At 38.6% G+C, this 72,089-nt stretch overlaps 1 protein-coding gene across 2 annotated transcripts; it reads left to right on the top strand.

Moving 5' to 3' along the window:
- Positions 1–20,758: 20,758 nt before the first annotated feature.
- On the top strand, positions 20,759–65,762 carry ERCC6 (ERCC excision repair 6, chromatin remodeling factor). Of its 2 annotated transcripts, XM_031053387.2 has the most exons (21): positions 20,759–20,808; positions 22,046–22,479; positions 24,922–25,042; positions 27,350–27,458; positions 29,491–30,217; positions 37,712–37,837; positions 41,573–41,731; positions 45,543–45,678; positions 51,947–52,117; positions 52,582–52,758; positions 54,095–54,211; positions 54,305–54,400; positions 56,011–56,229; positions 56,427–56,537; positions 56,956–57,075; positions 58,148–58,242; positions 60,121–60,266; positions 60,348–61,079; positions 61,693–61,894; positions 62,231–62,309; positions 63,314–65,762. In XM_031053387.2, exons 2-21 carry the CDS (start codon positions 22,049–22,051, stop codon positions 63,740–63,742), a joined length of 4,503 nt encoding a protein of 1,500 aa, XP_030909247.2. In that variant the 5' UTR covers positions 20,759–20,808; positions 22,046–22,048; the 3' UTR covers positions 63,743–65,762. The 2 variants fall into 2 exon arrangements, with proteins under 2 accessions (XP_030909247.2, XP_005153972.3); XM_005153915.4 differs by lacking the exon at positions 20,759–20,808 and having other exon boundaries at positions 21,980–22,479.
- The last annotated feature ends 6,327 nt before the right edge of the window (positions 65,763–72,089 follow it).

Genomic DNA, 72,089 nt, shown 5'->3' with positions numbered 1-72,089 from the left:
AGCGCAATCCAACCATCATCATTTGCTCCCACACATGCTGTTCAAAGCAAAGCTTTTCCCTGTCCTCAGCAGCACACAGCTATGCTTTCCCAGTGGAAGGACAAAGCAGCATGGATTTGACATGAACTCTCAATCTGTTATTATTTGTTTTGAAGAAAATGTGCACAAGAAAACTCAAGCACTTCTTCAATAGACTGCAACTCTGTTCTCTCTGCATCTGGTTTACACCTGCTTTCATTCCAACTTATTTCAAGTTAAGCCTCCTGGTTATTAGCCAGAACAAATTGCTCTCATGTTCCCTTCAGCTCAGTAATCAGGGGAAGATTTCATACCCATAAAAACACATTAGATCGCTGTGATAACACTTTTGGGGGAAGGGAGTTAATAAGAAACTCCTGCCAGCTTGGACACATTAGATATTTTCTCTTGAGCTAATGCAGGAGGATGGGCTCCACACCTTCAATACATTGACTCAAGCTAATGCTGTCCACATAAACTACCACTAAAGCATGAAGAAATGTCCTGTCATACTTCCTAACTTTGCATTAAACAGGTCCTTTTGCCAAGGAAGAGTAAAGGAAGGAAGTTACAGCTCACATGCCCTTGATTATAAGTAAATCAAGAGACATCTGGGAAGTTAATCTCAGATGTAACATTTGCAGAACATTGTCTTTGATGCAACACATCTCTCCCTTGTGATATACTGCCTTCCTGGAAGCAGCTGTGAGTCCTTTAAAATATTGCTTTCCTGAGAGTGACGTACACAGACAACAGGTAGCTATCTGAAGCACATATTGGTATGCTTGACTTCAGGGAGGCACAAAACCTATGCCTTGGCTGTTCTATATTACAACATGCAAGACTGGAGCTCAGAGACTGCTCTTGCAGCATCCATGTCAGGCAGAATTTTGCTGTCAACCTCACTGTGAGCAAGAGTAAGTTCCTGAAGGCTCCAGCTGCAGTTCCCCCAGCAAACTAAACTGATCCCTGGGCTCACTGTTGCTGAAAAAGTGAAAGGGTCTTGCTGACCCTCTCCACCAATAATTTTCAACTATATTAGTGAACCAAATCTGGTCACAGATGGGCCCAATACACAGCATTGCTGGAAGAAGAAAGAGGATGGGGTGACACAGCCAGGGACAAGAGCAGGAGACACACACCCTGCCTCTCAACAGAAGTGTGTTAACCAAAATACTGCCAGAGAAGACTTCAAAATATGAGGAAAAACTGAGGAGTAGTTGCATAACAGTGGTGGAAGTCCAGGCTGCTGATGGAAAACAGGAAATTACAATAGCAAAATACTCCCATATTCCTTAGGCCATACAGCTGAGTGGCAGTGGGACAGATGGATCAGCTAACTGATCTACCAAATATACCAATCTGGTGATGACCCACTTCAACCACTGACCACAGCACCAGCACTGCTCACATGGAGCGTGCAAATGCCCATTCAGGAGAAGAGGGGTGCATGACAGCACCCTGTTCACCCACAGCACAGCTGTCAATTAGTTGTGAACCCCTATCTCCAATACAAGGGTCCCAAATGCCAGGAAGATACTGCTCTGCTCTGATTTACCTGCCACCTGGTTGTATTAGTTTGTCGCAATTTGATTATTCAAGGCTTCAGGGAGTTTAAGAGCATGCTGTGCTCCTAGTTCGTAGTATGTTTGAGTACATGGTCTGTTTTCATTTGGTACCAGGTCATCATTGTGTGATTTAAGAGTCATAAGTTGTCAAGTTGCCAGCAGCACACTGTTTATGGGGGACAATGTTTTTTGTTGTTTATTGTTTAAATAAAATCTTAATTGCAAGTGGAAAACCAAAATCACCTGGTCATTCAGGTCGGGTCTGCTCTAAAGAGAGTTTCCAAAGCCTGTTCTTAGTTTGATAATTGGGTAGTTCAACCCAGTCCAGAAAAAAATTACTGCAGTTCACAATGTGAAAAGGCTTGCTTCAAAACCTTACCGAGCTCCTACTAGAGAATGAAAATCAGCTGGAGAGCACCATCTACTGGCCAGAAAAAACTGCTGTATTGCTAGTTTTTTGCTTTCTGTAACTCAGAGCAAGCACATCTCCATCACGGCTGAAGGCCAGATCTCCCACCAGCACATCCCTCACTATGCACAGTAGGGTATGCCCAGCTGCAGTGCAGCCCTGCAGGGAGCGGGAAGGCACTCCAACACGCTGCACACCTACAGATCCTGAGCAGGCGCAGATCTTTGACACTGAGGGCAGAAATTTTGCCTTGAACGTATGTGACCCAAGGGCCAGCTGCTGAGAGGAGGAAAGTCCAGGCAGTCCCAATGCTTTATTTCATTGAATCATAGAATCATGGAATGGTTTGGGTTTTAAGGAACCTTAAAGCTCTCCAGTTCCACCCCCTTTGCCATGGGCAGAAACTCCTGCCACTAGATCAGGTTGCTCAAAGCCCCATCCAGTCTGGCCTTAAACATCCCCAGATATGGGGCAGCCACAGTTTCTCTGGGCAACCTGTTCCAGTGCCTCACCACTCTCCCTGTGAAGAATTTCTTCCTAATATCTAACCTAAATCTACCCTTTCAGTTTTAAGCCATGTCCCCTTGTCCTGTCACTACACTGTAAAAAGTTCCTCTCCAGATTTCTTTTAGGTCCCCTTTAGGTATGGGGAAGCTGTTATAAGGTCTGCCCAAAGCCTTCTCTTCTCCAGAACAAGTCCAACTCTCTCAGCCTATCCTCACAAGAGGTGTTCCAGCCCTCTGATCATCCTCATGGCCTCCTCTGGACTCTCTCAAGCAGGTTCAATGTCATTTTCCTCCCTGACAATAACCTCTGGTAATGGTGACTTTATGGCATAACCAAGGTACTGGTGTTTTCTTATTCTGGCTTTGGACAACCACTGACCCCTCACCTGAAAGTCCATTCCACAGAACAGCAGAATCCCACGCCCATGAAGCCAATTTCAAGCTGGCACCTGACCACCGTCTCCACATGGTGCTGAGCAAATTCATCAGCCCCTTGGCCTCTTTCTCTCCATGCACACAACAGCATTTTCTGTGTCTCCATCCAGAAAGGGCAGGAGAGGGACAGCCTACATCAGTGCCTGTATTTTTGTGACACCCCTTCAACAGCCCCATTAAATGCTGGGTTGTCCAGAAAGTATATTTTTGACTGCAGAATTCTGTTTCCAAGGATTCGAATTCCAAGCTGGTCTTATCTTTAGAGTATCTCTATTTAGATGCCTAAGTTTAGATTTCAAGGGCTGGCCTATGAATCCTACTTTTAACTGTGAAACACAGCTCCTTAGGGAACACTTTTATTAGAGCTGGCTAACACTTTTGGCCAGCAAAGCAGGAAAGAAATCTTAAGTAGCTTTTCACTACTTTCTGCCTAATTGCTATTTGTGTTTATTAGAAACACCATGAAGGCATAAAAATGAAGTTTATGCTATCCTTGCACCCAGGGGGGCTGGCCCAGGCCAGGTCCAACAAAGCAAGTCATTACCATACTCCATGGCACTGGTGCTCTCCTGGAAAAGGTTCCTTAGAAGTCAAATAGATCGAAAGGTCTCACTCAGTGTCCACCTCCAGCAAGGTCAGAGGGACCTGGCTGTGATACAGGCTTACGGAGGAGCAGAGCAAGCCATTGCTGCAGGGAAGCCGTGTGGAACAGATCCTGCCTGGCTGTGAGGGAGGCTCTGACCAAGCAGTAAGTCACAGAGGGACTGTCCTCATCACATGCAGGTCTCTGGAGCATTTCCAGCTCCAATATTTTTCCAGAGACTTTTTGCAGAAGCTGTACAGAGTAAAGCTGGATAAATAAAAGCTATCAGTGATAGTCATGAATGAAACTATTGGTGATATCAGTGAATTAAACAGTACAGGCTGTGTTTTGGTTTGAACTAAAATGGAAGTTTCCTCAGAAACAGAGAAGCTGTTCTGGTCAAACCTGTGTGCTTAATATATATTTTTTTTCTGGAAATAAATTTGTTAGTGGGTTGTTGGGGCTTTTTTTTGAGGGGTGAGGCAGTTCACAGCTAAGTTCTGAGTGGACACAAACATCAAACCTCAGACAACCAAAATCTGGATCCCAATCAGAACATCTCAGCTCAAATCAAACACTCTCTGAGAAAGTAAACTCAACAGTGGCAACAACTGCAGCCCCAACATCCCTGGAAAGGTCTGCCCACGATGGCAAATTTCCTGATCTAAAAATGCAGGATGAAACAATACAAAACTAACTGTACATCATGGGAGGGAGAGGGTCCTCTTCTGTCAGACCTCTTCCCCATGATCTGTACTCAAAGTGGCCCAGGATACAGCAAGGTATGCGGCAGTGCAGAAATAGACAGGTGGGCCATGATAAACTGCAACAAGTGCTAAAATAAACCAGCACCAATAAGCTAATCTCTACGGAAAATTTCTGCTGCTGAGCAGAGAGGAGACAGTTAAATCAGAATAAAAAATTACGGCTGACAAATAGCTTGATACAATTAGGAGAAAGATAAATCAGCCTGTTAGTTACTCCAAAAGAGGTAGGCGAGGGAATGTCCAGCAGACAGCGCCCTGTCTGAGCTGCTTAAGTGGAATTCCCCTGGTAGAAGGCCAGCGGGTCCGAGGTCTCAGGGCCCAGAGCACAAATTGGAAAATAATGAAGCTGGTCTGCTGCGATTGCTATAGAGGTGACAGCGCTGCAAAACAAAGGGATTCTGGAGCCCGAATTAGGGCAGTGGGAGAGATCAGCTTGCACATACGGCAAGGGGTTGGGTTACATGTAATTGCTCCTGTAAAGAGTGGGTGGTTTGCAAGTGTTATGACAGCTGCAGAGCAGGGGATGTCTCTGCTATGAGACAATACAAAGCTAGACCAGAAAACAGGGAGGCACAAGTCACTGAACTCTGTCACACGGCAAGTACTTTGTCCCAGGGTATTTGTGCTACATGGGGACTCCAGAAGCAGATAAGTTTATCTGTGCTTACAGTCATCCATTCATTCCCTCCCAGCATCCAAGGAGCACAGAGTGTCTCTTCACAGACAAAGAAATAAACTGTAGGGCAGCTAACAGTTCCATTCACTGCACAAATCCATGCATTAACCATATGTGTGGGACTTTCTTCTCACAACTTGCAGGTCAGGGCTGGGGGACAGTGATTTTTCAATCTGGGTCTACCATCTTTGACAGGTTTTCATCCTCAATGCTTGAAGGCAAAAAAACTTTAATTGCATGCTCTTAACATGACAGGTTGTCTTGCCAATCTGTATTCAGAAGTTCCTGGAAATGCACAGCTAATTACAACACGATTTTAACCTTTAAATGACTGATATACAATCTCACCTTTAACTCCATCTTTAGATATTTTATCTTGCAATGCATTTGGCAACTAGCCCCTCTGTCTGCACTTTCTATTTAAGACACTTAAGACGAACAAGCCAGCAGCAGAACCGCTAGCACATTCCTACACTAACAGCTCCCCCACACACAAAAGCTAGCCATAAGTCTTCCTGCTGCTTTTAAAAAGCTGATCTGCATGTGCCCGCCAGTATGGGTGCAGTGCTCACAAAGCATCCCCAATAAACTGGGCACTGGTGCCTCGTAAATGCACACTCGGAGAGCCCAGCACTCTGCCTGCAGCAAGCACTTGCCACTACCACTGGCTCACCAGCCAGCCCTGCTGACCCTTCCCTCTGTTCCCCCACCAGCAGGACCCCAGGGGGGCTGTTTTTTTCTCTACTGGCATGGCATCCAAAACCCTTTGGAAATGGTCCACAATGGATGAGTTTGTGATGCAAGCAAGGCGCATTCTCCCTGTCTGATCTTATTCCACTCAGTGCTATTTTGCCTTTGCAGTGCTTGATCTCCTAAACTATATTAGGTAAGACTTGGTTTTTCTGTTCTGGGGAAACTGGCAAGTGAAAATGGACTTGAACAAAAAGAGAAAAAGTTGTCCTGAAAAGCAGAAGAGATGTTAGCCTTCCTTCTACCAGAGAGGAGCAGAACAGCATTGCTAACACAGAGAGAAAGACAGAATTCCAGCTTAGCAGCTTGGGTTTGACACCGCAGCAACAAATACTCTTTCACAGTGCTTTCCATATGAAGTCCTGCCATGGAAACAAAATGGGGACCCCTATCCAGCTACTTTCCTGCCCTGGTGCCCAGGATTCTCAACACCCAACACCTCTGAGGCCACTTCCTACAGGCCACTGTTTACCCAGTCTTTGTTCTCACCCCGTACTGAGCCCTGTGGTCATTTCCCTGAGGATATAAGCCCATTACAAACGTTAATTACAGAGCCCACTTTAGCTCAGTCTGGAGAGACCCAAGTGTTTTCAGCACAGGAGGTGTCTTATTTCAGTCCTAGGGGAACTGGACTAGACAATCATGGCCACAAAACTAGCAGAGACATACTGTGCCTTGAAGGCTTGGGCCCTTGGGGGACCATTAACTGAGCTGCATAACATGGATAGAAGCAAGAGGTGCAATCCTTCCATTGACTTCCAGTCATCCTGGCTATACTGAAAACGCTGCTCTCTTCCCTTGCTAACAGTGAGGGTGACTTGTATCTGAAAGGTCAACTGAGCTCTTCGAGTAAGACCCAGAAAACTGCTGGGGACAGGACCAGCAGGAAAAGAACAGTAAAGGGATTTGTTTGCTTGCTACAACACACTTGTCTTTAAAAAAGCAAGACCAGGTATCTGTGCCCTATGTCCTGAAAAAAACGCCTTTTAGTTCTGTTGATGTGCTTTCCCCCAGACCCTGCCAAGAGCTACTTTTCACGCAGAGCAAAAACATGCCCAGTGCATCACAAGGTTCAACTGTGCCAGGAAATCTAGGAGTAAAACAGAGAACAATGCTGCAGAAACCCAGTACCTCTGCTTCCAGACCTCTCTGTCCTTGCAGAAGGGGCAGACAGCTAGCCCAGTGGTTTGCTGCAAGAGGAGACAAAGCAGCACACATCAGACCATCACTGGTGAGCACACAGAGAAGAGGCACTGCTGCATCAGGTCCCTCCTATGCATACTGCATGGAAGGGGAGGTGAGCAGGGGACCTACAGTCTGGGACCACAGCTCTACGCTCTGGCGGCCACTTCTTGCCCTGGTCCCCTCATTATCCAACTGCCCTATGGTGGATCACAGAAGTATAGGAGAAGCCTATCTGACCCTCACTGAGGAAAACATTCCCTTGCCTCTGATTTAACATATCTACCACTTTAGCAGAGAGAATCAGGCTCTTTGGCCAGCTGTCACTCCCACTTAGTTCTCTGAGAGTTTACCTAAGTAAAGCCTGAGAAATTCAGCTCTTCCACTGTAACCCAGTATGCACAACTCATGGGCAGGACCTGGCCCCACTAAGAACCACAGGAGCATTGTCACTAATTTTGCTTGGGTCATGATTTCATACTTTATTTTCTATTGAGAGAGAAAAAAGGAGGTCCCCCTCCTTCTTCCCCGCCCCCATTCTCACTAATGCTTGCACGTTCTCCAAATCTCCAGCACAATTTGCACAGGAGGTTATTTGTTATTTTTCCTTTCCTGTAGTAGCACAAACTTAACATACAACAACCTTGGCCTTTTTGATGTCAGATATAACTCATGAGATAGACACTGGCTTTACTGATTAATCTTACTTATGTACGTCTTATTTCTCCCCTATGACTTGACAAGAGCATTTATTTCTGCTACACTAGGAACAAAATCTCAGCTACGTCTCCGGAGCATTACATATTGCAGACTCTGTCTCTTTGGCCCTCTGCATTAATTTTCTTCAAATGACACCAAGGGGCCAATATGTTAAGTTTGCACTATTGGTCTGACAAAATTTTGGCTTCTATTTATAATCATTTGTGTAAAAAGCATCAGTTTGGGTAAGCTTAGACCTATTGTGGAGGGAATTGCTCTAGCACAGATTATTTCAAAACTGCTTTCACTTTCTGTACTTGCTGAGGTTTGTGTTTTTGATGCAGTGTAAATTGTATCAGGGAAACTGACAACAATCTGACGTGCAATTGGAGGTGTTCACTGCAAGGCTCTATTAATCCTAGTTTTGGTCTTCTGTCCTTTTCAAGAGGATTCCTTTATAGAATTAGGTATTGATCCTACCCTAGATATTTGAGATGACTTAAAGCTGCATGACTCCATGGCCTGCTGGCATAAACAGTCTAAAATCAGATGAATACTGTGAGCAGCAATACCCAAGATGCAACAAAGGCAATTCCAATTACATACTAGGGATAGAGACTTTTGAGACCCTTTGGACTCCTGCCCCTGTGTTTTACTCTCCTTACTGCTCTTTTTATCCAGATACATCAATCTAAAATCTAAGATACATCATCTAATTTAGATGTATCTGGATGATGAATAAATACACGATACTGTCCCAGGTTTGGGTGTATCACAGTTGTATATGACCCACAATACAGGGTTTGTGACGTTACTTTAGGCTGACCTAACTGTAGTAAATTTAGCTGTCAGAAAGTTCTTTGATATTTTAATCTTTTTTTTTTGTCACAATATTTCTGGCTATACATGAATGCTGTCCCAGATACTATACAGGGAGAAGGGCTGCAAGACATGTATCTTCACCCAAAATACTCTTGAGAACACAAAGGTTTCCCAAACAGTGAGTGGTCTAGGGTGGATTCCATTCAATCAAAGGATAAATCCCCTCTTCCTGACATGGTTGTTCATGGATATGTTGAAAAACTTCTTCCAAGCTTCCTTTTGATGCAGGAGCTATAAGCTCCTAGAACTGCTAGATCAGCTTGTCAACTCTTCCAGGACAGTTTGCTAGGACCACTCCTGGGAACAACATGAAAGCATACTGAATGCTGGCAAATTCATATTGGTGTCAGCAGCATACCCCCAGATGGCTTTTCTCCAGCCTTTCCTTTGCATCATGCTGCCATTTACTCTCATCCAGCAGTTCTGGGAGTATTGTTCTCCCTACACATGCCAACAACAGTGGTACCAGTACAATAAGGCAAATGCTTCCAGGAGTATCAACCAGCCTACCTGAAGGCAAGAGAAAAGCTGCACCATGCCACAATTCCTTTACACAGAAAGGATGTGAATAATGCATAAGATAAAAATCTTGGGTTCTGTAAACCAGTCCTAGATCTGCTTTACATTATTCTTGCAGCAATATGCAGGAATGGGAAAAAGCTGTGCCAACATCCTGAATGGACTGAGCAAAGATATTTTAATGCACAGTTTACTGGCTTATGGTTCCTTGTATGTGCCCTGAAGGAAAGCAGAGCAATACCTTTGTTTAGGTATATACAAAAGGTATTGATTTTGTAGCATACACCGTATGCCCTACCATGTACCAAGCATTAAACTCAATAAGCCTCAGTGAAAAACATGGGACTGTTCACAGAGGAATCTTGATCTGAAGTTTTGGCTTTTGATAACTTCACAAGTAACTAAGAATTTAACTAATGAGGTAACTGACTGATCCACATTCAGAAAAAAAAATATTGTGCTGATGTTTACAACAGAATGCATCTAAGTGGAACTATCCCTTGCAAAAACAGATCAACACAGGCAGAGTCTCAAACACCTCCTCACTTTCTCTTTCTAGCTGCATTATAATCATATTTGCAGCTTCTGGAATTTAGCAAATACAAGGTTTTATATGCTAGAAAAGCCCAACAAATTTTTGCAAACTTAACTGTATCTTGCTGTAATGAAAACCCTCTTAGCAGGGTCTCTAAAGAGCCTGGATCTGCTCCAGTGAAGTCTATGGAAGGTTGCTTACGGATTTCAACCTTTGAGGTTCAAATCTGAAAAGATTCAACAAAGAGCCTCAGTGAAGCCAAATAACTAGGCTTAGCCTAGGCTGCCCTGAGATATTTTATTACAGATGAAACCAATTCCCTTTGAAGATAAGGGAATGCTTTAGTTGATGGACTCTATTTTACTTTTGGCAAAGTCTACGTAAATCTGGAGTAATGCCACTGATTTCATAAGAACCTCACCCCAGATTTACAGTGATGTCACAAAGAGCATCTTACAAGCCCCAGTTGATTGAAAATGAGCACCAAACCCTTTAATTGAAACTGAATCATAACGTAACCAGTGGGAAGACATTTTCTCGGTTATACTCATGATTATTTTTAATTTGTAGTTAATTATTAATGTAACCATGGAAGTCTAAGAATTCACATAAATCAGCATAATTTATCTGAGGAATTGACCATACCTAATTAATTCCAATTGTTGGTTAATAATTATTATTTTTTCTGGGTAACCAAGGCCCCTAATGCTGTAGGGTGACCCAGAAAGCCTAGTCTAGTTTGATAACATATAGATATTTGGGATTTGTAGCATATTGAAAGGTCCACATGTTCTTCAGTACAACTTCCCCCAATTCAAACACATCCAAAGTGAGGTATAGGGAGAACTAGTAGACTCTCAACGTTCTGCTTCCAAAATATTTGAAATTTAACCAAAATAAGCCAAAAACATATATGGAAAGTGAAAATTTTCAGCATAAAACTCCATAATCTTCAAAAGCTTTCTCCTGAGAGATATGCATTTTTGAGATACCTTTTTTCCACACTATTCATAATGCCAAAGCATTAAGCCAACGGCAAACACATTAGGGTTATGCCATACTTTTAAACAGTATTTAATGCAACATTCAGAAATCATTTGAGTTCCTGGCAAAGTCTACTCATTCCTTTATAAATGTTTAAGGCTCAAAGGGACCATTATCATAATCTAATCTGATCTTCCACTAAACAGACAGCCAAGCTTTGAGGGGCAATATATTGTGTATATCTGTAGTAGTGAGGCTTTGTATACCCAGTTTGGACATGGAAGATTCCATGGTGCTACTTGGAAGCTCTACTGTTCTTCTAGTCTTCACCTACCAGGCTAAACTAGTGGAAATTCTCAAGGTAAATTTATTTATTCAGCCACCTAAAGACATTACATGATATGGAGCTAGGATTATACAACAGCATAGTTACTTACCTCATAGCTGATCTTCACCTTTTCACCCCACTCCAACTTGCCTACCATTAGATCATGGCCTCTAGAGGCACTTGATGGAGGTAGGCTACCTTTTAAACCTCCCAACACATGCATGTAGTCAAACCCCTCTACTGAGTAAGGTCCCTCACTGATGCTCACCTTGGGTCATTACAATACAGAAAGCAGGCTGCAGGGGCCTTACTATTTCATGAGTAATGTCAGTAGCCAGGACATTTATCCAGATCCTATTTCATCCTCCAACAGGCTCTTTTCCTCAGAAGATGTCATAGGGTCAGGAGATCTGGGGGAAAGTCCAGAGCTGATGAGAAGGGGAACACTAAACTCGGAATAGGTCAGAAAGGGGTAGTATCAAACACATAGTACCACAGAAAATAGCAATAAGCCACTGTAAAGGAGAAACATGGAAGATGTCTCTCTGTTAGTCCTAAAAGCGATATTTTGGATCTAACCTGTAATCCCAAGATTTACAGCAGTCTGATCAGCCTCTTGTTCTCATTTTTCTAACTCCCACCCCATGCCCCCTGGATCTATTTAAAACAATCCAGATAAATTATTTTCTTGGCCTGGTATTTGACCATGTCACATCACCAAACCCAAGCCAAAGGCAGATCCAGTTCAAGCTGTAGTTCAGGTTTGGGTTTAAATCAAATGAATGCTTGTACTTTGAGTAAACAGAGCATTAACAAGTAACAACATAATAGCCTGTAATAGGTTTACTTTGCAAGAATACAGCCACATGATTCAAAAGAAGAAACTAATCTGGGTGATACTGATAGGATAATACAGTATGAAAACAGATCTTCAGATGTGCAAACTGATCCAAAATGCAGTGGAGTTTGCTTAGCACCAAGCTTCCACTTTTAGTCCATCACAAAAAAAATCAGAGTTGTATATATTTTTGTATCTTTCCCCTAGCTTATATAAACTGATTTTCACCAATTTAAAGAGCAAAACCTTCCCAAACTACCAAAGTTCAGGGGCCTCTATTTTTGCAGCTCCAACATTTTTACTAAGACATCTCCTGCTTTGTGACATTTTAATTATTCACAGCACCAGCGCTCTGCAAGTGGAACATGCTGTGTATTCTCCATTCACTCATTCATTAGTTTTAATTAAACCCTTTAATTTTATTTATGCTGTCATGGACTGATTAACAATTTGCAGCACAAACCAGGAAGTCTTAAACAGCACCTTGAGAAATCTTCCTCGCTCTAAACAGAGATCTGCTATAATAACTACAGGTCTGCAGTCTTATGTTCTGAAAGGCAAAAGGAACCACATCAGCAGCTTTCCCACCACAATTTTCTTTTAGCTCTTTAACAAAACGTATCTCAAGGCCTTTGGTGAGAATCACAGATGATGAGGTGTCCAAGGGATTCAATGAAATCTGCAGACAGACACTGCAAAAGTTCCTTTATTGGAAGCAGTAAATGGCTTAGCTGGAGCAGTATGATGCAATAAGAGCAGCGGACCAAGTCCCACTTCAGCAGAGACGCAGGACATTTTAAATGTTGCCAAAAGGAGAAAAGGCACTATCTGAAACTTGTTGAAGGATAAATCCATGGAACAGTTTAAGTGACTTTAACAGGGTCTTGATAGCTGCAGCTTACACATTTTATTATTCTAAATTCCTGCCATTCATTTGAAGTGTCTGTGAGTTCCACCTGCTGACAACAGACCTTCTATCTCTCAAGAGCTTCATCACAGTGATCTTAGAGCACCTGGGCCCATCAGCATATGTGCTATAACTCAAGTTCAAAGATTTATGTCCACTCAAAGCAGCCACTCAAAACAGCCGCACGTATACCTCTGCACCATCCTGTTCAGCAATTAAATCTTGTCCCTAGATTTCATAACAGGGAGACCTACCCTCACTCTTCACATCTGTTCTTTCCTCTCCAGTCTCCCTCTACACATTTCTTTCTCACATCTGTTTCTATCTCCATCTGCACATCCCAGATCTGCCCATCTTGCTCCTTCAGCAGTGTTTCATCCCTCCTACCTTACTGGAAATGAGTGCCTCAAAGCACATTCTTCACCCCTTTCTCTGCTAGGTGTAGCTAAGGCAGGGCAAATACAAGTCTAGGAGAAGAAGAAATAAGCATTTCCATTGAACAAAGCTCATTGAAAGATTTAGGCAGGATACCCAGAGCTCCTGAGCTGTTTCTCCCACACCACTTCCTTTCTCCATGAACCACCTCTACTCCTGACAATGAGTGGAGGAAATAATAGGTAAACACAGGTAATCATATCCCCTCTCCTCCTCCACTGGAAGTAATTTGCAGAATTTTCCACTACCAGGTCCTTACTTTAGAAATGTAACTTCCAATTCTCTGTTCAGTACAATAAATGCTTTATACAACTATAAGTTATTGTCAGCTGCTGTGAGGCTCTTAAATAACTATTCGCATTGTTGTATGGTCTTTTTGTGCAACCTAGCAAAATACAGTTTACAGGCCTGGAAGCATTCTTACCATGAATGATGGAGCTATGCATTATCTACCCCTTATAGGGTACAGGATCCATGCTGCAAGAGGAGAAGATAATGGGGTAATGAGGGAGAGAGAAAGCCTCCTCAGGGACCACAACCATCCCTATATAGCCACCATCATTTAGTCAATCACTATTATTTTGCTTATAGGCTCGCAATTACGGAGAAATAAATACAGAGTGAGGCACTGACATTTCATCTTCCTGGCCTCTGCTTTGAGTACAAACTGAGGCCAGATAGGGAAATCTTTGAGTCTGTCAGTCTAAAGTGAACTAAAACAACACAACTCTTCATCCTTTGGCACAGCCTTCCAAATCTGCTCACACAAGCATTCAGCAATAAGCTATTTATAGAGCCTGAACTACCTCCAGGCCCTGTGCATAAGGCTGTCCCAGGAGAACAGAGCTAAGACAAAGCAGAGCAGCACAAGCTGAATCTGCCCGCCTCATCAGGAAGGTTGAATTTCACTCTGGCCGAAAGCATTCTGGGCAACAAATGAGGCCTCCCATAATGTATTCCAATAAAAACAGAGGCTTTAAAAAGAAATCAGTGTTTTGTTCCCTTCCAAGACACATAAATCGTTCTAAATTGTGCTATTTTAGAAACCTTTTCAATTTCTTTTAGGCGATGCCTCCCTCTAGTGTTAAAGCAGGCAGGTGGCTGTTTGTCAGCCCAGTTTTTGAAGAGGTGAAAGATTATCAAGTACTGGAATAAATATATAGTTCTCTACCTGGCTCCATCTGACAGTTCAAAAACAATCATAGCATGATTCTGTCAGCGAATTTTTGGAATCATTATACGTGCTAGTGCTAGTTACGGCAAGGAGACCAGGTTGTCAGCAGGTGAGAAAGTGGCAGCCTATGGCTGCCTGGGTAAGATGGAAGCAGAAAATCCTGGTTCTGGGAAACAAAGGCCAGAGCCTTGTCATAAGCTTCCCGCTGAACAGTTATGAAATACACAAAATGGGAATGGCTGATTTGCAAAGACTCAATAAACTTCCAGATTCAGCTTCCCTATTTGCCTGCAGGAGACTGATGCAATTGCTCTGGCAGCATGCTATTACAGGCTTACTCAGTACTTAAAAGTAATATATATTTGTTTGCTTTTTTATAGGGCTTTAAAAAGTGCTGTGTACACAGCTATAAAAGATTGATAGCAAAGACACATGTGAAACAATGATCTGGCTCCAAGCTCTGAAACAGCCCTCTACAAGCAGCAGCAGATCCAACTAGAGAGTAACTTTCATCTTCCTCTGGAGAAATATGCAGTCCAAATAAGCACAAACACAGAGCTTTCCTAAAAAAAAAAAAAGATATTGTCAAGAAATTCCTTACATGTGAGCCTTTGTCCAGCAATATTTGTTGGAAATATAATAGGTGAGCAATCTAACCACAGTAAAGCAGTGGGAGAAACCTTCACTTCTGAAATGTGTTCCTATTTGCAGTCATGATTTTTCCAACCTCATAGTGCAACAGGAGAAGATTTCTGCATTTAATTTCTTAAATGCACCACAGCAGGGATAAAAAATAAAAATAAATAAATAACCCCCCCCAAAACAAAAGCAAAAACACACCCAGTTTTATTTCTCTGTAACATAATGAGTAAAAGCTATTGCTTGCCAACTACACAGTTATTTTCAAAGAGCTTAGCATCTCTCTTAGGCTGATATATTAGCTTTATTACAGTGGCATGGCTCTGAGAGATACTTGCCACTCAACTCACTGGTACATAAAGATACAGATGTTTTATTACTGTGGATGAAATCTTCTTTTCTGCCAATGCTGTCTGCAATTCTGTGCCTTCCTGAGAAGTAACATAGGCCCTAAATCATTTATCATCTGTTTTCATCACAATTTCACAGTTTTAGCATTTTGTTTTAAGAGTGTCTGTGTGCCTGAGTTTATAGCATTCTCACCATTCACATAGAAACCTCCTAGGGCATTGCCTCAGTCCCATAGCTGATACTTCACCAGGAAAGGCTTGAAAACTAGAGAAGCTAAATTGATATGCACTAAAAGCTGCCACTGCCATCTGTTTTATAACAGGAAAGAGCTGCCTATGGGCATGAGGACACTCCATACCTGACTGTTGGGATTTTCAGCTTCTAAGCTGGCCTCAGGTGGGACAAGTGTGTCCAGCTGATTAGCTCAGCCACAAAAGCACCATTTCTAGGAACAGCCATAGCACATAACTGCTTAGGGGAGTTTTAGGTGGAACTCAAGGTGTCCAGCCCATTACAGACCTCTAAGAAAGTAAGGGAAAGTTTGTTCTCCTGAAATTCAGCCCCAAGATTTTACAAAGCTGTGTTTGAGGCTGCCTCCAAAACTCCTCTGGAGTCTTTCCCTCCACCATGTTTAACAGGTCAGACTATTATTATTTAGAGACCCGACTTTTTGTAAAGCTAGTCTGTTTCAGGCTACTTGAAATGTGTTTTCACAGCAAGGGTAATGAGCTCCTTGGATGATCTACCACATTATGTAGTACATTTTCTACTGTTCAATGTATTTAAATAAAAGTGTGATGTCTTGCTAAGACATCTGTGCTACTTCAGCACCATGACAAATAGGAGTTACTGAGTGAGAATTTTTGCTGTGTGTCACACAGATCAGAAAAAAATGATCTAATGGTCCTGTTTGGCCTTAAGCTCTACGAATCTATGAAAATCTCAGACTTAAGCACTTTGGGACAAGGAGCATCTTTAAATATTTAACAAAGGACTGTGTCCACTGGGACTGCTCCATAAATAAGAGTAGCAGTCATGTGCCTGAGGATCAGCCATCTCAGGTCACCTTAATGCATGTAAACACTTGTGTGATGAGAGCTTGAAGATGTTCAAATTCTAGGGTCACTTAGCTCTGAAAATGTAGTGGTTCAGATTAGTTTTTTCTTAGCCAGTCAGTCCAAGCCTCTCTGTGCAGTTCCTCTGTTGCAATCAGTCATAGCTCTTGTGCAGGATTTCCTCAGAACAAAATCCATAAATATTATCTGTTGTAAAGCCCTTCTTTTGCCTTCAGTTTGGCAAAATACAGTCTGTGAAGGAAAAGCCTTTAGAAGGCTTGGCCAACTGTCAGCAGGGCACACCCTTAATAGCACAACCAGGCCACTACAGGGCTTTAGAGGAACATTTCCTGCTATGAACCAGGGACATGGCAGGTTATTACCAAATACACTGGCTGTACCACTGGGATGTGTTTCTCATAGTTTTGAGGCTGTGACTCTCAGGATAACTTTTTAGAGTAGGAAAATGAATAAAAATGATGGACTACAAATTAAACCACTGCCCTCTTCCCCTTCATCTCTGACAATAATTTACAGAACTTGATTTTTCATTGCCCAATTCAGAGTCACATTAACAAACTGCTTTCTTTCCAAGTTGTTGTTCTATTTGAGCTTCTTTGATAGCCTATTTGAATTTCCTCACAGCACTCCAGAACTAACATCTGAGCTCTGAGCTGCTGCTTTGTATGTTCTGCCAGGATCCTTTCCAGTAATACTGATAGAAATGGCAGTTTAATTTCCCAGTCTTGCTAGTTCAAGTAAAAGAGCATAATTACTGCATGTCAAAAGTTGCCAGGGCCAGCTCCAGCAAGAATTAAGTGTCACCACTGATGCTTGCATAGAAAGGGGGTGAAGATTGTGGCTACATTAACAACATTTAAAAAGCTAACCAAATGAGCAGATCTTGTTCAGGAAACCACACTGCCAGCGGTTTAGCAGAGTGGCTGCAGCAACTAACAGTCATCTACATGTAGAAAATAAATAAATAAATAAGATAAATACATATTTCTGTAAAATATAGCGAAACATGCATGCATACTGTATGGAAAGCAGACATGTATGTATGTAGCCAAGTGCATAACTGAAATTTTACTTCATCAGGGGTTATTTTGTGTGAAAATGGCTGTACTGAAAATATTATTTCATTCTATTTCATAACACGGATTTTGTATTTTTACAGCCTTTGCAATGGACTGTTCCAGGCAAGAGCTGAAGCTGAGAACAGATCGAAAACACAGATCTAACCTGCTTAGGCAAAACTATGTGTTGAAGAGATAATAGAAAAGATAATAGAAGGGCACAGGGTTGCAAATGCATCAAGGATGGACCATCATGGAATGAGCTTTAAAGGCCTATTGAATCTATGTCTTCTATGACTTTAATGGATCCATATTGATTTTCAACTGCTGGAAGACCTGGCTTCAGCAGACTTCAGTCAAACAGCCTTCATTCACACCACCTGGGAGCCTGACCCAGTTTGCAGACTAGTTGTACAATATGCTTACAATTTATACATCATTCCCAGTGTATATGGTGTTTCACAGACAGATGACATTGATCAGTGTCTGCCTGAAGGGTCTCCCGCATATTTATATCACGGTTTCAGAACACTCCCACAATGATCATCTTCAGTCCTGTACACCCTCTCATATGGCAAACACTACAGGGATCTTTATGAGCAACCTCTGCTACAGATCTTTGGAGTCACAGGCAGGACACCAGTGTAACTGCTCTGTTCTGCAAGTACCTACCTTGAAGAAATAGTACTTAATGTTGGACTTCTATTGGACTTAGTACTGACTACCTCCCATGTCAGTAATCTCTTAAACCATAGACACCTGTTAACATCCAGGAAAATCTTCACTCATTTTCCTCTCCACCTTGGGAAAGAAGCAGCCCTCCATTTGAAAACTCCTCTCCTAGCAAATAATACAAAGTTTGTTTTTTTTCTTCTTCCAGGACAACTTATCTTTTCCCTCTCATTAATCAGTTTCTGGAAAACCGAGCCTATCCCTCCATACAGCAGTTTAGTTCTGACAACAGCCTGATGTTGCTCTGTCCTTAAATGTCCCTTGGTTGCTGCATTTCTCACTTTGTTGAAAAACTTTGCACTTCACATTTTCAGTTGTTTCAGCAATTACAAAGCATCATTCCTTGTACTTAGAACATGGCAACAAAAGTTAAAATAAGCCTCATCATTCCAGTCATTAAATACTAAGTTATATTTGCAGTAAAAGTATATTTCAGACCAAAGGAAACAAACAAGAGTGTATCAACTAAGCACTGTTTTATCTGCCTGTTGACCTTTCGGGTCTTGGTCTTACAGACCTTAGAGAACCCTTTGTGTGTTTTCTTGAGAGTTCCAGACACTGGGAGAAGGAGAGAATAAGGATATTAAAGAGAAGGGAATTGAAGGGAAGAGGGAAAAAAAAAGGAAAGGGAAAAGGAAAGAGAAAAGCAAAGGCAAAGGGAAAAGGCAAACAGAAAAGAACATCGACAGTCAAGGACCTGAAACTGTAGTTCAGAATAAAGTCAGAATAAAGCCACCAACAATTTTCAGAGTTATTTCTTAATACTCACACCAGTGGGTAGTAAATAAATGGTACAATGTGTCACAGAGAGCTGAGAACATGGAGAACCTGCTAGGATACAGTATTTTGCAAAAAAATAATGTGGCGACTCCTGAGAAATGGCAAGGGAACCACTTCTCTTGAAGCAAGTGTGTAGGGACTCTGTGGGTGTGTCAGGTATGACACAAATCCTGCAAAAAAAAAGTTTCTATGACATCTGAAATACTTGAATAGCTTGGTACTTTATTTGTCAACAATGTTTTAATACTGCAATGTGGGCTCCATCAATGCACTGTAAGAATACAACTGAGAAAATGTCAGGCAATGTCTACAAAGACTAGGACTTGCCCAGGAAAAGAGATGGGGCTACTAGAGAAAGTCCAGCAAAGGGCTACTAATACAAGTAGGGACTGGACCATCTCCCCTGTGAGGAAAGGCTGGGACTGAATAACCTAAACAAGAAGGAGGAAGGATCTCATCCATGTGCACAAGTATCTAAAAACAAGGTATAAAGAAGACAAAGCCCAAAATCTAAACTACTTTTCTCTCCCTATACACCCTAACCTACATCCTTAAACTTTCATGATTAAAACATTGCACCTAGTCATACATAAACCCCACCTCTGCTATTCCTCTGTTAAACAACTGTGACATTTCTACATAGCCAGACCCACAATCCTCTATATTCAGGGTGACTTGATCAGTTGGATCTGGTATTTCTCTTGATCAAAGCGGCACTACAAATGTATCATCATTACTGGACAAGCTTGCGTTCTCTCACAGTCTGTAGCATTTTGTTGAAATTAAGTGTGTCACATATGCCTTGACTTCACTCCTGAACAACTTAGAAAATTATATTTTTTTTTTAAATCTGCATCTTATTTCAAGATATTCACCACAGAAAGACGGCATTAAGAACACACAGAAAAGGACAACTGAAAGGCAACGGAAAAAAGCAGCTTTGTGGTCAAACTGAATCACAAATTGTCCCCTGAAGCCAAGAATTAAAAACTATCTGCCCCAGCCTTTAATTAGCGAAACATTTCCAAATGTAGTCTGCTACATATTTATACTTTCACAGTTGGCCCAGGGCAGTCAGCAAATAAATTCAGTTCTGCTGCTCAAAGGAGGAGGAGCTATGTCCAAGAGGCTCATGCCACTGGAATGGGGAGACAGAAGGATGGGAAAAGAAAGCAGAGAAGTGAAAGGACTCCTGGAGAAAAATCTAGTTTTCTGCTTTTGTCACTATCAGAGAATTATGAGGAAAATAGAGAGGAATGCAAAAAAAACATAACAAACTGCTGATACCGAGCCCAGCAGGCAGGAGATCAGCAATTCTTACAAGACTGCTCTTCTTACTATCAATTACTAGGCCTGCAAGTAATCCTGCTGGCAAATCCCAAACTACATAGCATCCTTCCCTCTTTGTGCCTTGGTGCAATCATATTATTTACTCAACTCATGTTTTCTGATCCCCACGCCTATTTTGCAACCACCAGCTCACCCTCCCCTAAGCCTTTTAAAGTAAAACCACACTATATTAAGGCATGTCAAAGAAGAACACAGAACTGCCGAAGCGGTCCCTGACAGTGGCTCCCCCGTGGTTGTGACCTACAGGTGCTTCTCCACAACCACCAACCCCACACAGGGCGGCCGGCCAGAGGTGACCCATGTACCACCACGGCAGGCAGGCAGCCGCAGCGGGCTCATGCACTGCCACGCACAGACGCGTTAACGCCTGTACAGTCTGACGAGCCTACAGCAGGAGACACGGGAGCGGGGTTATCCTCTCCACAGCGGCACCCCTCTGCAGGGCTGGGTGAACCATCACTGCCCGACCCGCCACACAGCACCTCCCGGCACCTGCCGCGCCACGCATGCGCTACCACGAAGGCCACGGATGTTGAGGAAATGACGCATACGCGCTCGGCGTGCGTGATCAGTGAGTGCAGAGCGCAGGCGCAGTGGTTCTTGGGGGTCCGGGTGCCGAGCGGTGAGGTGAGTCCCGGGATCGGCCGTGCAGTCCCCAGCAGCGGCCACTTCTCCCCGTCCCGTCCCGCCCCACCCCACCTCGCCGTCTTCTTGCCTGTCCTGGGCCCTGCCTTGCCTGTGGTGAAGCGGCCGAGCTGGTGCGGTCGGGGATGTATGGGGCCCGGGGCCGTCATCGGTGGACCGGTGCGCGGAGTTGCTATGATACCCACTGCCTGAATACGGAGCCAAGTGTGTGGCGTGTGTGTTCGGAGCTAGCGTTAGGAAACCATGAACTGGGGTTGGGATCCACGGGCAAGCCATGCAGGGAGCAGCTGCTGAGGAAGCCCACCTGCTTCACTGCTGTCTTCCTGCAAGTTAATAACGCTTGTTTCTCCCGAAGTTGATAAAAATACATCTTTTCAGAGGACAGCCTCACGCTGAAGGCTCCAAACCAGACCAGCTCTAGGCTTGCGTCAGTAAGTTAGTCTGGTGTTAACTTCCTAATAACTAAGATGTTTTATCATAGAATCATAGACTAGTTAAGATTGGAAAGGACATAAAGATCATCCAGTTCCCACCCCGTTGCCATGGGCACACTAGACCATGTCGCCCAAGGCTCTGTTCAGCTTGGCCTTGAACACTACCAGAGATGGAGCATTCACAACTTGTCTGTGCAGCCTGTTGTAGTGCCTCACCACCCTTACAGTAAGGAGTATCTTTCTTATATCTAGCCTAAACTTCCCCTGTTTAAGTTTGAAGCTTTATGTTCTGCTTCAGAGCCGAGTTGTCAGACTAAAGCCTACAGCCAGCTGTGCTCATTGGTGCTTTAACTGGCAAGTCTTATCCTGTTTTGAACACTTGTATTTTTTTTTTTTTAATTTAGGTATGTGAAGTTGCTCATGTTTTAGTTATGTCACAATATTCTGGAGCATGACTGTTTAAACACAAGATTGAGTTCAGTCTTTGGCAAGGAATTTTTACAGGTTGTTTTATTTGTCTTGATATCAGTGTCTTCTAGTAGTACTACATGTAGTTGCCTTCAAGAAGGTTTGGCCATATTTTCCCTTTGTGGAAATCGGTGTGAGGGAGCCTTTGGGGGGAGGACTCAGGGAGGAGTAGACTACTAGGTGTTCTGAAACAAGAATTTCTCAAGGAATGTGCTCATTGTTTTGTTTACTTTTATATGGACATGGTCTTCATGAGGAGTGTTGTGTATGTGAACATCCTTATGATTATTTGGCTCTTCTTTGTTGCCTTTGCACAGAGAATGCCAAAAGACAACAGCAACCTGCCTGACAGTGTCCAAGAACAAGACTCTGTTACCATTTCAAGCAATAATTGCCTGCATAATGATGAGGAATCAGGAATTGAACAAGAAAATGGCATTTGTGACAGTGACCTGGATAATAGTGTTGGAGTTCCCAGCTCTTCCAGCCAGCCGTCTACTTCCATGGCTGCTCCTTTGGAGGTGTCCAGAAGAGGACAGCCCATTTTACAGATCAACAGGCAGCAGATTCAGTCTGTCTCATATAGTGCACAGGCTGCTGAGCTCAAAGGTTTAGGAGTTGATGTCTATGACCAGGATGTATTGGAGCAAGGAGTTCTTCAGCAAGTAGATAGTGCAATTAATGAAGCTAATAAAGCAACAAAAATAGGTGATGCAGAGAAAGAGTATCGGTCAGTGCTAGATGACTTAAGGTAAGTAGTGTTCTTTCTTACTGTTCTGTTCCTGACTCTCCGATAAAGCTTGGTGTCTTTAAGAGCTGGAAGATGGAAAGATGTCTTGAAAACACTAGATCACGTGTTCTGAGTGACCCACCTTTTAAAAAAGGTGAAAAATATTTTTTGCATCAGAGAAATGCTTCTTTGGTCTTATTTGAATAATTTAGTCATGCATTAAAGTAGTAGAGGACAGCGCATCTCCTTTTCTGCTTTGTCTCCTGTCTTATCAAGGAGTGTGTCCTTTTTTCTAGGCAGTGGAGGAGAACGTTATATTCTATCATGGAAAGTTCTAGTCAGAAAAAGTGACACTTCTTCAATTCTGTATGCTTCATAGGGTTGTCTGCTTCTGGTTATGTGCTTTCTGTAACTTGAGTGACTCCATATCATGAATATGGTACAACCAAAACAACCTTATCTCAAGTGCTTGTACGAAGTACTTAATGACATCTTAAAATAATCAAATGCCAAATTAACATGGTAGTAAAAGACTTTGTGGGACAGGAGCAACTAATCTTTTGAGTTCAGATCTTAGATTTCCCTTCTGTTTCTAGTCTCATTGTAGAGTTACCATGTGAACTACTGAGGTAAATAATTTTACAAGTGCATCTGTCACTCTATTACATTAATTTTGAGTTTTTGTGCTCAAGAGTGCTGTAGGCCTCCATTAATTATGTGAACTCTTGCATAGGTCTTTTTATGCATAAGCTTAATTTTATGCTCTTTGTTAATTTTCCAGTTTGGAACTGCAGATGTGAAATAGAGTTTGAAAAATTGGAACCTAATTTCAGATGTTATAATGAATAAGATGGATGCTGAGAAGAATGGAACAGTGTAACCACTGCAGTTAGAATATGTGGTTGTTAAAAGAGTGGTACATGGTATATCAGTTAGTTGGTATTTTCCTGTTTTTCTTTAGAAGACTTTCTATGATTTTTCTTACCCCTCTATTTTTGTCTTCCACTTGAATTTGTAAAATGAGATTTACACAAGGGAATGCAAAAGTTTTACACAAACCTGTAGAACCTCATCTCGTAAGATGTGATGTGCATGTCTGAAAGTTGATTTTGGAGAAAATTAGCAGAGATATAGCTGGCTTGTGGAGCAAAGGGACTAACAGAAGTAAAGACGTATGAGTAGAGCATGATGGAGTTGCTTAAAGTCCTGTAACATGTTGAATGCATGACTAGAGGTAAAATCAGGCAGGAAGAGATGTTGAGTAGTTGGCACGAAGTTCACAATAGAAGCTGCATGACTGAAATGCATACAAATTTAAGCAGAAGGAGTAGAATATAAAATAGTTGAAGTTAAATTCTGTTTAGATCGCACAGTTCTGTTAAATAAAGGCCTGTGGAAGAGGACAGTAGTGGTATGTGTCAAGACACCTTAGGGCCAAGGAAGCAACAGCCAAAAGGTAGGAGGTATGCAAAATGATGGTATACTTCACAGCAACAAACCAGAAGACTGAGAAAGGAGGTGGGATGGTTCAAAATTACTGAAAGAGAATGGAGGAGTGAAGATGGCAGTGATAGCTGGGGAGCTGGTAGACAAAAGTGGTAGAATCCAGATAGAGCTGGAGAGAAATGTGGCCCAATGATTTCCTCACTGACAATTGAGGAGATTTATATGGTGCTTTTCTTTACATATGAGAGGAATAATGGCTACTTTGTAGGTTTTGTAAAGATTTTTCTTTGACATTTTTCATAATGATTTGAGATGCTAATTTGTGTATCCTTATGAAATGTTGTGCTATTTGAATCAACAAATCTGTTGCTTCTGACAGTGGAATTTAACAGCAGAAACAGATACCGGGTTATAGTATGTGGTTCAACCTGAATTTCATGTTGTATATGCAGAAATGAAAAAAAGTAGTGCATGAGTGAAGAAAGATTAATGTTGATGTACTATTAATTCTTCGAACTAGTCCACCTGAATCTGTATTACATAATCTGCTCTTTGTTTAAAAGAGATACTGTAAAAGTAAAAGAAATAGGCTTCCTTATATAATGGCATCAAAAGAATAAACAGATTCAGAAAATGAAGACATGGGGTTTCCCATTTAGATTTTTTGTTTGTGTTTTATTTACCTTGAATAATAAAAGCAACCACTATCACTTGCTTATTGTCATCATCAGATTTGTAACTTTGAGCACGAAATACTGCAGTGGTTTGTTTAGTTTCCTTGCCTTTGGAATTCTAGTATTAGCAAAATTTTGTTCAAAAATATTTTATTATGTACAGTCTTTTAAATTGTTTAGTATTTCCAGTGTTGTTTAAGTACAAGATACTTATCTAGAAACTTAGCTTTAGACTTTTTAAAATCTTACCTTAAATTTCCTGGAATTTCTAAATTGTCTGAGTTGAGAATGTGCTATTTTTCTTTCTAGAGTTGACCAGTACACTACAATCTTCTTTTTTCAGATCATGTACAACATCTCTGAAGCAAATAGATAAAATTATTGAGCAACTTTCACCTCAAGCTGCCGACAACAAAGATATAAACAGAAAACTAGATTCTGTAAAGCGGCAAAAATATAACAAGGTGATTAGATTACATTGATTTCCTTTCTTGTATTAGTTTCAGAACAAGCTGTAAAACTGAAATTCCAGGACTTGCTCAGAAGACTGACTTGCATTAATTTCATTAACTTAATTAAATCCTCCCCAGTAATATTTGAAGAATTAGCAAAGCATTGTTAAGGTGTGATTTAATAGTTGACCTAAATCTCGGCTGTCCTGTTCTTCATTCCCTACCTTCCTTTCCTTAATCCTCTTTTCATTGTCTGTATCTTTGTTGTACTGGTAGACAACATTCCTTTCTGTGAACCATATTAATTCATTGATTTGGTAGGTGCCACACCAGAGTTTTTATTGCCAGAGTAGCAAATTGAAGGAGCTCGTAGAGGAATCTAGCAGGCTCCAGCGTAATGTAAGCAACAGACCTAAACAGCTGTGAATAGGAAGAAGGAGATTTGAGAGAAGGAAAACATTCTCCTTGTCAGGAATGTAGCAATTCATCCTAATATTTTCTCCAATGATAAACTTGACTGAAAAACTTACTGTCCTTTGTCCTTAGACACTTCCTCCCAGTCTCAGGCCATTTGTCACCGACTCATGCAGTTGTATGATTTTTAACCTTGATTGTTTCAGCAACTTGGATAACATTGTTCTCACAATTTGGCTAATGAAGAGAGTGAGGGGGGCAGTACTGAACAGCGGTACAGAAATAGGAACAGGTAGAGGGAAGAAATGCATTAAACCAGACGTACCACTAACGAGTGATCATGTAATTGTATTTTAGTTGTTTTCGTATTACTTTTTATTATGAAGTAAAAGTAATTTATGTGTTAGTAGTAATAATTAGTTAATAACAAACTATGTGTCAGTTTCAGAGGAAGTTCAAACCTCGTGTTTTCATTGTTGGTCACCTCTCACAGTCCTTGACGTGTAACAATAGATCCTTTATGAGAACTATAATCTGTAAAAATAGTCCTATGAACCTCAAGAATTTTGGAGGCCGTTTGGACTCAGGCACTATATTTAAAGCTGCTCTTTGGCTACTTTTTGCATGGAGAAGTGACTTTCAGTACTTTTCTTTTTGTAGTAGTAGAAAAAATGGTTAAAGAAAACTGAATTCTTCTGTTATTGAGACAAATGGGAAATTAATGACTGGTACAAGACAGCTATTTCCTTAGAGCTGTCATACAGCAAGTGTTTTATGATATAAAGTACTCTGGTAGCAAGGATAATAGTGCATACACTGGAGATAATACACTGTACCACGCATTAATATACTTGCCCTTTGTGGTTTGAAAAGTGCTTATGGGCATGGGCAGGCTAGTGACTGTCACCAATAAGAAAACAAAAAAAATTGCTCATTTTGCCATGAAATTGTTTTTTAGTGAAGTATGCGCCTCTCTAGATAGGGAAGTATTTCCAGAGAATGGAGTAACAAAGTTACAAATAAGTAAAGCTACGTTGCTCATGTCTTTGTTTTACTGGTTGGAACCCCCCTTGTGCAACCCCCTTGTACAACCCCCCTGTACATTGATCAACCCTCTGCATCAGTTTCATAAATTAAAGTTAGCAACACCAAGGAAATGCAATGTCACCAGTAAAATACACAGTTGAGAATACTGCAGTTGGATAAAAGGTGTAGCAGAAGAGCTAGCTATGAATTATTTTCATAGCAGTAATGAACTGTACTTGTTACAGCATCTGTAATGATTTTTTTCACTTATTTTTTTAAAGTCATTCTACTTTATAGTTTTTGCTGATAAATTAGATGTTACCACTCCTGAATTAAGTGTGTACAAACATGTATTAGGTTGATGGACTAATTTACAATTTCAGTTTCTTTCTACCAAAACATTCCAAAACTTCTGGGATGATAAATAGGTCTTATTAAGTCTTATAGCTGGTTTTAGTGGCTTATTAACCATTAACCCAGTCTTGTGAAACATAAATCTTTTGATGTTCTCTGTGCATCTCACTAATCTGCATAGTGGGCTTCCTTCACTAAAACTGACACATTCATAAAATTACCTCAAAATATATACAGAAAAATGTGTAATGTGCACATGAAATTTGGGTGTATAAACAGTCTGCTCTTACTGCACATGTAAGAAGATTGCACACACAAAATTGTGTGTGTTATGTTGGTTGGAGACCTACAGATGCTGGGTGACACTTCTTTGCACTTTTTTGTTTCAAATGCCATACTGTGAACATATGAATATGAGATTCTTAGGAAAAATACTGAAAATGTAGTAATGTAAGTCTTGTTTAAAAGGAAATCATGGTTATGAACCAAATTAAAACTAAATTATGTATCTACTTGTGATTCAAGGAACAACAGCTAAGGAAGATAAAAGCAAAACAAAAGCGCCTCCAAGCAATTCTAGTTGGAACAGAGATTCTTGATAAAGTAAATGAGATTGAATTCGAGGAAGATGAAGGTATGGGAGAAGGATGAAAGTTCTGTTCTGCTTTGATGTAATGCCTTTCTTTGTTTGAAGCTAGTTTGTGAGATCTTTGCCAATAAGGAAATGCATTTCAGTGGTTTGTTTTCAAAGGCAGAGTTAAGAATGCTTATTTTGTGCACCTGCAGACTTGCAGATCTTGACATATTCATGTGGGAAGTTTTAAAAAATGGATGTTAATCCATGTTCAGCTCAGTAGGGATGGCTGAGGCACATTAGAGTATTGGGCTTAATAAATTGGAAATCCCAACATTTTTTCACAGCTAATTTGATAAAGATGACTAACATCATGATTGAATTACATTCTGTATGCTGGATGCTATCAATCAGCATTAACAAAATTGTTTTTTCTTACTGTTGGGAAGTATCACTAGAAGTGGAAGGTGGAAGTGCTTCTTTTTGTCAGGCTGCACTGATTTTAAATAAATAAATAAAAATAAGGCTTCTTCCAAACGAGAGTATTCTCTCAGTAATTCAGAAGGTGGTTTTTCTCACTGCTGTCTGCAAACTGAGCTTGGATTTTGTAACTCCAGTTTGGCTGGGTCTTGGCCCTAGTCACTAACCTGCAGTATTCTGCAAGGCAAGTTTGGACCCCATTGACATCTGCTCTTCACTTTTGAGTTACATTGTTTGAAGAGATGTAAAGTCTTCACGCAACTTGTCCATTGCAGATGTGTCCGGAGTCAATTCCAGATCTCACAGAAGCTCATGCTTCCTTCTTGATTCAGCAAAACTTACAGGACTCAAAACCTCAGTAAACTTTTCTTAGTAGAAAAGCATTCTTAACCCTTTTTCTTTGCATGGGTTCACGTAGTATAACTCAGGCACACAGTATGATCAAGTAACTAGGAAGTGAATGGAGGCTAGGACATTAAAAATAGAGTTAAGCAGCTCCAGTATCTGGAGAAACTAAGGGGGTGAAGAGGGAGGAGTTTCATGCCTGATGCATCATTCTTACTTTTTACACAGGTTTTGGTGATACAGTTCTTTAAACGAGACCATATGCAGTAGTATGCCATGCTGGCAGTTCCTATGCGGTTGTTTTAAAATTTTGGATCCTAATAACAGATTTCAGGCTGAAATCCTCTTCAGCTTCCTGAATTTAAGAGCTTTTTCCCATCTTTTGTTTCAGACAACAGTTATAGTTTGTGTTAATATCTGTCGTGAATTGCGCATGTAGTTTAACTAAAATGCTCTTTTATGACGATGTGCTGTGCAGCCAATCTGATTTTTAAAGTCATAATCCTAATAGTTTTGTAGAGTAGGAAGGTGAGGTTTTTTTCCTTTTTTTTGAAGCATGTGGGGAGAGAGTCTTACATATTTTGTAAGATTTGTGTTTGTCCTGGTATGGTAATGGAAATGTCAAATTTCAAGCTTATGGATAGGACTGAAAAAGGAATAATAAAATAGAAATGGATAATGTTACTGCATATGGAGCGTAATGATTTCGTGTACTGAACATGGTGGCATGATTTGAATTGGTAGCATAGGGAGCACATTAGAGTTCATATGCCATGGCAGACTGTAATTTTGTGGTAGTTTCTGCTGTGTTTTGTTTCAGAAGGACCTGCATTTTGATAGCATGTGAAATGTTTCCTATGTTAAGTTCAAGAAGTAATTTGAAGTAAAAATTACAGTCTGAAGTTTTGGACCTTATGTTTTGTTGGGTTTTTTCTTTTTGAATTTCAAGTATTATGTATGATAATTTGGGCTTCTAAGTTATTGTAGAATGGTTAGGGTTGGAAGGGACCTCAAAGATAAATCTGGTTCCAACACCCTTCCATGGGCAGGGATGCCCTTCACTAGACCAGGTTTTCCAAGGCCTGTCCTACCTGGCCTTGAACACATCCAGGGATGGAGCATTCACAAACTGAACTGAATGCATACACAGCTTGGGACAGGGGGGGAGGGAAGGAAGGAAAGAAACAAAAACACCCTTGTTCCTTCCTGTGTTTGAGTTACTGAGAATGTGTTAAAGGCATGATGGATGTTCTGATTTTTGTTGTAGAACCTGGTCCATCATGTCTTGGCAGTATGCTTATGCCTGTTCAGGAAACAGAGTGGGAAGAGCTTATTCGTACTGGTCAGATGACTCCATTTGGAACTAAAATAACTCAGAAGCCAGAGAGGAAAACACGACAATTAATGCTAAATGAAGCATCTGATTTTGAAAAGTACTTAGCAGACCAAGCTAAGCTGTCTTCTGAAAGAAAAAAATTATCCCTTCGCAAAGGAGCAAAGAAGAAATTACAAGCCAAAACTGTTCAGGGCATAGCTCCCACATGTGCTACAAAGGAAAAAGGGTGTAAACCTCTGTCAAAAACAGATAAGCGCTTAAAAAAACACCTTAGGAAACTTCAGAAGCATGCCCTTCAGATTCAGTCCAAGGCAGAGATTCCAAGAGAAAAGAAATACCCTGAGGCCAAGAAGTCCAGGCGTGAACAGGAGGGTGATAGTGAAGAGTCTGAGTATGTACCCGATGAGGAGCTCTTTGATCCAGAAGCAACAGAAGAGGAGGAAAAGCAGGCATCTTCTCATGCTGAGAGTGATTCTGATTATGAACTCAGGAATTTGCCAAGAAAAAGAAAATGTTTGGTAAAGAGAGGTTTTAAAGAATCTGAAGATGATGCCAGTTTCTTTCCAAGCTCTGAGGACGAAGAGCATACATTGAAGAAACGCAAAGTAAAGAGATGGAGAGATGATGGAGATGAAGACTATTATAAACAGAGACTAAGGTTAGTCCTAGATATTTTCATTAATAACATTAACAAATGATGTTGAACATGCAAGGGGCAGTGATTGTAATACACTGCTAAGAATTAAAGTAAGGAAAGCAAGCCAGAATAAGACATACCTTTAATTTACTAGGACTTTGCTGTTAGATTTTTCTGATTGTTACAGATCTTTCAGTAATAAGTTATTTGTGGATCATCATGTTCATTGTTTGCAGAACTATGAATGTGCCCAAAATTGAGTATACCTAAAATAATTAATAATTAATTGACAGCTTTATACTTAAGGACTACCTCTGTCTGTAGATAATATACCTACTTTTCAGCAACAACAAAAAATTACATCCTCTGTTCATAGGCAAAATTACGTTGCAAGTGGACAAAGCCCTCTGCCTTCAGAGGGAGAACACTTTTCCATTGGGAGAGAAATCTTTGGGATTGGGTGAGATGCTTAGTTTTCAGCTTTAAGTAGTTTACTAGTCAAGAAGAAATCATTTGAATAAATTAGTAGCATACTATTTTTGTAGAATCTGTTCATTTAGCAAAATGTGAGGCATTTACATATACTTTATATGGCTAACAGATTTATTTGAAAATCAGTATTAAAAGGATCTCTTGAATTTAAACTTGTCCTTTTAATTTTTTTACATCTATATTATTTTATTATTAGCACGTGATATCTCTTGCTTAACTTACATTACAAGACATAAGTAATGGAGACTGGACATTTATACTGCTGTTAGTCCAGTCTAAAATAGCTGATCTGTTAAACAGTGATTTTCCTCTCTTTATGCTGGATGAGAGTGAGGGTAACAATACCCTTATCTAAAGAGACAGTGATGATGGTAGTAGAAATAGTAGTAGTGGTATTTTCTGTTGCTCTGGTAACCTGCGGTATTAAACTGAAGTTTCTAAGGAGAATGCAGTATGTTAGGTGGGGAAAACAGCTAAGAACGCAAGCCATTTTTTAAAATGGCAGCTGAAACACCCTGTGCTCATCTGTGACTTTTTAACTTTGTATAACTGTAGCTACAGTGTGCTGTTGAGATGTTTACTGATAGCATAGCTGTTGAGTCCCTAGCAGTAAGACTAAGCAATGTTTCCATTTTCACAAATACCTGAAAAACGTCTTGAAGGGGCAACAAACGTGTCATTTTTTTAAGCTGTTAAAAATGCTAACTAGACGTGTCAGTGAAGTTAGAAAGACGTGTGCACATGCTGGAATCAAAAGTTCAAGATCACTAAAATAGTTGATTTATTGTTAAGTGTTGTCTAACCATGGGCATGTTTTCTAGTATAAGGGTTGAGTGTCATATAGTGAACTTCAGCTTGTTGATCACATGCTTACTTTTAATTAATTACTCTTAGTGAATGTCTTTCAAATAGTTTTATAATCCTCTAGAAAATCATGGATTTCAACCTGAAAACAGCTACTCTACAGTGAAAGGAAGGACATAAATTAGGGCAGCCAGTGAAAGGTGATTGATATAGTGGCAAGGCCTAACACAGAAACTTGGTTAATGCTTTGGAGACTTGAATTTTACATTTCTATGAAAATATAGAATCTTATGGATTTAAATGAAGCTGTATCAGAGGAGGAATCAAGCCTGACTTGCTGTGGAGTAAGAGGTATAGTCTGATAGCAGAGGTACTCACAGCTGTAGAATAACTGGTAGCAAAACGTCAGGTAGGAAGAGCCCAATTTCACTTTCAGGTCCCAGATTACAAAGGCATTTAGGAGCTGATATAAGACAATAGGTTTGCAATCCTGGGATGCTGCTTTTCAAGGTTAAAGCATAGTTTATTGCTCTTGAATAGTTTGTGGTAAGAGACTAATCTGAACAATGTCTAAAGGATCAAAAATAAATGTTTTTTATTGAGTGCATTAACTAATTGTACTTAATTGGTGAAATATTTACTATTTTATTGAATAAAACTGTATTCCTCACATTTAAATTAGACCAATATTAAATCATTTTTAATTCAGTGTTTTCATCAAGAGTAATTTATTTTGATTGAAAGTTTTAATATGACTCACAGTTTAAATTCATTCAGACACGTTTTTTAATAACGTTAAGATTGTGACAATTTATCCTTAGCAAAGTCATATCATAGACTACATTTCTTTTGGTTACTAAAGTTACAATAAAAGCTTAAATGAATTTTAGAAATATCAATAACTGTAATTGCTACCAAAACACTACATCTCTTAAAAATTTCATAACTACAGTTATTGTGGCTGTTAAGCTGCAGCTGTCCACATTGATGTTTTTATGCTGACATCCCCAGGTAATCTTCATTATGGGAAATACCATGAGAAAATAAAATGTAGTGAATTAAGAAACATATTAAGAATGTTATAGAAATGCTGTCATTTGCTTACATTTATATCTTGTTTCATGTCAGTTTTACTTTTGAATGCAAACAAATGGGTGAGATTATGGTATATTTTACTCCTGAGAGAGGCAGGGGAAAAATCCTTTAGGATTACTTTAGTCTTCTGAACATCTAGTCTTGTGCTTGCTGCCAAATACACTCTTAAAGATTGAAAATTAGTTTCCTTAACATTAAAACTTTTCACAGATGGGACTTGAAGAGATTGGTCTGTGTTAAGGGGAAGCTACACTGATGTTGTTAAAGCATGGTAATTAGCTGACTGTGGGACTGCAGAGCATCTCTAGAACAAGAGACTGCTTTCATTACAGGAGCTAGTGTTATCCGCAGTAAACAGGGCAGGTGGGAGAGCACCTGGCTCTTTCCTTTCTTTCTAAAGGCTACTGGTGGTGGTCGGTCTGAATACTCAAAGCAAAATGAGATCAGTGGAATATGAAAAAGGAAAAGCTGGCTATACAGAATTTAGCTCACACTCAGTAATTTCAGTTCATTCCCCTTGTGTGGGTCTTGCCTTTCTCTAGTTACTGTTACTGGAGTCATGCTGCTCTGCAGACATGCAGGGGAAAAATCTGTTCTTAAAAAGTTAATGTCTGAGGTGAATCATAGCTTGCAAGAGTAATGACCAGTTGCAAAGAACATCAAGATTATGGAGAGTAAGGTAATTAAATGGGATAACATAAAGCATGTAAAAGGTTAAGATTCAGAGCAAAGTAGCATATCATCATTCCCATCTGTCCTTCATACTGGCTATTGCCAGCTGGAGCCAAAGGATCAGATCTCTAAGATGGTGCGAAAGGTCTCAGAAACTTGATTCCTATCAACATGTATATTATCGATGTAAATCTTGTCATACTCAACAGTGACCACCCTGGTCTGCAAGTGTTCAGAACTGGTGCTGGTGGAATCTTGACTTGTTGCCTTCTGCCAGGTGGAATGGTCATGTCATGGTGGAGCCAGCTTCTTTATAGTCTATGGAATGAGTGAAAATGCACTTGGCTTCAGCTTCTTTGGCATAGGATCACAAAATAAAAGTAACTTTGGTATGCAGGTTAAATATATAGGAAATTAACCTTTTTTTTTTGTTCTCAGTAAGAAAACTGCTGCATGGTTTTCTTGTGTTATTCTCAGGATTTTGCAGATGTGGAAACTGCAACTTTCCAAAATTTATTTTTCTTTTGCATGTTGAAGTTTTCCTCTTCATATACTGAAATGCAAAACATATGTATAACCAAGTAATTTTTGCTGTTTATGAAATAAGTAGTTTATATGTTACATTTTTGACATCACTAGTACGTTATCTACATAAGTTTATAGCTTGGAGTCAAAAAATGATCAGTCTTTTGATCACTATTACCATAGCAGTTGTCAGTGCGTAACTGCCTGCTGCTTCAGTAAAGGAATTACATGTTTTGGAAGATAAGTGCCATATCTGCATTGTCTTGTGTATTCTGTATAGTTTTGGAGTACAGTTGTTTGAATCCTTCAATTGCTGTCAAGTGCTCAGAAGCAAAGCTATTTCTTTCCATATATCCCAAGTGATATCCAAGCATCTGAGAAGCTGGAAGTTGTGGTCATCAATGCACAAAGTAATTGATACAAGAAATCAAACCAAAAATAAAATTTGCTTTGAAATAAGTTGTTTTTCTCAAATCAGATGAGTTTTCATGTGCTAGCCGTCTTTGAAGTATCTGAGTCACTGAATCTCTTGATGTTTCAGAGTTATAAATTAAAGAAGGATTAAATATTACCTTTCCTGAAAGATACTTTCTTAGAGCATCCTAACTGCTCTTTAAAATGACAAAACCAAGACACAAATGAAGATATATTTTGGCTCACTTGCCAAGTACACCTTTCATTCTAAGCTCAAGTGTGTAATTGTCTACATCAGTCTTAATTTACTTATGGAGACTTGTGGTACTAACTGCATGTATTTCATCTGTTAGGACATTCCAATTAAATCCACCCATATAGACCATAAAAAGTTAGATCAGAAAAGTAATGCTGAATGCTTCAATTTAGCGAATTAGAATAATCTGTAAGGGATTCTTAGCTATATAAAATAGAAAACATATTGTACTTCACAAATGCAAACTATATTAAACACTCAGCTTCGTTCCTGACTGTATTTTAAAAAAAAAATCAAATTGTACTCATTACTGTTTCAACTGCAGAATTTCTTTCTAGGGTATTGCAGTAAGTGGGAAATGGGCTTAGTATCACAATACATTCTTATATTAAGAAAGATTTAATTGTATGATATATGGCTTTCGTGCTGCACTTGCAGGATAAAATTATATTTGTGTCTGTGACCATGGACAACATAAAATAGATTTCTCAAAGGTCATACTTTTATGTTCAAGAGGCTCTGGTGGCACAGCAAAACCTGTATTTTCTGATTCATTATGCATACTAATGATGTTAAATTGAGGTGCGTAAGGAATATAGTGACCAAATAGTCAATATGTTTCTGTGTACTTAAGTCAAATATAAGCTACTGCTGGTTTTGCCTACAAAGTTTCATTTCTGGGAAAAGGTACAGGACCAGAGTGATTAACTGACTGACTGCTCTTGTCTAGCAAATAGTGTTTATCTACCCATTGCTTCAGCCATTTAGATATCTACACTTCTCTAAAGAAGATAATGAAGTTCTAGTGTAGAATATCTTAATGGAAACGTCTTACCTTAAGTTCACAGCCTTTCAAATACTGAATAGCTTCTTCAAACTTTGAAAGTTGTTAGTGGTAACAAAAAATTGCTGCTTTTTCTGTGAACTGTTAGTTGAGGGCAAAAAATCCTCCAGACTTCTGGAAGAATAGTAGTAGCACTAGAGCCTTCAATACTACAGGTTGTATAATTATAAACTTCAGTAAAGTAATATGCAGTGTATATAAAATCAGCTTGTATTTAGGAAAATTGTGTGATTCATTAGTTCAAATTCTAGACATCTATCTTTTCTAAATATCTAATAATTTTAAGAGAAATCCCAACATTGATCGCACTTCTTGCAGGCAATATGGAGTTATATCAAGGTGAAGAGCCTAAAAAATAAATCCCTGGACAGCAACGAGCTGATCTCAGAAACTGGCTTTTTGGTTGCTGTTGGATCACTTTTTCTGTATGTACACTAGAGGGCAATCTGTTTCTTCCCAGGGGAGACTGAAGCTCCGCTGTTGGCTAGTGACAATTCGTATTGGAGTATAGAATTAGACAATCTCTTGTACAAATTATTGGCCTGCATGAGTTTAGTGTGGATTCTTTACTGAGCTGTCACTTTGAAAGCTTTGTAATGTACAACTGTTTTGATTTTAGTGTGGTAAGTAGCAGTATGCTTCCTTGGTTTGCGTCTTGTCATAACTCAGATAAAATAATTAAGTTCTGATATGTCTCAGTTCCAGTAATGACAGTTTGAAGCAATGGCTGTCAACATTTGTCAGTCTGAATCGTTGATCTTTTTCTGGAACTCAGAATAATAATTGAGCATCTAGCACAGCATTGTAGTACTGAACAAAAATAAATGCATTTTTATTATATGGCCTTAGAATGTATCGTATCTGCCTGCTAGACTCTTCTAGACTCTACTTTCCTAAACCAAACATTTAAGAAACTGCTAATCTAAGGTAGAGATTTCTATTCTTGTGTTAGGAGGGATAGGTAAAAGTATCTGTGGGGAAAACTTTGACACTTCATATATTTTTAGTAAATTGTTCGGGGTTTTTTACTACTTGATACACAATTTCATATAATAAGAACAATTGATTATAAATGTTAGCAGCTCATCAGTTTTTAATGAGAAAACTGAAGACTATCCCTCTTGGTTTTTTTGCTTGCATATGCTGCTTTTTTTTTCCTCTATCATGTTTTTTGATTCTGAAAACTTGCTGACTTAACAGATCAAAATATATTCCAGTGAAACTGGCTCACTACACCTGTCCAGTGTCACGTTGGCTTAGTTTTTTCAGTGCAGTCATTTTTGGCAGTTACTGTTAACTTGAGTATGTTTGGAGACGGTGGTGTTTATTTTCACATATTAAAACAATACCACAGTTCCAAGTTTGTGACTGGTTCCATAAGGGCAGACTGTTTTCTCTCAAAAGATGCTAGTGAAAAGCTGATGTAGAAGCCTGCTATAATTAGCTCACTTTCTTGAGAAAGGTCATATGATTGTGTGATTTATATACAAAGTGTTGAACTTGTCCCCTGTTCTCTTGTTCCTGACCCAAGTGTTTTTTAAACAAGTTTGCCAGAGATGCAGAAACCTTTGTGTGGAAGTTCAAATGTCACTGGAGTAAGTGGTCAGGAAGGCAAGAGAAACTCTTATCAATGCTGCCACTGTGATTAAGTTTTTAGTTCCTGTGGAAGTTGATTTTGACTGACCTAACAGCAAGAAAAGTCACTTCTAGTGTTTTCACCTCATTTCATATGAGAAAATGCAGAGAAGTGTCCTTAAGAAGATAGGCACCACTGGTTTAATTTCCCCCAGAATGCTTATGCAGTTAACAAATACAAAGAGAACGCTAGACCTTTATTGTCTTTATTTTTTTTTTTTATTCACTGATGAGTTCAAGGTAGAAACCTTGAATCAAATTGGATTTTAAGCAGTTTTAGCTGACAGTGTTTTTCTGTAGTGGAGAAGGCACTTCTCTTATGAGACTGAAAGGAGTTACGGTGCTGTTGTGGTATTGTACCAGTTGTACCTGCTTTGAAATTACTGAGCTACATAAGAGTATGGCTGAAATCTTAAGGACTTGAAGCAATGCTTGAGATGTTTTAAAGTATCTTCTGGTTTGTTTGCCAGGTAGGTAGTGCAAAATGTCAGGAAGAGTAGCTGGCTCTTGGGAAGCTATTTGAGGAAAAATTTTAACAGTGACTTCTGTCTCCCTCCTTTTGGCTAGTTAGGTCAGGATATAAATCAAGACAGCTAAAGTGTTTATTAGTTTTTGAGCATGTACTTCCGTAGTTCTCTCCTCCAGAATATTGCTATTTAAATGTGACACTGGAGAATGCATTTTGGTTTGTTTTTTACCTGTTCAAAAATTCAGTATAGTTTCCATATGGAATCTTTTCTATGCCATGATTGAATGTTGAATCCTTGTGTCATTCTAGGAGATGGCAAAAAGAACGTTTGAAAGACAACAAACATCAAACAGCTGAGGAACTTTCTGAAGAAAGTGACACTGAATTTGAAGAGGGTTTCAAAGTCCCAGGATTTCTCTTCAAAAAGCTTTTTAAGTATGTATTGTGTACTCTATTTTAACATCATGCTTCTATATGCTGTTAATAATAGTAGCAGTAATAGTCATGGTGATTTCTGGATGCCCTTCACTGTAACTTCTACACTTACTTTGGGCATCATTCACTTCAGTAGTGCCTCAACTTTTACTTCTGTTGTTTCTGTAGGATTATTTCTTTAAAAAGGTTCCAGGATTAAACCACAAAGAAACTAATTTATTACAGACACAAAATGCAATTACATGGAAATACAGGTGATAAATGGCTGATGTGAATATTGTGAATGCATATTAGTTACACTATAAATTAGGAAGCTCTCCTTGTCTGTTTTTGTAAAGGCTTTCTTTATTGATAAGTGGTTGCTTTTAATTCAGGTGTGGAGTGCTAGAATAGCTTTGAAGCGTAAGGTGTTGGCAAGTTGTGGTAGATGAAAACAAGAGATGTAGGTGGTTTTATAACTGGGTAGAATGAATGAAATTTTCTGCCAGTAAAAAAAAAAGACAACTTTTTAAATAAATACTCAGAGTAACTACTTATAATTCATATTATAAAATAGTCTGGAATATTTTGTCCAGTAAGATTTTAAAATATGGAAAGTGCTTCCGTAATTACTTCAGTAGATGGAAAACACACTACAGCTTATTCGTCAGTTGTTTAATGCTGGATTACAGATTTGGACATGACTGTTTTCTGTTTTATTTTTTTGAGACCATGGTGCCCAGTAACACTTTCAAGTTCCTCTCAAAAAGCTATTTACAAAAGGCAGCCCAAACAAGCTAGCAACTGACAAGTTAACTTAATAATATCCATCATCTCTCCCTGAAATTCCATGTGTAGCAGACTTTAATTCATTTTTGTTGGCAACATTTCACACAGCAGGAAACATGGCTTTTCTTTGAAAAGCTAACCCTCTAGAATCTTACAATTAGTGGAGTAGAAAGCCCTGGTTCATAATGGGTGTGCCTGGTATCCCTTTCAACAGGACCACTTAGCCTTAACCTCAAAGAAATTATTACTGTTGTCCTGCAGTCCCTCAGAAGGGAAGCACTAGCTCTGAAATTGAATTGAATTAATGACTTGGTTTCCAGGACCATACACAGCCAATATGTGGTCTCCAGTTGTTTATATGAAGGTAGTGCAGAAGAGAATGGATGTGTGTGGTCTGAGCAACCCAAAGAGAATTAAGGTAAAGCAGACAACTAAAAATTAATCTTAGAGATACCAGCCTCACTAATGAAGGGTATCCCTGCAAGCATGAGTCAGTTGGCAAAACTTTTTAAGTGGTTAGAAAGATCAATTTTGTTGAATGATTTGCCTGACTTGTAACTTAAATGCTGAAATCTCCAGTGTTGGAAGGCCCATAGTCAATAGGCATTAAACTGAGTTCTGAGCAAGTTTAGTACAAAGCATGGAAGTATATTGACCCAAGGAGGTGGATATCAGTATACTCTAAGTGATCTGTCTGCATATCTGAATTGAATTCCAAAGAAGGTAGCTCACAGTAGAAATAGTAGACTCTTTAAGTTTGTTCTTTTGAAAGCCTGTTAAAGTGGACAGTCTGTTTCTTCCCTGTATACTTGTCTGCTTTGAAACATTCAGCAAGAATGTCATTGGTGCTGCTGTGGAACAAAACTGGACATAGTGAACAAGAGTGACTTACGGACATTGGCTTATACCGTCTGCACTTAGCCTGAGATAATGCTGTCTTATTGTCCTGGGTTCAGCAGTAGCATGAATCAGGTTTCTTCTTTATTTGCTTTCAATATGTGATTTCCCTTGTATGTCTGAAAATGCAATTTTTGTCTCAGCAAAAACTCAGCTAAACTCTCCTAGCTACTGTGGTGAATTTTGAGAGACACATCACAGGACAGCATGATTGCTCATGTGAAATACAGTCCAAATGTAACTATTTTGGAAGAGCAGGCAACATTTTTATTTTACCTCCATGGTATTTTTGAAGTGAAAAACAAACTTTAAAAATTGGTGCAATGAAAGCACCATTAACAATAATTTATTATCTCCATGTAATGATAAAAATTAACCTCGGAGCAGAATTTTTCACAAACTTAATTCTAGCTGTGAAGCTTTCTCAGAAGAAAGATGCCTATAAATGCAGTTAGATTTTAAGTACTGGGTATAAGCCTAAGAAATAATATACCAGGAAGTCTTGAATGGCTGTCTTCCGAAGAGACATACTGGACATTAGTGTGTGGAAGCAGTTTCTGACTGGAATTAGAGTTCTGTCTGGAATTAATGTGCTCTCAAATTCTTCAGTATTTCTGTTAGAAAATGTTTGTTCTTCATGAAGTGCAGTAATGGTAGCATCTTAACCCAATCATAGCTAATCCTGCAAGCCATTTCATAGTTGGGGTTAGATTGCTGCATTTTTTCTAATAATAGGTTCTTTTTAAGGGCTGCTTGGTATAATAATGCATTTGAGATGCCACCAGATAGTATGATGTATGAACCATTAGATGTGTTCTTTGATCATCTTTTTCTAACTACTCAAGTTGCTTTTCTCTGTTCGGCATCCTCTAAATCCGCGTAGAACTCATTGTAAATTGATTTTTAATAGTACTTTGTAGACACTCGTGTCATTAGCTGTCAGTAGTCCTAAATACTATTCGTTCAAAGAATGAAACAAGATTTTTGAAATGTACACAAGACAATGTGCTGAAATGAGCAATCCTTATTTCGTAAAACAAGCCAAAACAAAAGTGTTTTGCACTTTGCTGTTCTCTGCACTCCAGTAATGCATTTCATCAAGAAAATGGTATCAGTAACCTTGTTCTTCCTCTAAGTTACAAGACACAAAAGTGCCGAAATGTGTTTGGCTTTGCTGTGCGGTTTGGGGTTGGTTTGTTGGGTTGGGTTTTTTTTTTTTAATTGTAATTTAAATATACTGTCACTTCATTTCTTTCTGTTCTGTTTTCAATTTAACCCACACACATGCTGTTTATTCCTACTGGTCTCACTATTTCATATCATTATTAAAAAAGCATGTCTGAAGTACGGATTCTTACAGCCACCTATTTACTTGCCAATGTAAATCTTGCTTTCTAGTCTATATCTTTTAATTGGAATGTATTTTACGTTGTTGCTTATACAATTTCCAGTGAATGACTGGAACTAGAAACTGTCCAGATACTCTCACTTAATAATGCTCTGCTGCATCCCAATCACTGGAATAGTTTCTGTTGTTTTCCCTTCCAAAATGTTTTGCCTTGTTGGCTTTTTTTCTTCATTGAAAGAGACTAAATGTTATTAAATGAATTTATGTAAAAAGAAAGCATGTTTTGGCAGATGTGGTCTATTTTCATAGTGGAGTACCTATTACAAGTCAAGCTTTGCCTTCAGTTCAAGGTGTATGTTCCAAATAACATAATTTACTAGACCCTTACATGTCATCTCATCTGAAAAAGATAATGCTTTGTTAGAGTAGCTTTCCAAGTTGCTTTTAACACTTAAAATATACATGAAATAAAATACCCTCTAATTACCATGACTATCAGTTTAATTAGAAATGTTTTAGTGTCGCATAAAGAATGAAAGTCGCATGTAATGTCTGCATGCATCAAAAATGTATGACCTAGTAAATACAGCACTCATGTAAAACACACATCTAGCATGTTACTGTAACTAGTACGAGAACCTTGCCAAATGATTAATTCATGAGTACTTTCTGTTATGATCTGTACTGTCAAACGTTTGCCATCTTCTTTTTCCTTGTTTTAGGTACCAGCAGACAGGTGTTAGGTGGCTCTGGGAATTGCACTGCCAGCAGGCAGGAGGAATTCTGGGAGATGAGATGGGATTGGGCAAGACCATCCAGATAATTGCCTTCTTGGCAGGTCTGAGCTACAGCAAGATCAGGACTCGTGGTTCAAATTACAGGCAAGTGCTCCTCTGCAGACTGTCAGTCTGTGGAGCTCAATTAATATTTCATCAGATGTATTGCTGGTGGAGGAGGGTCCTGTGAATTATTAATGACATTTCAATTACAATATTCCTTTAATTCTTTTAGTGGGGGACATCAAAGGAAAAATTTTACGAGACAATGGAGCTGTAGGGCAGGAAAAATTAAACATGTAACACTTTTAATGAATTCCAGGCATTGATGCTTCATTTTGCAGATGAGCCGCACTAGGTATTTTGGGTCAATACAGTGTCTAAGGTTAGCTTCCACAAATGGATTGTTTACAAACTCAATTACATTAATATCAATAGTTTACACAATATGGAATTTTAAATTAGCTGTAATACCTGTAGTTCCATTTATTAAATTTTACATTAAAATACTTGTTCTGGCAAGCCACCAGGTAAATGCTTTACAGGAAGTAGCAAGCTGAGTTGCAATGAAAGCTAGAGTTTGTGATCGGCACAGAATTATCCATGGCAAAAAAAAAATAGTAGTTATAGTAAAGAGGTAACTTATACAAAGGAACTCCCATCTGGGTTTTTTTGATGTTGTTGTTGCTTTTCAAAATGTTAGAGTAACTAGCCTTTCTTATGAGATCTTTTATGCTTTTTAATTACTGAAAATGCTCTAAATTCCTTCTTCATAGATGAAATTACCGGAAAAGATACTTGTTGGTGTCCTTGGATTTACAAATGCATACAAGATTAATACTTGATTTTTTTATAGCTCTGTTGGCCTGTTTACCTGATGTAAATTACTACATGCAGTCAAGCAAATATTGCAGTACTATGCTAAACAAAAATAATTAACTTTATATAGAGGCATATTTAAATCAACGTTCAGCATATATGTAAATTGTAAAATAATTCCTTAAAGAGAAAATATTGCTAACTTTTTTTCTAGTGGTTTCCTACTATAGCCTTTAGTTTAAAAACCATCCAGATCCTCCATCACTCAAGCCAGCTAATTTACTTTGATACGGCTGCCTGATTTAAGGATGCTACTGTACAGATTATTTTGTGTAGATATATTCCCTGACCCATTTGGAGAACCACTGAGTTGATGGAAATCCTTCAGGATCATCTCTTGACATCGTTGCACAGTTACCCCTTAAGACCTAAGATACAGCAATGAAACTATATTAAAATTTTTAAAGGCCAACATATAATCTAATTTTTCTGATTCTGAGGGAGCCTGAAGACTAGCTGAAGTAAGGTAATACTTGTTACATGAAGTATAACTTACAAGTTAGGGAGCCGTACAGCTGGGGAAAGCCAAATGTTGTGAGGATCAGTAGAAGTGCTGCAGCTATGGTGGAGTAAGGATATAAGGGAAGGAAGATTTGTAGAGAGGGAAAGGTCTTTTGTTAGGCAAGCTGAGAGAGTTGGAACAAAGCAACAGCTTGCAGGCCAATGGTCCCTTCACAAGAAAAAAACAAAGCAGCAGCAAACTTCAAGAAACCCATCTCTAGGCTGTTATTTAGGGTGAAATCTGTTGTTGAAACCTGTTGGAGGGCTTGGGGATCCACAAGTTAGCTTGTTTCCAAATACATTATTTTGTTTAACAAAGTTGTTACCATTCATTGCAAACTTTGCTTCATTTATTTGAGAGATCAGATGAAAACATCTGCTGAAAAGCTTAGACACTGATTATTTACTCAAGTGTGCTCTTTAAAGCTCAGTCTCTACTATGAGTGGCAGAGATATTAATTCCCGTGGTGCTTAAATAAAAATCCATTGCCCCAGAAAATCTGCATTGCTCTTGCTGCTCAGTTCTTTTATTTTTGCTAGGTTTTATTTGTCATTTCAGTTTCATTTTGAAGGTATTTGCTGGTGCTTGGCAGTATAGCTGGTTATAATGCAGATTGTCTTCCGCTGCTCATTTTTAAAATACTTGAAGTTTATAAATATAGTATGACTACGTCTTCCTTTCTCTTGGTAGTAAGTTGCAGGAATAGGTGTTGTTTGCAATTCTAATAACATCCAATTAATATATTTGTGGTAGGAATGGGGCAGTATTAGTATCCTGGTATACAGTACCAGTAAAACTTTGTTTTGGAGTATTATCATTGTCACCTTTGTTCAAGGAAAACTGATGTAAACTGGAAGGGTAGCAGAGCATATCTGTTGCAGTGATAAGAAGAATGAAGGATGCCTCCTAAATGTAGCAAGCAGAAGTGCATGGTTTCTTTAGTTTTGTGAAACAGCACAGACTGGAAGACATTAGATGACTCTTTTATGTCAATAAATAAAAGCTCTTGAGACAAGAATCAAATGTTGGCTAGTGGAAAGTGACTAGAGCCAAACTAGGCACAGAAGAGGTTTCAAACAGACAAGTGGTGTGGATTTTCTGAAAATTGATCAAAGGAAGTGTGAACTCTTTATATAAGCTGAGTGGGGTTAAAAAAGCCCAGGCAAACTCAGCATGTGAGCTTGCTTGATGCAACCAGGAGAATAAACAGAGGTAAATTGTTACTACCCATGAAGAATAAGAAACTAATACATTTGGGGAAAGATGGCTTCCTTGCTTTAGATATTCTTAAGAGCAGTTAAATTTTTTGTTGTAAATAGATCAGTAGCAATGGTTATTTGGATTTATAGCATAGTTTACGCTATTTTTTGCATCTCTAAATTCTAACTTCCTCTTGGATTGCTGGGAGATTTTAATTAGGCTATGTGAGGTTGTTATATAATGCTTTTTCCATAATGAAAGAGATAAGCAGCATCCAGGTTGTTATTTTGCATATGTATAAGCTTTTAATAAAGAATATTATTTCTTAATGTCAGCAGTTTCTGAACGCATTAACAAGGTTTTTTTTAAAGCAAGATACTGATGGTGTTTGGGAAATCCTTCCTTATAGCTGTATGCATGTGATATTGAATATATACTGTGATGTTCTGAATTGTTTATTTATTACCACTTGAATAGCACTTAGTCCACCAGGCACAGATCAGTATGTGATAACTAACTATTGCATTTGCTTGGAAAGTCATTTTATTCTGTTTTTTAAAGAGCAAATATATTTGAAAAATAGCTACTAGTAACCACTACTTAGTGTGCTTCCTATATGACTGCTGGTATTTGTTCATGATGGTAATATTTCTTGTTTGGCTGTTGTGTGGGAGATTTTTCTCTTCTTAACCTGAAGAGTAGCTCTGAACCTAATATACAGAAAGACTGTTTCAAACGTCCTTAGTAATTCTCAGAAACAATCGTATGATTATGAATAAGAAACTTACGAGACAGTTTAAGCCCAGCCCAGACCTCAACTGCCATGGATGATATATTCTGCTGCTTTAGAGTCTTTTCCATATCTGTAAATTATGGTAATAATAGTACAGTTTATTACTAACATGAAGCAGAACACCTGCATTTAAGTGCATTTATGAGACTAACTACACATTGTTTTTAATAAAAGTAATAAAATAGTTGTTTGTTAATGTTTCTTTTCTCTTATAGAAACAGCAGTCACCCAGACCTGATTCGTATTACCACAGGAGGAAGTTCCCTTATGCCTTATTGTTTGGAGCCTTTCTATTTCTGTGTTTATCTTGATAGATGCATCCATTAACTGTTCAGAGGATAGGTTCTTATGGCAGTACCCCTCTCATCTTCCCTTAAAAAACAGACTTCCAGAAAAATAAAGTGCAAATTAATTTCCTTAGGTCTCGTATACCACTTGAACAATAACATGTCATTTTAATGTGTCTGTATTTTTGATGAGTCACTTTGTATAGAGTATTTATTTAATGTTAAATGTTATTGTTCTTGAATACTTTATTTTAGGTATGAGGGATTGGGTCCAACAGTGATTGTTTGTCCAGCGACTGTGATGCATCAGTGGGTAAAAGAATTCCACACTTGGTGGCCTCCATTTAGAGTTGCTGTTCTCCATGAAACTGGTTCTTATACCAACAAGAAGGTAATGGTTGACATACATTTTGTCAAAAATCTCTTTTTTTTTTTAATGCTAGCCAAACAAAAAAAAAATCAGCCCCTGTTTGTGCTTGTTTGTCAGCAAGCTTGTGCTCTTTTGCTCATTGTTTTAAAAGAGAAAGTTCACTGTCTTGCACAGATTTTTTTCAGGAAGCTGGAGAAAAAGGGAGTGACACGAAATGCTTCCATATTATGACACAGACTAGTGTTGCCTGAACAAATTAAATGTCATAGCAGGTTTCTTACTTGAGCTTGTACAGTAGTGCATTCAAGAAATTCACATCTAAACTGCTTGTGCACCAGGTACAACACTTCTAGCGTCGGTTAATTCTTTCCTTGCACTTCCCTGCATCAGTATGTCATTGATCTAGTATTTAATACATTTTGCTTGCGCAGGCAATTTCTCTTCAGTTATCAGTTGATATCACCTGTCACATTTTCTTTAATGACAGTGTTACTTTTGTTGGTTTTCCTTTTTTTTTCAAGCAGTGCCTTTTCTGCCTCAATTTTTTTGGCCAGTCTTTTAATATGCATGTTCTTATTCCATTCTTAAGCTGACAAGCCTGACATGTCTGAAGTTTCACTCATTGATACCTTGAAGGGTCAAAAAACAAAAAAAAGAAAACACTGAGATTTTTGTTTTCCCTTGACCTCATATTTCAGGTGCTTAAAAGGATTTTCAGGATTTGGAAAAGCATTTTTAAATTTCTCTTTAAATATTTATTGAATTTCTTGTAATAACATTAAAATAATATGGTGCTTAATTGCACTTGATTAAACATATTCTGAGGTAATTGATGCAGTTACAGTACATGGCAAAAAAGGAAGGAATAGCACACTCTAATGTGCTAATAGCTTCCTGTTGTTCAATTAACTTGGTATGTTTTTGAACCCTGAAAGTGTGTTGACCTCAATAATATGCTTGCATGTCTTCCTAAATTAAATCATGTGCGCTTATTTTGGGATATTTGTTAATTAATGCACATGATAGACTGGCTCAAATTTTTCCATCTGCAGGAATCATCAGGTTTTTCAGGACTTCTCCTTCCTGTTGTCCTTCAACAAATGCCTACTCAACAACTTAAAATTAAGGAATTTGGATACTGTATGATCCCTTTAGACAGGCTCAGTTATCTAATTGTGCCCTAATGCCTCATCTTCTCAGAGCTGCAACAGTATGCTTTAAACAAGTGTCACTGCTGATGTGATCTTCATTTAGTGCATCTTTTTTCTAGTTGCCTTTTAATCAAAGAAGAGCAAGCGTATGACTAAAATAAAGTTAAAAACTAAAACCAAGCCAAACAAAAACCCTTTCCCATTTTTGTTCTCTTTATACCTGCAAGAAAATTTTACTGCTGATTTATGAGCATAAATAACACTTGTATGCTGAAAATCTATCACGTAAAATGCAGGCCAGGGAAATTCACTCCTGCCTAGAACTTCTTTCCAATACACATTCTTTCTATGGATATGTTAGTGCTAATCGACAAATCCATCTTTTTATAACCTATATCATTATATTTGGAGGAAAAGAGTTAAGCAATGACAAGTGTCCCATAAGGCAAGACAGTATTCCAAAGCAGAAAGAGACAATAGCTGAAGAAAGAGCTGAATTGGTTAGAACTTAAGTTGATCTTTTCAGTGAGATGGGTCTGCGTAATTATTAGAACAACATTGTCAGGAATCTTGAAATGTTGGCAAATATTATATTATTTAGCAGCAGTGAAATATATGCTTTTATGGAAGGTATTTTCTGTTGCACTTTCTAAGGTACTCAAGATCCTGTCTCCCAGTTCTTTAGACTTGCCCACAAAAGTATTTGCTTGACAGTGGAGTGGGGAAGACATCTGTTCCAATTATCATAAATTGATATTAGGCAATATCTTGCATATCTTTTTGGTTAGTGACACTTCTTTAGTGTTACAAAAGGACTTCTGAGCAGTTTGACAAATGAAAGGCTCACAAATGATTACCTTGGTGTATCCGCTTTTCCCAGTCCATGTTGGTTTTCTTTGGAAACAACTTTAGGATTTTCCACAATAATAGTATGAAGTAGCAGCCTGAATTGCAAGCACCAGATTGACTGCAAAAGTTGCCAGCCTGTTTCAATGCATCATAGAGACATCCTGTTTAGATATCTCTGCTGCTATTCGTATTCATGTAGGTCTTTAGCATATGTGATATTTCGAAAGAGACTACTTCATTCCTTTGCTAAAATAACAATGGTAGACAATTTTGGCAGTAAGGGAAAGAAGTGTAAAGTTCCAGTGTCACCCCTTGAAATATGACTAATAGTTTAAAGGCCTTCAGCTAGCCACAAGGGAAGGCAGATTGGTATTTTAGATGATGGAGGGAAGACACGATAGAGAGTTGGATACATTTCCAAGACTTTAGAGCTAGTTTAAGCATTTGGATGAAATGTAAAACTTGCCTTTTTATTATTATTATTTATGATCACAGAAGATCATTTGTTTCTTTTACGATGATAAATGTGCCTAAGTTGGAAGCAGTGAGAAGAACCAGATTTTAGCAGTAGTCTTCCCATGTGAAGTCAACTTTCAGTTTGGACAAGCTACAACATTTGTGGCTATGTTCTGTGGTACTGTCTTAATGCAGTTAATGTTGAATTTACACTATTTTTTACACTCATATCTGATGTAGCTTAAAGTGACTTGTAAATATCAAGTGCTCTGAGACCTTTAGACATGAGAGAAAACAAAGAAGTAAATCTTATGTATCATAAATACTGTTTTATGTATGATATAGAACAGGAGATGAGGGAAAAAAAGCTCTGTAAGTGTAGGGATAAAAGCGTTCTGTACCAAGAGCTTGTCATATTGTTTCAAAACTTCTGATGGCACATGAACATTTGTAAATTACAGAATGTAAGAGGCAACATAAACTTTGGTTATCTTGTTTTAACATACTACATATGGAAGGAGGCTGTATTTTTTAAGATCAAGGCTGAACTTTTAATTTCTTGACCCTTAGAACAGGTATCACTGAGTTTAACAATTCTTTCTCGTGGTAGTCACATGTAATTTGTAAAGCTGTAACTTTACATTCCCTTAATCTGGTCAAATGCTGGACACACTGAAGCCCTCAAAAGCAAATGCAGTTCATGATGCTTGCACTGCACCTCTGTTTCTATAGTAGAACCATCTATTTGAAGATGACTTTCTGCACTGAAGCTTTTAGACCTTCTAACCTCACAGTAGAGTACAGGATCAACATGTAAAGAAAATAAGCTGCAGAGGTTGGTTATTGGCGTGACTGCATATAGAACCTCTGTTTAAGCCAGAGCTTTTATTTCTGAGTTGAGGACCAAACTCAGATAAACTTAGTAACATGCCACAAGAAGTGGCATTCTTGTTAAATATGTAATAAGTGCTTTAGCTCTTTTTATTGCAACTTTTACATTATTAAACATTGTAATGTGTTCTTTTGAAGCCTCTTCATGGTGCCATTTAGATTGTTTTGTTGGGGGCAGGGAAATAATAGAGGTTTTATAGGTTGAATTTATGGATCTCTTGGCTTAATGGTTGATTATGAGCTAGTGATAAGCCTGCTGAAGAAAGCATTTTTGATTCATAAGTGATGTATGCTTGTCTGACTAGATATCTCTGTAAGTTCACACTTGTCTTGAAGGTATCTGAATGTTAAGAGAATTTCATAGTTTTCTGTAGTCTAGTTCAATCTTAACATACACATTTCTAAGTAAATTACCATTTTTCATAATAATACTACAGAATTCAGGTCCTTTTTAAAAATTTTTAAAAGGCTATGCTAAAAAAGATAAACCTTATTTCTCTTGAGCATCAGTCAAAAAATTGCTCCATTTTTGTAGCTTCAGAAACAAACTTGTAGCTACAGCAAGATGCCAACAGGAAAAAAAACATTAGAGATGTATCTTTAGAATAAACCATTAACATTTTAGCCTTAAGAAATGGTGCTTGCCAAAAATCTTCCAGTCCTTGTGGACTGTATGTGTCCCAGAGAAGACAAGGCAACACAATCAATTTATCACCCTAAATTAGGAGCAGATATTGTCCTTGAATTGTAAAGGCTTGAAATACTGTGCTGAACAGAAATGCAAGACCAGAATTACTTAATCTACTTGCATGTTCCTAGATTCATTAGCATCTATTTTAAAAGCCAGAGTTCAGAATTCCAAAGTTAGAAAGTGCTGTGTAATCTTTTGGCATTGGTAGGATTTGTCTCTCTTAAGCTGTATTATTATTATTAATAATAATTTTTTGTTTTGTTTACTTAAAATTGCATGCTTTGAAATACTTCATTAAAGCCTATTTTGGAGGGGGGAAATTAAATATCTCTGAACCTAACCAAAACAGAAATGGTGAATTTAAGAATACATGATAAAATAGTATAAATTCTGGAATGCCACAGCTTCAAATCAGTGTGTATCAATATTAAATCTGTTATCATATTTTAAAATATTTAACATTATTCCAAGAGCAGCAACTAAAATGAAGGCAACCTCTGAAAAAGTACCCAGAGCAGTAAAATGAGAGTTAATAAGTGTTGCAGTGTGAGTTGATAAAATTGTGGTGTTGTATTTCTTCATTGTCAGCACAAATCCTTGTTTATTAAAAATTTAGCTTGAAGGAAACTTTAATTAATTACAGGTTCAGTAAATCCTGACTAGGATTCTGCTGTGGTGTGTTTACAGTGAATGGCCTTCATGTGCCTGTGTTTCACTTCTGTTCTCTCTGCTACCTGACAATGTGATTTATGGCTGTTGTTTTCTACTAGTCCACTGTTTGCCCTCTAGGAGGGATTGGTCTCTTGAGCCTCCATAATAACAGCAGCACTTTCACAAAACATCTTTTAATGACAACAGTGTAGCATTCTGTAAGTCAGGCTAATTGCAGACATACCCTATTAATTGCAAAAACTAGGAGAGGTTACATATTTTACAAGCTTTTAATTTGAAATCGCCCGAGATGATTTGTCTAAAGTGTTTGGGTAGAGATGTCTACAATATTCTATGATAGGCCAGTGCTGAGACTGCAGGACACGGGTGCAGAGTATGGGCAGTGTACCAGTAGAATTAAGCTTTGGATGCCCACAGTTACCTAGAAATCCTACTCTGTCTGTAATACACGTTGTTCTAAAGGTTATGTATTCTCTTGGGAATCAAGATGTCAATGTTAAATAGTGGGTCATGGTTTTATAAGGAGATGATAATCAGAAAGTAGAAATTCTTGAACAGTTAAATGCAGAAGAGCTTTTTCCATCTTAGGGTGTGTTTGAGCGAGAATATTTACAATAAGAGATGGACTTTCAAGCCCATCTGGGTCTTTGAGATGGATTTTCCCCTTTTGTTTTTATTGGGTTCTGAGTTTGGGTTTATTTTTTTTTCAGGGGAGGGGTGGGGTGGAGGAATGTTTGGGGGTAGGGTGGGGGTTTTTCTGCGTGTTGGTTTTTTGTTTGGGCTTTTTTTTGTTTTGTTTTCTTAATGGCACTTCTAGGAATAAGGGGTTTGTCTTTCTTTTTGCAAATTCTATAGTGATTCTATTTCTTTTATTCTTTTACATTTGTTTCATCCAGAATTGCTTCCCAGACCATCATCTTCTCTTTAAGTCTTCTAGATTTACATATGTAGGATAAATGCGGGAAAGATGAGTCTTGAATACTGTGAATGCTGCAAAATATGGAATAGACTGTCCCTGTCCTACATAATTTACAGCTATAAAGGCTAGTAAATATTGGGGAAAGGATGTAGCTTACAAGAGAAGCACGAAATGTGAACATTAATAACAAATATATGATTCCTGTTAATGAGAGAGGTTGGACAGAATTTAGGATTAACCAAATAGATTTTTGTGATTTTCACTTTATTTTCCCTCTAACATTCTAGATTTTGCATGCAGTACTCAAAGCTGGGTTTGTGAAGTGAATATAGGAGAACCTGAAGAAACTGGTTGCTTTAATGTTTGTTATTTCAGACACTGTTTAAAAAAAAAACTTAAAAAAAAACAAACAAACACTGTTTCCTTCTGACCAGGCTTCAGGTCAAATTCTGATCAGTTGCAACACAGGATTCAAGTGCTTCATTTTTTTGCAGAAGAATCATGTAATCAAAATCTTGCCTGTACTTATTCTTTGCTAAGTAAATAATACACCTGCTTTTTCAAAACTTCTTGCATGAACCTTAGGCAGCAAACCTGTAGTTCAGTAGATTTGAGTTTTCTGTCTCACTGTTACTAATAACATGCACTTTCTGATTTTAGGTGAAACTAATTCATGAAATTGCTTCATGCCATGGAATTTTAATTACATCGTATTCATACATTCGACTGATGCAGGATAACATCCACAGCTATGACTGGCATTATGTGATTCTGGATGAGGGTCACAAAATCCGAAATCCGAATGCGGCAGTCACCCTCGCATGCAAGCAGGTACTTAAAGATTTTAAGCACTCTGGGTGGAGGTTCCAGAATCTAATAGCCTGTATTACTTTATGATAAAAATACACAGCTGACTATTAATAAAGAATAAAAGTGAAAATTACAATTGTCTGTATATGACTATTTAATTTGCTTAAAGTTTTAAATGAGTTTACATTGACATTTACAGAAGTCTGGTAGAGGATTAAAAAAAAATCAGAATTTTTAAATTGTGTCATAGTTTACCATTAGGGACAAATGCCAGCTTGCTGGTGTTCATTTTCTGCTAAAAGATTATGGACAATATATTGCAAAAGCTGTTTCTTTCAGGAATAGGAGGCCACATATTTTAAGATAAGAATTCATTGATGGTGAAATTGAATATCCTCTGAGGCAGGAGGCAGGTTACAACATGAAAATAACTTTCTTTTGGTTTTCTGTTGTTTTGGTGGTTTGTTTTTTTTTTTTATTAACAGTTCCGCACACCACATCGAATCATCTTGTCTGGCTCCCCTATGCAAAATAACCTAAAGGAGCTTTGGTCCCTCTTTGACTTTGTATACCCAGGGAAACTGGGAACACTACCTGTGTTCATGGAGCAGTTTTCTGTTCCAATAACAATGGGAGGATATTCCAATGCCTCTGCTGTCCAGGTAAGTGCTTCAAAAATACCTCTTTGTGTGAAGGAAACTGTTACGTTTTATGAAAAGTGTCTTTTAAACACACTTCGTGCTGTGTGTTCTAGACACTAACCCGAAAGAGTGTTTTATGTGTGTTTTACCGCTGGGTGTGTGAAGACACCTGTTCAGCTAAATGAGACCGTTCCATTTATACAAGGGAGGTTGTAAAAAGCCTAAAATTTTTATTAATTTGAAGTATTCTTCAATGTAAAGATAAATAAATTGGGGTGGGAGGTACCTGATCTTACACTTTGATGCATTTAAATAGAACTTTCCTGTTTGATATCAAGCTTCAGTGAATTGTGAAACAGAGGAATCAAATTAAATTCAAATTGAAAACTTTCATTTTAAAAGCTAAAGTAAGTATTGGAAGTCTGAAAGTAGATAAACTATTCAATTCTGAAAGGAAAAAATAATTTGAAATATTTTTTTAATAAGTATGTCTATTAATCTCTGTAGTTGTGTTGCTTAGTAGTTCTGACTTAAGCATTTTTCAGATTAGCTGATAAATTGTCTGTGTAATAAGCTGCCAATTAAGTTTTACATAAATGCTAACAAACTTGTATCCTTTAAAATATTTTTTGTAATGTTTTGCACACATGTTTCTAGTTTTCTTTTTGAATTCAAGTACTTCCCTTGTCTAAAGCTTAGTAGTTTACTAAATCGGACATCCAATTTAGTTTATATATATATATATATCTCAATAATTTATTATATCCTTTGTTTTGCTTTAAGAGAAATTAAGGTATTTTTACCCATTATGTGTGGATAAAACCCATCGCACACATCCATTACCCATTATAGAACCATATGCTCCATTTAAGGCCAGAGTGACCTTTAGTTTCTGTGATCATGGGGATTTTCTTGTACTGATTTTTTTTTGTGCATGTGTGTTAATAGTCCCAGGTGAGCACTAATTTTCACTTATTGTCCCCTAACCACCATTGCTGCAGGCTTTCTTTTTGATCTTCAGGATATTTATTAGCAGTTTTTCATGAGGATTTTGGTTCTGTGCAAGTTTACATTTACTTTCTCGATTGGTTTCTAAAAGAAATATTTCTAGTCTCTTTTGAAGCCCACTAAATTAGGAGAGATAAATTAGTGGTATCTGAGAAATACTTAGTGTTATTGTTGCTAACATAAATTTCATTGTAGTTCATGTTGTATCAAATACCTACATAGAGCCACATAAATCATAAACCATCTAATTTTATTAGGATTTTTGTATTGCTACTTATGGAATTTTGCTTGTTGCTAAAATTAATATCAAGAACCAAAATACAACTTTTGCTTTTTATTCCCTTTTCAGGTAAAAACTGCATACAAGTGTGCCTGCGTGTTACGGGACACCATAAACCCCTACTTGCTGCGAAGAATGAAGGCTGATGTAAAAATGAGCCTTTCACTTCCAGATAAAAATGAGCAGGTTTGCTTATCTTTATTATTAGATCTGAGCCCTCTCCTTCTCCAAATCCAGTCTTTGAGCTTGAGTGGTTTGTTTGTTTGTTTGTTTTGGTAGGTCCTGTTTTGCCGTTTGACAGATGAGCAGCGTCAAGTCTATCAGAAGTTCATCAACTCTAAAGAAGTTTACCAGATTATCAATGGAGACATGCAGGTTGGCATTAGTTAAGGTTACAGACAGGTAGAGTTTGATGGATAAAGTCATGGACTGATCTTAACATTCTTCTAGCTGGATTCTGAGCAGAAAGGGAAGCAAGCACATTGATCTCAGTTCTGCTTTGGTGGGTGTCTGCTTTTTTTTTTTTTTTTTTTCCTCAGAAGTGTTTCTTGAAATATGTAGAGTTCATGATCCATATGCAGTAGCATGACCAAATACAAGTAGGAATGGAATGGGCTTTGCAATATGTATATGATCTTGGGAACAATTGGTGACCTTCTGTGATAGGGCTACAGAACCGATAAGATAGAGGCAAAGCAGTTGATGTCATCTACCTGGACTTGTGCAAAGCGTTCAACATTGTCCTGCATAACATCTTTGTCTCTAAAGTGGTGAGACAAACTTGATGGATGGACCACCCGGTCGATAAGGAATTGGCTGGATGGCCGCACACAGTGTGTTATGGTCAATGGCCCAATGTCCAAACAGAGATCTATTGTTTGTAAAATGAGAAGTAATATGTCTTTGTTGTAATTTATCATTTACTACGTATTTCCTTGTCTTGTGAGCTCTCAAATCCCTTCTCCCTTCACCAATAGCTCCAGTTAGATATATGGTCAACACAGCCATGCATATTGCAGTGCCATACAAGACAGATATTGACATTATTACTGTTTTGACTTATTATTTTTACAAATCTCACAAAGGTATAGTGGCCATGTTTTTTTCAAGTGCCTCCCCATTTTAGTTATCCCAGGGGAAATTATTTTAAGGAGCTTGATCTTCAAGAGATGGCTTGTAGAAGGCTACCTGCAGAAATTTCTCTAAGATCTTACAGAATGTGCTATCATATTTGCTAGAGTTATGACAATTTTAAACAGTAAATGTCAATGCTTTTATTAAATGTTTTGTGATGACAGCAGTGAATCTCATCTGAAAAACAAAAATTCCATTGTGCAAACAACACATAAATTATAAGCAGGCTCATCCAACTTGTCGTGATAGAAGACTGAGGGATTTGATGATTCAAGCTAGTTTATTTTTATGAGTGACCATTATATCAGAAGAGTAAATAAAACTTGTAATATTATTGAATGTATAACTGAATAGGATCCTTCTAACATGACATCAGAAGTGGTGATTTTTAGTGTCATATATTCAAGTATGTTTACTCCTCTGCTCTTTGTTGCCATGCATTCTCGTGGCTACCTGCAAACATGGCAGGAGTTGGAAGGAAAGACACGATAATTTCAAGTAACAAACTTGGTGGTATTTTTCCTTTTCAGTAGTAAATAACTTGACTGTGAGTTACAGCTAGGGACTACTTTTGCTAATGTGGATATTGTTGCAGAATTTTCTTAACATTGTAACCAGAATAGGCTTACAAGAACACAGAATTTAATTGAGCTTCTATTGTACTGATTTTTTGTCCTAAAACTTTTCATGAAACAAGTATTAGCATCCACTGGCTTCTCTAAAGAGCAAACCACTATTTAAAACAAACTTATGGATGATGACTGGATTAATCCATTGCTGTTTATTTTTCTCCTATACAGATACAACTGTTTGTCAAGAAACTAAAAATATTTTTCTCCTGTGCTCTTTAGATTTTCTCAGGACTAGTAGCTTTGAGGAAGATTTGCAACCACCCTGACCTCTTCTCTGGTGGTCCCAAAATTTTGAAGGCTGTACCAGATGCTGAAGTGGAGGAAGCAGATCAATTTGGATATTGGAAACGTTCAGGGAAAATGATAGTGGTAGAATCCTTGCTGAAAATATGGCACAAGCAAGGTCACAGAGTGTTGTTTTTCACTCAGTCAAGACAGGTAAGATGAGCTAATTGGTTTTAGTTGCTACTAAGACTAAAAAAGTAAGAAGTTCTGATGACTAAAATGTTTTTGGTTGTCATCTTGTTTGATTGGCACTGCAGTTAGTATGAGAAATTCTTATGACTGGATCAGACAGTTGCTCAGTCTCTCAGTCTTCATGTCTGGATTTTATTAAGTTTTTCCCATCACCACAGATGCTGCAGATATTTGAAGTCTTTGTGAGAGAGAGAAACTATTCCTACCTCAGAATGGATGGCAGCACCACAATAGCTTCCAGACAGCCGCTTATAACAAGATATAATGAGGTGAGATGTTGCATCCCACACACTAATGCCTATTAGTGAGTATGGTAGAATTCTTGCATTCTTTTTTTTGTCTGTTTTTAAGTATACTACTTCAGGTTTGAGATACAAAACTGGGGAGTTCAATCAAATGAAATCACTTTCTTTGTGAGAAGAGAAAGAAGACACCACTTCTTTCACACGTACATTGGGTTTTCTGCTAAGACAAAAACCCCACAGTTGAAAAGGGGACAAAAGAAGGCTTATTGGATCAACTACTTCTATTTGTCAAAAGATATATTGGATAAACAAAGAATATATTACTTCTCTTGGCTCCCTTTGCATCTTTGCAAATGACACTGATAATAAAAGCATCCAGGAAAAAAAATCTAGGTATTGCTTTGTTAATTTTTGTTTGAGTAAATTCTCTCTCATATTACAGGACAAATCCATCTTTATTTTTCTTCTAACAACTCGTGTTGGTGGCATTGGAGTTAACTTGACTGGTGCTGATCGGGTTATTATTTATGATCCTGACTGGAATCCCAGTACAGACACACAGGTGAGTTTGGTTCATTACATTCCATTTACCAGCTAAGTTGAAATAAAACTTAAGACAGAAGGACATCTATCTCCTCAAATACTGTTAACACACTGTGGTGCTCTTCCCTAAGTTGCTGTTCCCAGCAATGCTCACTTAGGGTGCAGTTCCACATTAGGATTACTCTTGTGGCAAAGCCAGTTGAAGTGGTTCCCACCACATCACCTTTATGCTGTTAAACTTTACCACTCTTCAATATTGTTGATTCACATAGCCTGCTTAGAGTGTAGGCAAATGAACACTTGAAATGGGCTGGGATTTTTAAATAAATAAATAAACAAACTAGATGTTTATGAGGGGAGAGTACAGCTGTGCAAACTTTTAAACAAGCCTGACTGTATGTGGTGGCAATGTAGGGTGAGAAAAGGAGAACAAGTGCTGCTCAAATTGGCTTTGTCACTAGGTAATCATATGTAGCTATGCCCTTAGAAGCTGCTGTTAGGTCAGTACCTTAAATTTTTTTTCTCTAGCTGATGGTGTGATGAGACTCTCGTTTATCACATCTCTTAACAGTACATGGGGCTTATATGTTTAAGAGGAAAAAAAAAAAACCTGTTTTGGTGGAAATCCTACATAGCTCTGGGCTCTGCAAGTATGTACTCTGACTAGAGTGGTCAGTTTTAGCAGTTGGTTCAGATGTTTGTAGGAAAGCCTGCAGTCTGGAAAAAGAAGGAAAGTTCAAAGGGAATGTGTGTATTAAAGCTCTATTGTGAAATAGATCTCTTTGGGAATAAGTCCATATAAAGTATATATCATAGATACAAGTTCCAGTTTTAACACAGTTTATTTTTTTGAGATTTTTTTTTGCACAACTGGGACAATTGGAGGATTGTCTTTTTACATATGTAAGTTTCCAAAATTGTTCTGCTTTCCACTGAGTTAGTTGTCCTAATACTGTAGAGGTATCATGGCCATGTATCTTGAACTGTGTGTTGAATGCCCAAACTAGGTTTGAAACAGCAGTATCAATAGCTCTTTGTCAAACAAATGTTTGAGAGGCTGATGTCTGGTAAGAAAACCTTTTGTGTTCCAGGCTCGGGAACGTGCTTGGAGAATAGGCCAAAAGAAACATGTGACTGTGTACAGACTTCTCACTGCAGGTACTATTGAAGAGAAGATATACCACAGGTCAGTCAGAACGATTTCCTGGATACAGCTATATGCTCATAAATATATCTGTAGTGAATCTGAAGTGGTGTAACAGTGACATACCTGTGCATGTGCACACATGGTTGGTAAAACCCCAGCCTGAGTCATCACAGGTATGTCACGGAAAACTTTTATAACACTAGACTCCTAGCTGCAGGGTTGTGCTACTGCCTCTCTAGCTCCAAGACCCATATGCTAAATATACCTCGTCAATCTGTTCCAGGAGCTGTGCCTAGCACATAAAGAATTCAATGTGTATGAGAGTGTGTGAGGCATAGCCAGGAAAAAATGAACCCCTTACTTAGAACATGAGACTCATCAAGTCTGAAATGTAAACTGAAATCAGCAAGTTATTTATATTGGTCTTAGGATATGTAAAGACGTATGTGGTACATATATCTGTTCACTACTTTGTAAACCCAGTTTGATTTTATTCCCAAATCATTCCAAAGAGAGAATTAAATCCCAAGAACCACCAGTTGTATTCACGTTATTTATTCCAAAATATAGCTAAAGCCTTAAAGTGCTTGTATTTTGAAATCAATGAAACCTTTTTGGTTTCCTTTCCCATTGAAGCTTTTTCAGTAGTTAGCTTCACTCACATGAATTCCAAATTAATGTAGATGGGAATCCTCTGACTAGGCATTACTTTTTAGAACGGGAATATCCTCTTTGAAAATGAAGATGAATGATAACCTCTAAATAATGAAATACCTGCATTTATGGAGTGCCTTTTTGAATCCGTTTTACCACACAGACAGACACAAAGTATCCGCTGTTGGTTGGCTTGTGTCCCTCTGGCATAATTCTGCTTGAACAGCACTGACCACATCAAGGAAGTGGGCTCAAACGGTCAGGACAGCCATCAGAAATTAATTTCTTTTCAGAACAGTACAGTGGACCTTGAACTTTAAGCAAGTTGTCTTTTCTCTTTGCCCATGTTCTCTTACCTGCAAATATGTGTGCTCATCCCTGCAGAAAACTGTGAAGCTCAATTAATTCTTAAAAACTTTAAAGTCTTCTGATATGTGCACTGCAGTAGCTGGCACCTATGTTTAAACCTGTCTTCTGCCTATTGGGTTTAAAAATAGTTTCCCTGCTTAATGCCAGCAGAGCCAAAACCATGATTAAAACCTTTCTTGAGAACTGATTTCAAGCTTTATTTAGGGATGTATCTTTTGAACAGTAAAATAGTGCCTAGAACTTGCAGTCAAATGCTATGAGGTACAAACATGGCATAGAAGTCAATTTACCAGTACTAGAAGACTTTTTGCAGTTTAGTACTCCCCTAGATTTGTTCCTCTCTGGAAGGATAGAGGTGGGCTCTTTCTTGTCTTCCTTTCCACTACAGCTCATATTTCCCTTTTCAGTGGTTGTCACCCAGTTATCACTGTCAGACTGAGATACTCTTCTGCTTTGGATTCTTCCAACCAATTAAACCATTAAAATGTTGCCATTTTAGCAAGCTCTTGTTTTTCTTTCAGGAGCTTTCTGATAGTCTTGCTGTAATACAAGCAAGCTTGTCCATTTTAATGGACACACAAAAAAAATCTAGCTGTAAAGTTATTTATCACTTAGTTAAGGAATGCCTCATAGGACATTTCAGGGTGGTGGTTACCTGTTGTGTTATGAAGTTGTTGCAGAACAATAAATCCCTGTGTTTAACAATTTAGTTGATTGTTTGAAAGTTACTAACTCCAGATTGTCTTTTGGAAACTAACATCATCTTCCCACTGCTTAATTGTTCTACAGGGTAATGTTTGTGTTTACACAGTTTTCTGTTTAAGTACTCTATTCAGTATTTAAACATAGCTAGACTTATTTTCACACAAAAAAATACTTTTTTTTCTTTTTTAGACAAATCTTCAAACAGTTTTTAACAAACCGAGTGCTGAAAGACCCTAAGCAGAGGCGCTTTTTCAAATCAAATGACCTTTATGAACTTTTTACTCTGAGCAGCCCAGATGGATCTCAGGGGACAGAAACAAGTGCGATTTTTGCAGGTACATGATTTTTTTTTCTATTTATTTAAAATAGAAGAATGTTTTAAGTGTTTGATAAATGGATACTAATTCACCCCTCAGGTACTGGATCAGATGTTCAAGTCCCAAAACGCCACTTGAAACGGAAACTTGAAAAGCCACCTGATAATGACACTTCTACAGGTGATCTTCATCTTACAGAAGGCAGTTCACCAAAGTGCAGCCGGTTACCCAATTCCTGCTCAATCACAGACATGACAAATTCTTCTTCCAAAGCAATAGAGACAAGTGAGGAAACCAAAGGCAATTTGGAAGCCTTTGACCAAAACAACTATGCAAAAGATAATGCACAAGCTGCTTCTAATATAAATTCATTGAATAAAAGCAAGGAGGAAGGCTTTGAAAGAGCTGACAGATCTACATCCCACTTATTGCCAGGTGATGCAGGGTCTTCAGAGAATACCGGATGTCTGGACCCCATGGTGGCTGATGAAATACCTGGAGCAGCTAATGTAAATGTCAAGGGAGATTTTAGCCTTACGTGTGGTGCAGCTGGCTCTTTTGAAAAGCAGGTTGCTAAAACTGAAGATGGGCAATTAGATAATAATCATTATAAATGTACCTCAAAAACAAAGCACAGGGTAGATATGCTGTCACACAAGGGTCACAAAGATAAGTCTAAGAAGAAATGGCACAAAGATGCCAGATTTGAAGGAGAGCGCATTCCTCATCTAGTGAAACAAAAGCAATACAGAAGGGAGAACAGTGAAGAGAAGGAGGAAGACTCAAAGAAAAATGACGATTACGTCTTGGAGAAACTTTTCAAAAAATCAGGTAACTTACTTGGCTGCTCAGTGGTATCAGACAGTTCAAACAGAGGTATATACAGGACTTGCAAGGGAGGGAAGGAGAGGTTCTGTTACAGCTAGAGTTACAATTAAAAATTGTGGTCTTTATTCTGTTACTGTAGTGAAACATTAAAACTTTCACCATTGAAATGCTGTAGTTATAAATGTGTTAATTACCTTGGCACAAGTATTTTAGATCTGCAACCTTCCAGAAATGCTTCTGTATATAGAAGTAATGCAGTGTTTATTCTGGAAATTAGGATATAACAAACCTTAATTTACACAAGGGTTTCACTTTTGTTTGTCCTGTCCATAACAATAGGAATGATCGATTTACCCACATAATTGCCAAGTCTGTTTTGAATAATGACCTCATCAGCACACCAGAAGTGGTTTGCTGCCAAATTGATTGCTTAACTGATATAGAAGGAGGTTCTCTTATTAGAAATTACTATACTGAAGTGCTGAATATAATCAGCCTGAAAAAGGAAAAATGTGATTGTGGCATTCACTTAAATGGTGAATATTTAATTTTACAGCTAACCAGATATATTAACAGATGTCCTCCTTCAGCTTTTCTTTTATTTTCTGTGTTTTAGGGGTACACAGTGTTATGAAGCATGATGCTATTATGGAAGCTTCCAGTGCAGATCATGTGCTGGTGGAAGCAGAAGCAAGCAGAGTAGCACAGGATGCCTTAAGAGCCTTAAAAGTCTCTCGACAGCGATGTTTAGGAGCTGCTTCTGGTGTGCCAACATGGACAGGCATGAGTGGTCTTTCAGGTGCACCAGCAAGAATAAAGTAAGTTAAGTTCTCTTACTGCTTTTCCAAAAACAGAGGAATTCCTTAGGATGCTATGGATTTTATTCTTTTTTCCACTTGGTATTTGCAGTAACATGTATCAAAGTGGAGTTCTGTGTTTTATATTTAATAAAGACAGGAAGGCATATTACAAGCCTAGGAAGTCCATTACGAAGTACAAAGAAGACATTATTGTTGCACAGCAGAGGAGAGAGAGTTTGGCAGAGAGCTCATGAGAACCCTAAAATGCAAACCCAGTCAGTGTCTTTGGCAAAACTATCCTAATCATTTTGAGAAAGATGTTTTATGGAGTTAATTATTTTGTGATTTTTTTAGAAGTCGGTTTGGTCAAAAAAGAAACCCAATGCTGCTTTCTTCACACTCCACTTGTGCGTCACCTGCAAAGAAGTGCAAGGTATGAGACATAGGCTAATATTTCTCTTTTAATAGCTGATACATGTGAAATGTTCTGATTTATGCAACAAACCTGTTTAATGCTGTAGATCTCATACCCATATGGTATATGATTACAGAATCATAGAATGGTTTGGGTTGGAAGGGACCCTAAAGATCGAGTTCCAACACCCCTGACATGGGCAAAGACACCCTCCACTAGACCAGGTTGTTCAGAGACCATCCAGCCTGGCCTTGAACACTGCCAGGGGCATCCACAGCTTCTCTGAGCAACCTGTTCCAGTGTCTCACCACCCTCACAGTAAAGACCTTCTGATTATGTTGAAACATGTCTCTCCTTCACCTACCTGCTGCCACCTCTTAGCCACAGGTTACCATGCCACAGCTGCTGAAGAACAGTTAAGCATATGCTCCAGTATGTGCTGTGGGAGTGGTGATCATAGTAAGAGGAAAAGCAGTCCAAGCTGCTTCAATCCTTTGTGAATTGAATACTCTTATAAGCAGTGATTCATGAGTGAAGATGGCACAGCTAATGAGGTAATGGTGTATGTAAAATCACAGAATAGTTAGGGTTGGAAAGGACCTTAAGATCATCTAGTTCCAACCCCACTGCCATGGGCAGGGACACCGCACACTAAAACATGTTACCAAGGCTTCGTCCAACCTTGCCTTGAACACTGCCAGGGATGGAGCATTCACAACATCTCTGGGCAACCCATTCCAGTCTCTCACCACCCTTACAGTAAAGAATTTCTTCCATATATCCAGTCTAAACCTCCCCTGTTTAAGGTTTAAACATGAGAGTAGATTCATGACTAACTGCTTTTCATTCACTCCCTAAGTTCTAAAGTTAAGACCAGAATATATTACCTCATTATTGTGTATTTTAGACAACTAACTTCTGACTGTTCATGTTTTTTGTTTACACAGCAAGCAGATTTTGTTTAGCAAATTGGGTAGATTTCAAAATCCAGCTTTCTCCATAGTCTGTATGTTTGTTTGCAGGATGCAGATACAATAAAGAAAGAAGATGTAAAGAAGTGTCATTCCAGTGGGTACTTCGATGGAAAATCTGGAGAATCGTCATCCAGTGCACTAGACTCTTCATCTTTGTTAGCGAAGATGAGGGCAAGAAACCACCTTATTTTACCGCAAGAGTCTGAGAATGAGGGAGATGAGAATTACCAGCAAGCATCTGCCCCACCCCCATGTTCAACAGAATATGATGAACTGCTCGTGGATGTGCGTAATTTCATAGCATTCCAGGCTCGTGTGGACGGCGAGGCTAGCACTCAGGAAATATTGCACCAGTTTGAGTCCAAACTGCCTGCGGCACAGTCCTGTGTCTTCAGAGAACTTCTCCGCAATCTCTGCACCTTCCATAGAAACCCAAATGGTGAAGGTGTCTGGAGACTAAAGCCAGAATTCCAATAACTTTTGTCAAGGAAAAGACACTCTACCACCACTCTTTTTTTAGAGATGTACTGTTTATCTATTAAATTAAGGAACTATTTCATGTTCATGATTTAAGGATTGACGGAAGAATTGTTGCAGGCTCAGAGCTTAATTTCTGATTTACACTATTTATATGAAAGTGCCATCTACCTCATTAATGAAACAATACAAAATATCAGCACCTTTTCTTTAAAATAATTCTTAATATAAATGGGATGAAGAATACACTGACATTTTATTGCAGTAAGAACCATGGATGTTGCTGTGGGTTGCAAGACTTATTTGATTTCTGTGAAATCCCAAGAACTTCTTCCTTTATTTTCTGTATGTTACTTGAATGATCACAGGGCACAGAGTGCACCATCAAAGAAAAAAGAGATGACAGTGGTCAGCGTAAGAGATTCAGTTGTACTGCCAAGTGCATCAAAATCATTGTATGACCCTTTCATGGGTAGTGAGAATTTTGTTTCTATATCGGTGCTTTCATTGTTGCCACTATCTAGCGTATTCAGTGTAACTTACATCACTAATTAACTTGGGAAAGAATTCTACTGCCACACAGGTTTAATCACAGCAAATGGAAAGCCTGGCAGGGTATTGAGATGACTGACAGCTGATAATTATGGAAAACTCATTATATTATGGAAAATCCATTTACACCATAATTCTCAGTTTGGTTGCAGTCCCATATACCACCAGCAATTGCTTGGTAAAATTATTCTTTCCACTGAGGTGACAGTAACTGTTATGTTTGTCATAGGTTGTGGACTGAAATCCCATGAAATGTTCACGGGTCTCACTGTAATTTATTTCAAAAACGTTACAGTTCCCTGTTAGCACTTAAAATTTTATACCTTAACAAAGACTGAGGTATTAGTTGGTCAGAGGGGGAATGTTTTGACTATATTTTACTAAATATAATCACATTTGGCAAGAGACATAATTGGAGTGTATACAGAAGTTGCAGGTTATAACTATTCTGTAAATAGGGAAGATCTCAGTCTTGTTGACAGTGAGGCAAGTTCTAATACCCATTTCCTTTCAAGGAAGGAAGGATTGGATTATTTGTAGCAAACCTGAGTACTACACTGGCTCTGTCTTCAAAGTACCAGTATGCTATATAAGGAGGTCTTCAAGGGGAAAAGAACGGATAAATAACTGGATTCTTGCAGCAATACTAAATTACTGTATGGCTTAAAAACTAGGAATAGTTAACTAATCCTAATGTCTTTCCTATTCCTAAACTGTTGAGAAAAAGGAAGGCTAAGCTACTTTGGTTTTTGTTCACTGTGAAAGTATTTTGTTTACTTCAAGTGAAAGTACATATACTGCAATATGAATGGTGAAGCAAGAATACAAACTGTTACTTTGTTCTCAGAGAAAAACAGTCGTGAAAATAACTTCCAGTGGCTTTTCCTCTGGCTTTTGCTCAGTGCTAAAGGATCTGTAGGGATCTGCAGAAAGTGGTGCTTCACTGTTTCGGTAATTGATCAGTTGGCTTTTCACAAACTGCAGCTGGAAGAGGGCAGACAGTCCAAGACTGTTTCTTTTCTTCATGGCTTTTGAAGGTGTGGCTTTTGCACCTTTTCCTGACATCTCTTTTTTCTGATCCCATTTATGTTCCTTTACATTCCATCTTTCAGGAGAAAGATGATACCAAGACTCCAAGCTTGGCCTAAATCATAGATCTGTTGATACGACTTAAAATGGATCAGTAAAAAACAAATCAATTTTGCTGTTCTCTTCAAAGCTATAGGGATTTCTGTTTGGTTTTGGGTGTCATGCCTCCCCACCCACCACATCCCAATGCCCCAGGAACAAACCAGGAATTCAGCTGTCAGCAAAGCTGCTTTGTCACCTGAGCTTGGTGTCCTGTTTTATTTACTGCTTCCAGTCTCAGAGACATAGTTCCTGTACTAAGGAAAGTTTGCAGCTAGTCACTGATATGTTAATGTAAATGGACTTGCATGTGCTTTTTATAAACCCTTGGCTTTTTATGGACTTAATAAAAAAGTAAAACAAAAAAAAAAGTCTGTTCTAGAAGTCATCTTTGGGGGTGGAGGCAGGAATGGGGTTGGGGAGCCATCTTTTCTTGTATAGTGTGGCTCTGACCAAATGGTTGATATTATTTTTCATGCAACTTCAAATTATGCACCCTACCAACCAGATTTTTCTTCCAGTACTTGCTCTTTTTTAAAGCGTTAAAGAGTTGAGTGAATATTAGTATAATAGCAAAAAAAATATTTTTTAAGTATTTAATGTCAAAAGTCAGCACATGATTAAAGGTCTACAGGCTTATTTATAGGCAAAAATTATTCTGGAATATGATATAACTGCTGTACCCTTTGAAATAGAAGAGCTATTTCAGAACAATACTTTTATTCCATAAAGCATTATCTGATTTTTTTGTTTGTTTAGCTTTACCTGTGTAAAAGTCAATTCCTTTCACATCTTCAAAGAATATCTGAAACAATTCCTGGCTAGTGATTATTGCATAGTCAAACATTTACCATTAAATAGCTTATAGATACAAAATATTTTTAAAAGCATGTATTTTAGCCTTCTCAGTTTCCAAGTACTCAGCGTCACGGTTGATAGTTGTTATTTTATTTGTGTGTGATTTCAAAAATCACTTCTGTGGAACGGTTGTGGTTTTATAACTTGTTTTCTTACCCAAGTAAAAAAGGGATAAAGAACAATGAACCTAGATTAATTTAGGAATTAAGTGGGGGGAAAAAAAGTCATTAATCCTGTAAGGAAAGACATTTCAGCATGAAACAGAGAGTATAATCTTAATAAAGTAATATACTAAAAGGAAAATTTCTTTCATTTCATGTGAAGATGCTAAAAGCTGAGCACCATGCTACTCCAAAAATGTCATGCTAATGGAGATTGGAGTGACCCACTACCCACGCAGTTGAACAGACAAATGCTGTTAAAGAGATACCTAGAGAGCCAAATAGCAAAAAATCTTGGATTGTCTATAAGCAGTTATAGAAACTGTGTACACTAGTTAGGTAAAACATGCTGCTCTGGTATTTCAACAACAGAAGTTAAAATTTACCATAGCTGTTCCTCCTGGTTTCAAACCATATTTGTCAGGGGAATGGTGGGAATAAAGTAAAAAACCTCTTGCATAGATTTAAAAATGTTTCCCACCCTCCACCCATCCCATCTTCCTCTTGCATTCTTCCAAGTGTTCCTTTTCCTGTATTCATCCATTTGGTGAACACTTAAGTTTTGCGTAGCCGACCCGCTCATTGCTGGTGTAAGAACTAAATTCAGACCCAGAGAAGAGATTCTGCTAAAGGTTGTAGGCCTTTGTCACTTCCAGACAATGATGACCCACCACAAAAGAAATGTTAGCAAGATGCTGAATGGATAGATTGATAGAAATGGTGATTTTAGATGGAGAAGTGTATTTTTAAATCTATTAACTTCATACCATGACTCAACCTCTTCTCAAAGGGCTACACCGTGTGGAGATTTGAGTCTATTGCAGCTAATAGACGTTACCCTCCCATGTAAAGATGCAGAGAATTGAGCTTTTATATCTGTAAATTTTTACTTCAGATAGTAGTCATCTATAGACAGTTGTACTCAAGTCACTAGGTCAGCTTTGCTTTTGATTCCAAGATTGCTAAGTTTGCCTTATTTTGACTACTAGAAAATAGTGCAATTCTCTGCTTTCCAAGTGGCTACAATGAAAGGAGAAGACTTTCAGAAATTTTTGTTTTTCATAAAATCCTGCAGCACTTGCCTTCTTTGAGCCATCTTTTTCTTTGAACTTTCTTTGGTCTTCTTTTGAGTTGTAAGGACTAAAAAGTATCTGATTCTTTGCCATTTACTACAATGCAGCTCCACGTGCATGGACAAGCTGATGCTGTTCCTCAAGGACCTAGCCTTCTGATACTAGCTTTCATCAAGGCCAAAAAGTGTGTTGCACTCTATGGTCATGACAGAAACACAGAACATTAGCCTTTCTCCAGTTTCTGTGTGCTTATTGATACTGCTGTAAGGAAAGGACAATTGGAGGTGAGTTTCGCTCCTGAAAAGGGATAGCCTGTTGCACAGGTTTTAGTTGGTTTTCGTGAAGAGTGATCTTGTGGGCTTCAGTTTTGGCTGAACTCCAGATACAGTTTGAGATGTGCTTTTCAAAAATTATGGAGATTGGTGACGGCAATGATTTTAGTAGCCATCAGAACAGACCTTTGTATCTTGATTCCTCAGTTAATGTTGTGCGTGAAGTGAATTTGATTATACTGATCATAGAATCATAGAATAGTTAGGATTGGAAAGGACCTTAAGATCATCTAGTTCCAACCCCCCTGCCATGGGCAGGGACACCGCACACTAAACCATGTCACCCAAGGCTCTGTTCAACCTGGCCTTGAACACTGCCAGGAATGGAGCATTCACAACTTCACTGGGCAACCCACTCCGGTGCCTGTTAGTCTGCAACTGAATTGGAGCCTTTTTCCTCATCTACCAATTAACTCAGTTTGATAGTGGATGAATACTGTCAGGACACATAATGCCCCATCACTACTATGGAAATAAAAATCTCTTCAGAGAGGGAGAGTGGTTTGTATTTGCTAAGTCTGAGCAGATACACAAAATCTGTTCAGTAAACAATGACACTGCTGTGTAACAGTGTGAAAATGAGAGGGCAATCCTCATAACAGCATTGGTGGGAAGGGAGGGAATTTTCTAATAGACTTCAAAATGTTACACATTGAGATCTATCAAGAAAAAAAATTCCCTACATGTAATGATGTACCATACTTTCTTAGGGATGAAGATATCTAGGCAGGCATCACATAACTAAAGCAGTGTGAAAGTTACTGTTATGGAATGTATCTTTCAGGGGAGAGCTGTCACAGGAAGCAGTAATTTAAGCAATTAGTTTGAAAAAACAGTCTTGGAGAAAAAAGTAACCTGAATAATGTTCTTCCAAAAGAATTACACTTTTCTCCAACATAAAATCATTTTATTCTTAAAAGAAAAAACTATGTAGATTAATAATAAAATTCATGGGATAATACCTGACTTTCATTAGTTTGCAAACTGGTGTGACTCCTATGTCAAATCTAGTAATAATAGTTTAAGCAGTTTTGTCTCTTAAGGGGAGGAGGTGTTGAGGCACAGCCATATTTCAGTGGTGGACAAGTCTCTTGTGCTGGTGATACCTGTGCTTTCTCAAATGAAACATAAGAATCATAGAATAGTTAGAGTTGGAAAGGACCTTAAGATCATCAAGTTCTAACCCTCCTGCCATGGGCAGGGAAACCAAGATTAGATTAAATGACTAAAAGATTAGATGTGAAAAGACCCCATAACAGCTTTTTCCAAACTTGGCCTACTATGGCCAAAAAAGCATACGGAAATATTAGGAAGGTCTTAAAGTTAGGCATAGTCACTGAGATGGTTTAAAATGTGGAGTAATCTACCTGTTGATCTTTTAGGAGAGGGAAGATCTGGATTCTCCTGCTATAAACCTTCAGGTGACTTTGTATGTGGTAACATACTACCTGCTGCATTGGTTTCTCCGCCTGATGGATGCAGCATTACAAGGAAGGCAGGAAATCTTTCAAGTCCTTCAGAAATGCTTCGGGAAATGATAGCTCAGTACAAGGAAGTTCTGATTGGAAAAAAAAAAAAAAAGGTAATAAGGCATCTTGCTGTTTAGACCATTAATTCATCAACTGTAGTTTACACAAAACTATCATACAAAATTGCTGAGAGACCAGTTTTTGACGGGCTTGTGTAAGGCACATGTCTTGGATTCAGGATGTGCTGGCGAGTCTGCACTTGGGAGTTCATCTCCTCTGGGAGAGGTATTTATATATTAGAAACATGGTAAAAACGCTCTCTGCGACTTAGGGCCATTTATAATTTCCCTGTTCCAACATTCAAGCTAAATGCTGAATATACGCTTACAAACTCAGTGGCTCTCTTCATCTACCCAGCTCTCAGGGGATTGCTATTCTAGGCTCTGGGGTGACGTCAACACTCCTTCACGCAATATCGCTGATGTGGTACAGTCCTGTTCCTGCAGCTGAGATTCAGAAGATGAAGCTTTCATTATTAATTCTGAACTTTTGATGGCAACACTGGTTTTTGCTGCCTTTACTATCATTAAAAGTAGAGAAGTCTGACATCTTTCATACAAGGGCCATTCCTCTTTTTTAAATGGGTCTAAGGCAGCTGCTATGAAGTGAGTGAAGCACCTTGTGTTCTTGCTCCCAGCCTGCAAAAAAACACTGTGTTTTTGACTGTGGTGCATCATTGTTGGGTTCAGGGGGCAGAAACTGTTCTTCCCCATGTTGACTCACTAAACTAGGAGCTAGAGAACTGGCACAAAGAGCACACAGTGAAGGGTCAGGCAGCTGTGTTGAGAAAGCAGCAAATTCCAGCTTCCTCTATCCACTAGTTTCTTACTGTGTGTGCTAAACATGAAATGAATGGGAGAACGGAGAGTATATTCTGAGCTGAGCGCTCTTCATTTCTGAATGGCAGGGTTGGACTTGCATTTAAGGCCAAACTTGCTAAGGTTCTGAAATGCACAAGAATGCTAACAAGTAGATTAGATTTTGCCCTGCCCACTAATGATACTATGCAAGAACCATGCTTTTTCAATATTGCTGTTCTGTATTAGTTAAAATGGCACGAAAGATGATGTGGCAGGCTACATAATAAATCCCATTGTTCTTACCCATAAGGTATACCTGAAAATCAGATTACTTTTAATGCCTCAGGCTTTCCAAGCTGTTTATCCAGTCATTTGAGAGAAGCAAAAGCAACACCAATTCTGAACTCTTTAGAGAATCCACCTAAAATTCTGAGTTGTTAACTATCTATCATAGATCCCTACAGATTCCCTGCTTTTCCTGGGCTCCCAAAGCCACACTGCTCACAACATGTAAGTTGAGAGAACCTAATTTTGTTGTACAGAACAGGGAGGTTGAAGCCTTGCACTAATTGCAAACCAGTACGTAGTATCATCAGTGGAGCTATGACCAACTCCTGCATAAGGCTTACATAAGTGGTGAGTCATACAGCCTTACGAAAGAACAGGGAGCAAGGCTTTCATTATGTTGTTTGCCTAATCAGAAATATGAAAATAAAAGAACACAGCACTCAGTGGGTTACGTTTGGCTAACTGTACACTGGAATTTCTGCAGTCGCACCACTGTGATTGAGGCATTTCGGTGTTTGTGGTCCCAGCTTATATTAAACAGAGAGGGCTTTTTTCATAAATCTTTGCCTCTAGGGCAGAGTAAAGGTTCTTTGGGAACCCTAACTATGTGTTTCCAGACATTAATGTCTGGAAGCAGCACCAGGAGAGTAGAAATGGAGGTATGTGCCTAGGGAGGATACTAGGAGTAAATGAAGAGGCCCAAGAGCAGGGGAGGGTTTGTGAGGATAAGCATGTGAAGAAGCAGTGGAGTGGAAGAAAGCTTTTAGAATGACTGAAAAACACTCTAGTGATGATTTCTCATATATCACTAGTATCTTTCCATGCTCTCAGGCAGACATTTGGATGGATATTACTTTATCCAGTACTTCTGTTAGCCATGAGCTGTGACACCCATAGCCCTTAGAAGACAGCTGGAGAGTTCTGAGGATCAAAGTTGGCTGTGGCTTTATGTGTGCTTTATGCTGCTCTGGCTAACCCATGTCTGCTTCTCATCTTCCTCCATCAGTGCTCTGCACCTCCTGTGACAAACTGGACCAACAGGCTTGCCTCTTGGTGAAAAAAACATAGCAATAATAACTATGCTTTTTCTTTTCCTAAGCATGTGGCTACAGTAGCTGAAGGCTGGAATGAGTGACAGGAGGGAGTCTGGAGCTGAAGAGCTGCATCGCTGAATGGGAACTGCAGCTTTGGAGTAGCAGAAGGTGAGGAATTCCTGCATCAGAGCTGTTTGAACAATCCAGATTAAACCTCCTATTTCTTCAGATAGCTAATTTAGGAGCCTATGGAGCTGTAGCCTCTTCATTGGGCTGTCATGTGCTTTCTCAATGCAAGTACTCCTGTCTAACACAGTATGCCTAAGCAAGAGGATATTTCTACCTGCCCTATAACCTACCTCTTTGCTTTCTGGTCTGGAAAGTGAACACAGGGCTGTGTGGCACAAGCAGAAAAGGTACTGCTGCATGAAGAATTACAGAATGTGCTTCTCAGTAAGTTGTCAGTCTGTGAAAAGGACTAGTATGCAGGTGCTTGGAGTTTGGGATTTGGGAGGGGGGGCGCCTTGGGTTTTGGCTTGGGGCTTTTCTGGGGAGAACATCCCTCATAAACCAAAGGGGCTAAAAAAAGTTA

This window comes from Melopsittacus undulatus, chromosome 4 (assembly GCF_012275295.1).
Source record: "Melopsittacus undulatus isolate bMelUnd1 chromosome 4, bMelUnd1.mat.Z, whole genome shotgun sequence".
NCBI lineage: Eukaryota > Metazoa > Chordata > Aves > Psittaciformes > Psittaculidae > Melopsittacus > Melopsittacus undulatus.
This window is presented reverse-complemented; position numbering and strand designations above follow the sequence as displayed.

Bases quoted from the DNA above. Each gene is read 5' to 3' on its own strand.
- ERCC6 (XM_005153915.4), top strand. From the start codon at position 21,980: ATGAGGAGTGTTGTGTATGTGAACATCCTTATGATTATTTGGCTCTTC. The intron at 54,212-54,304 runs GTTTGCTTATCT...TTGTTTTGGTAG, and splicing joins TTCCAGATAAAAATGAGCAG to GTCCTGTTTTGCCGTTTGAC. The intron at 60,267-60,347 runs GTACATGATTTT...TTCACCCCTCAG, and splicing joins AACAAGTGCGATTTTTGCAG to GTACTGGATCAGATGTTCAA.